Source organism: Lactuca saligna, chromosome 8 (assembly GCF_052625555.1).
Source record: "Lactuca saligna cultivar CGN05327 chromosome 8, ASM5262555v1, whole genome shotgun sequence".
Taxonomy (NCBI): Eukaryota; Viridiplantae; Streptophyta; class Magnoliopsida; order Asterales; family Asteraceae; genus Lactuca; species Lactuca saligna.
The window spans coordinates 77,406,369-77,478,457 of record NC_136424.1 but is presented as its reverse complement, the minus strand read 5'-3'; the positions used below and the strand labels follow the sequence as shown (position 1 = coordinate 77,478,457).

The 72,089-nt window shown below is 38.0% G+C and overlaps 3 protein-coding genes across 4 annotated transcripts; 2 read left to right on the top strand and 1 right to left on the bottom strand.

Annotated features, from left to right (window-relative positions):
• The first annotated feature begins 51,648 nt into the window (after positions 1-51,648).
• Positions 51,649-54,354, top strand: LOC145012889 (CwfJ-like family protein / zinc finger (CCCH-type) family protein). Its single transcript, XM_078971683.1, has 8 exons — positions 51,649-51,779; positions 51,869-52,142; positions 52,300-52,429; positions 52,526-52,645; positions 52,730-52,847; positions 52,944-53,706; positions 53,876-54,021; positions 54,108-54,354. The coding sequence occupies exons 1-8, from the start codon at positions 51,663-51,665 to the stop codon at positions 54,234-54,236; spliced, it is 1,797 nt and encodes a 598-aa protein (XP_078827809.1). The 5' UTR covers positions 51,649-51,662; the 3' UTR covers positions 54,237-54,354.
• Positions 54,355-55,880: 1,526 nt separating this feature from the next.
• On the top strand, positions 55,881-57,944 carry LOC145013075 (uncharacterized). Of its 2 annotated transcripts, none has more exons than XM_078971879.1 (2): positions 55,881-56,783; positions 57,427-57,944. In XM_078971879.1, exons 1-2 carry the CDS (start codon positions 55,969-55,971, stop codon positions 57,431-57,433), a joined length of 822 nt encoding a protein of 273 aa, XP_078828005.1. In that variant the 5' UTR covers positions 55,881-55,968; the 3' UTR covers positions 57,434-57,944. The 2 variants fall into 2 exon arrangements, with proteins under 2 accessions (XP_078828005.1, XP_078828006.1); XM_078971880.1 differs by having other exon boundaries at positions 55,881-56,787.
• A 959-nt stretch (positions 57,945-58,903) lies between these two features.
• Positions 58,904-64,851, bottom strand: LOC145008805 (protein transport protein SEC24 C-like). Its single transcript, XM_078967415.1, has 21 exons — positions 64,695-64,851; positions 63,463-64,516; positions 63,301-63,375; positions 63,098-63,196; positions 62,738-62,849; positions 62,521-62,648; positions 62,275-62,394; positions 62,105-62,185; positions 61,951-62,028; positions 61,724-61,871; positions 61,522-61,598; positions 61,356-61,427; positions 60,985-61,257; positions 60,798-60,875; positions 60,563-60,701; positions 60,298-60,462; positions 60,063-60,208; positions 59,801-59,980; positions 59,590-59,678; positions 59,439-59,470; positions 58,904-59,354 (listed from the first exon to the last, which is right to left on the bottom strand). The coding sequence occupies exons 2-21, from the start codon at positions 64,447-64,449 to the stop codon at positions 59,248-59,250; spliced, it is 3,186 nt and encodes a 1,061-aa protein (XP_078823541.1). The 5' UTR covers positions 64,450-64,516; positions 64,695-64,851; the 3' UTR covers positions 58,904-59,247.
• Between the last annotated feature and the right edge of the window lie 7,238 nt (positions 64,852-72,089).

The window sequence follows — 72,089 nt, the reverse complement described above, 5'->3', positions numbered from 1 at the left end:
AAGTACTATATCAAGGAAATACTTTCATATACAAAAACAAAATGGACATTCATACGAAAATCTATTTAATACTAACAATTATGAGACATTTCAGTTTCACGTACTTGCAAGTATGTAGTTAAAGTCCTGTATTATATACCATAATCTCTTGTAGGGAGAGTGTTATACTTGTGTATAGATCTATGCGGGATTGACAATCCCGCAACTAAACTGTTATCTACAGTTAGACCGGCAGGTCTGGGGTGACAAATGTCATGACATTTCAACGCCTGAAGAACGTTGTTACAGGCAGTCTGGGTCATTAGTATGGTTATAAAACTCACATGAAGTATTAAGAACACGTTGATTTACAGGGTTATTAATTTCCTTAACGATTTATTACATACACAAATCTACTATTTTAGGCATGAAAAATACTATTGCATTTCATTTTTGGGACTTTTAGACTAACACCCACTTATGGAAAAATATTGAATTTCTAAAAGCAAACATTCAAAACAGTCGGGTCTTGGTAGAAGACTACTTTTTATACTAGTAGGAAATATGGTATTTTCTAGGGTTTCAAACCTTTACAATTACTTACAAACATGTTCATTGATACAAACTTTCCTTCAAACATTTACAGGTCTTTCTTTACAGTTTTACAAATCAAAGTCACGTAAATACTTATGAATTCACCAGCTTTATTGCTGATACACGCTTTCAAAATAACTTGTATTCTCAGGTCACAAATAGACAGGTACGACGACCGGGTTTTGTGAAGACGGAGCAGTCAAGACTCGTCTTTTAATTTGAATATTCATTATGTAGATTTATACTATGAAAGAACTCACATGTACTTAAAATTATAATATTAATGCAATAGATGATGTTGTTGCTTGTTTACTACTTTGCATTGTTGTGATACATTACATGACGTCCTCCGTCCCAGAACGTTTCCGTCGTTCTCGGTTTTTCGGATGTGACGGTCAGACCATTATCAAACAATCCCTTAACCGATATTATGTGTTTTTCTGTAAATAAAATTTAGTTGAGACTTTTTCATAAATTGGACTAAGATTTTAGGATTTTTCTGGAGATTTCCCAAATCTTTTTGACAAAGATTTTAAATTAAAGACTAAACTTTTTTTTAGAACGATTGAATCATTCAAGTAAAATAATTTATTAATATTAATGATAATATTGATAAACTCGTTTACGTGTTTGTAAAAATGCAATAAGAATAAAAATCAATTTTTTTTTCATAGTGGGTTTGATATTTATGACCAATTCACCACATGGACTTTGGACCAAGTATAACACATTCAACCGGAGCAACCCTACTACTTCTCCTTTTTCATCGGCTATTTTGGCTTTCCGTAGATGGCGATATTATGTCATTAAAGTTGGCTGAAGCTTCAATTCAACTTAACTTAATACATTATCAAGCAAAAGTTATCCAAAACATTGAGGGCCTTTTGTGTAACTTTTATATTACAGTCTAATGTTATTATAAGAAAACATTGGTTTAGAAAAATTCATCGTTGGATCCGCCCCTCGGGCCTAGGCATGGATCGACACCGAGTTGAACACCACTATGATGCTTTGCAGCTTCAATACCGAAGAAAAACACCCCGGGGTGGCTATCCGAAATTGAGTGCCCCGGTCTATTTTATTTCGCCCGAGTGTGTTCGCGATGCTAGAACAACGCCTCAGGGCTTTGTAACACTTGGTTTTTATATAAAAAAGTAATATTATGTAAGAAAAGGCAAGAATTGGTGAAAGAAAGTAATAGTTTACTTTGAGACGATTATGTAGATATAAAGATCGTCAAAATCGGAGTCCGTATGAAAAAGTTATGTTAATTTGAAGTTTAGATAAAAGTATGTTGCTATTCTGAGTAAGTCAAAAAAAGGTAAAACAGTCAAATTCGAGGTCAACACGGCATGGAGGTGAACAGAGTCACGAGACATGTGTAAATCTCTAAAGACACATGGCAACCGGATAGAATACGTGGCACACTCTTGGACGAGATGGATCACCGCGACGTGATTTTCAGCTTGGCCACAATGTGCTTTTGCACATACTATATATGTATATTTTGTGACATTCGAGGAGTTTTGGCACACACGGTCGGGAGAGAGGATCGGCAGGTGGTTCCAGATAATGATTATTGTAGATTTGTACAAGCGTACGTGATACGTGGGTTGAGTTATGCAATTAGTTAGGGTATCTTTTATCTTGTTATTACATAATTATGTTTATGTAATATTTTAGAGGGTTGTTAAACACGAGTACGTTTTATGGGAATTCATGATATGGTTTTATTACGATGCCTATGGTAAGATTAATAGGTAAATCTAACAGTTAAATATATGGTTTGGACAGTAAGGGTTATAAACCCTAGTTTACAATAGTTACCAAAAGTGTGAAAATTAGCAAACAACTTGCAGGGTTAAGCTAGTAGCAGTTGTATTATGAAGTTGAAATTGTTTGGTGACAAGTGATTATAGGTTCTAAGGAAAATTTTAAATTATTGATTAAATGTTAGTTTGTGGCAAGCTGAAAGGCAGCAGAGGTTAGAGACCTAAGATGAAATTAATCCACTAATTAATAAGGTGAGTAACTCTACTCTAACATTGGATGTTTATTGATGTGTATTGTTAAACAGATATGAGAATTTAATATATTGTGATACTGTTATATTATGTATCTTTGAAGTGATAGAATTTTATAGTCGGATGAAACGAATTTAGGTGATAATTGACATATGCAATGGAAAATAAACGGGTACTAACTTTGGATGGAGAATTCCTAAAGGGGTGGTGTGACAACTGGGAAATCTTCGTCACTAACCACCGTAAGAAATTTTCATAGCCAACTAAACGTAATAGAGTATCAATGTAATATTTCATTTTATAAATAAATATGATTGAGAATACTCTTATATATAAAGATAAATCAACTCATAACCTCGACAATGTAACGCCCGCAGATTCGGGCTAGTCAATTTAGATGCAATAGGGGTCGAAAACGACTTTTCGACAAAATATCATTAAGAATAAATAATCTCAACCAAGTTGTAGTATATGTTACAAGGTTTCCGTACATATAAAGAACGCTGAAATCCGAGTTATAACGAAGAAGTTATGACCCGTCGAAGTTTCGTGACGGAACCGGCACGACACCGGGAAGCGTAAATAGTGAATTTACGATAGAGCGAAATTTAGCCTTTTAAATCTAAACGAAAGTCGTAGAATATGTTAAACTAAGAGCTTCGATAAAAAGAACGCCCAAATCTGACTTCGTATCAGGAAGTTATGATTTTTCGAAGTTTCGGATTAGTAGTGTACAGCCCGAAAATCGAATATTAGATCCAGCGGTTTTTAGCCAACACAAACTAAATGAGAATCAAATATCTCGTTAAGATTATCGTAACGAGAAAAAGATGGGCGAAAACAGACGATGGGTGAAGAAGTTATGAGAATTTAACGGCCCTATCATGTCCCGACCTGTTAATAATATAAAATTTAAAATTGAGTCAAAATTAGCTGACAGAGTATAAACGAACGTTGTAGAGTACGTTCCTACCTTCGCGTGGATATAAAGAACATCGAAAACGGAGACCGTACGCAAAAGTTACAAATTTTTAAAGTTGAGTGTGCAATTTGCAAAGCCTGATAAGAACCTGGTGACGTGGCGTGTTATGGGCCGTCCATCGCTGATCAAAGGATGCTTCGGATTCGGAAAGGCCTCCCTTTGCTTTACGCCCCGCGTACCCTCGTGTCTTATCCATCCAACGAAGGTGCGAGCCAGTTGTGCGAAGATGGCAATCCTATCCGATACTACGCCCAACGTAGCCCAGGTACGCCCAGTGTAAATCCGAGGATGCTGGCCTATAAAAGGGATGCGAACCCTTCCGAAAAATTCACACCTTTCTTCATTTCTTCTCTCACTACTTTCTCTCGCTAGCCCCTTTTGATTCCCCTAAAGTCTAGGTGAAGCCCTAGCACCTGAAGGAAGCCCCGAGGCTCCCGGAGTCCCGAGAAAAAGTGGCTTTCGGTTTCGGAAACACTGCTCCGAGCAAACCCCGGTTTTCTTTAAAATCCGCTGTAAGTGAGTTACGCTTACGCAACTTTTAATATAGCCTTCAAATAATTATAGTAATGTTACTAGGTCCTTAAAATAATTATTTGGGCTATTATTATGAGTTATATTGAGTGTTATTTAACGCTTATATAATAATAATAGTCAGACTATTAATTTGTCGCGGTTATCATTAGACTAAACCCTAGTGGTATTGGTACTAGGTTTTATTGAAGGAAAGTTATTTTGAGAGTATCGAAGCACTGTCCGAGTGCTGAGTCACCACCATTCAAGTGAGTGCATGGTCCCTTTCATCTTACACATAGATATGAAGTATTTTACATAAATTACATGCTATGTGTGCATATATCTGAATACTTGTTGTCTATGCTGGATGAATGATTTTATAAATGTTTTAAGTGATCTAAACTGTATAATTATTTATATCTACAAATATGTTGGGATAAAACATGGGTAGATGAAATAGTTTATGTGTGACAAAAATAAAATGATGAAGAGATAATATAGACCATAAGGTAAGGGTGAGAGGTGAACCACATGAGGTAAGGGTGAGAGGTGAACCATGAGAGAAGCCTTTTACCCAAGTGATGGCCCCGTCATCGAGCAGAGTATGGATGACAACAATAGACTATTCTATACAGTCCAGTGGACACTAGCAGACTCGCAACCTATAGGTGTTTTGAACTATGTATTCACCAGGTGTACTCTAAAAAAACATCGACATGTATTGCGAGTGGATTCTCGGAAACGATACCGTCGATAAACAAGATAAAACCCATTGACCTGTATTGTGAGAGGAGTCTCGGAAACGATACTGTCAATAAACGAGATAAACCTTGGGAACTATGGATTTAGTGCCCGTTGAGTAAACCTTGGCAATGATGGATTTCGTGCCTATTCCTTAGGATAACCCTTAGGAATAAATAAACGAGGAATAGCTGAATTCTTAGAGTAGAATAAAGAAGATAATGGGGATGGGTAATTGGGTTAATTGTGTAAATGTTTAAACATAATAATTATATTATTGTTGGTTGAAAACCCTATGTACTCACCAGGTTTCCTAACCTGATCCACTCAGTTTATTTATATCATAGATGTCGATATGAAGTCACATTACACTGAGAGATTAAGGAGATATAAATCACTAATGATAATGAATATAAGTTCCGTTTATGCTTATGTTCCCGTATTAACGATGACATCCCAAACATTTTAAAATGAATAAAATACGTTTCTTCGGAAATGTTTTGATAACGTATTTATCGTATTTTTCTGGGAACAAATTCCGCAACATTTTTATGAAACGAAGTACTCTGATTTTTATAAAGCATAAACAAAAATCGGTCTTTTCTGGCCGTGAAAATGGGGATGTCACAGTTGGTATCAGGGCATTAGTTTAAGCGAACTATTAATATGGATTTATTTCTAGACTTAAACTTAGAATGCTAGGCAATGATTGTGAGGAGTGTGTCTAATACATTTAGGTAATACACCTTAATAGACACGAGCACTAGTTTATTTTAGGAGATGCCTAACATGCTTTTATGTGGTAAATGATTTATGATATGCATTATATGCGGGAAGACTGGTCACTATGCCCACGAATGCCCAATCGAGGAAGAAGTTTGCTTTAAGTGTAGTAAAGAGGGACACTTCAAGCAAGAATGTCCAATGAGAGCTACAAAGCCAAGTGTACGGTCGAAGCACCATGGGAGAGTAACTTGTTTTAAGTGTGGAAAGCATGGGCATTACGCTGATGGGTGTAGATTCAACACAAGGGTGTGTTACGAATGTAATGAGGAAGGGCACCTCAAGCAAGACTGCCAAAAAAGAAAAGGAGTTACAAAGCCAAAGGCACCACTGAAGAACTATGGGAGATGCTACGAAGAAGTGACTTGTTTTAAGTGTGGGAAGAACGAGCATTATGCCAATATCTGTACATCCAGCAAGAGGTTCTGTTACGGATGCAGGAACAAGGGACGTATATCAAAGGATTGCCCAAAGAAAAGTGAAGCAGCAAGAGTGAATGCACCTCCAAAGCCAAGAAGCATCCCTAACGAATCATCTGACAACACAATGAAGAGTAAGGATTGATATCCGAAGGTCAAGTTATGAAGTAGCCATAGAATCATATGATGTAGCCTATTAGAGGCATAGTCTAGGATGAACTTGAACACCTATGTAATAGTTTCAAGGAATAATAAAAACCTTCGTTTTGATATATGATGTGTTAAGCTATTATGTGATTTTCTTGTATGGTGACTTGGAAAAACTGCGGGACAATACTTGGGACGATTATGAGTAGGTGTGAAAGGTAGTAGAGGCATATAATACCGGAAGCACAGGACGCACACTTAGATCAGGGAAGGTCACAAGGTTACCAAGAAACTAGTAATTGATTTTGTTTTATTCATGTGTGTTGTTACCATCGTTTCGATAATGACTAAGAAGATTGTTGATATTCCGACACTAGTAGTCATATCACATTGAGTTCGACTACAAGGAGTAGGTTACATGGTTCAGAGAACCAAGTTTGATGTAGCGTCTGACTTAAACCAAACGATTGAACTCAAAGCGATCAATAAAAGTATCGTGCCCGTTGTTAAAGAAGTTGGTAGTTCGAAATGCTACATGTTAAAGTGTGATTATATCACATTAGAAAATGAAGGAAGGCATAATCTGTTTGAGAATTTAACTCTAAGAGACCTGAGTCCAAACGTGCATCACATGATGATAGGTCATAAATTGGAGTCTAACCTGAAGTAGAGAGCAGGTGCACGATTGAGTACTGATTACAGTCAATGAGTCTAAGAGATAGACTTGAAGGAATATAGAATTTATAATTATTACCTAGGATGAAGAGATGATGTATGGAGTCATTATACGAGCCCTGTTTCATTGATGATTTCGGGACGTAATCATCCTAAGGGGGAGATAATTGTAACGCCCGCAGATTCGGGCTAGTCAATTTAGAGGCAAAAGGGGTCGAAAACGACTTTTCGACAAAATATTATTAAGAATAAATAATCTCAACCAAGTTGTAGTATATGCTACAAGGTTTCCGTACATATAAAGAACACCGAAATCCGAGTTATAACGAAGAAGTTATGACCCATCGAAGTTTCGCGACAGAACAGGCACGACACCGGGAAACGTAAATAGTGAATTTACGATAGAGCAAGATTTAGCCTTATAAATCTAAATGAAAGTCGTAGAATATGTTAAACTTAAGAGCGTCGATAAAAAGAACGCCCAAATCTGACTTCGTATGAGGAAGTAATGATTTTTTGAAGTTTCGGATTAGCAGTGTACAGCCCGAAATTTGAATATTAGATCGAGCGGTTTTTAACCGACACAACCTAAAAGAGAATCGAAGATCTCATTAAGAGTAGCGTAACAAGAAAAAGATGGGCGAAAACGTACGACGGATGTGATGGGTTTTATACAAACAATCTTATGTGTGCATGCAACCCTAGAATTGGATCTATGCTTTCACTATTAGATAGGCAACATTATGAACACATAAAGAAACCCTAATATTGCTTACTATTTTCGAAATTCACCAAGAAGGTTAGATGACATACCTCTTGTTGTTATATTGCAATAACAACTTAAATCTTCAAACCCTAAGTCTTGAAAGCAAGCACCACATGTGTAGTGCCTCTAATGGCTCACAAACACCACAAGCAATTGGAGAGGATATAGAGAGAGAAGAGGGAGGTAGAAATCGGCCCTAAGAACCCTTTAGGAAGCATGGACGAATTCTTATGGCAAAGGGGTGTTTATATAGGTGTGGAGATTAGGGTTTCAGTCCTTATCCTTATCTAGTTGCTTGCCCACCAAGTAACAATAAGATAAGCCTTGAATGCCCTTATCTTTGGACGATTTCAAGGATCCATATCCTTTAGATTTCGTCCAACCCAAATGTAGGATAATCCTTACCCTACTTTGTAACTATCACATAATTACAATTCAGCCCCTCTAGTTTAATTAATTACACTTGATCACAAAATTAATTCCTAATTAATTATTGACCACTATTAATTAAACAAATATGATTTACCCTTTAATACATTATTCTTAATAACATATTAATAAATCATAATAACCTCTATCTCTATTATTTCTCCAGTCAAGTTGCTTTGGTGAAGGCAACCCAAAAAGACCATGCACAATCGGGTCAAGTACTTACCAAATATGGTTACAGGCCTAGACACTAATCCAACAGTCTCCCACTTGGATAAGTCTAGTAACCACAAATGTAAGTACAACTCAATTAGCTATCGTAGCTCTCAAAGATGCTGTTGAACTCTGATCCTATCAATAAACTGTCCTTTAGATAAGGGATCGTATAATCCTCCATTCTAGATATCGTATAGACACGAGACATGGATTGAAATCATTCTCTCAGTCTATGTGTTGTTTCCCGATTTCCGATTTACGATGACTAACTAATTGAACAAATCAAATTAGCCCTAGCCCAGCCGAGCATTTATGTTTGTCATCACTAAATCATCGAGGGGCCCACAGATATCGCTTTTATTCCACTTTGGGTAAAAGGAACGGATAAACTTCGACTCAATGCTTGCTTGCACTTACTCACCAAATCACACACAACGATAAGTTTTATAACACCAAGTTACTGGTGCGTTTACATATTATCATTGTGTAACCGATTCGCAAGATACAACTTACACATCTCGGTTTCAAGAATACAAGATATTATCGTCTCACCAATCGCTCATGATAAAATCCATGAAGCAATCCAAGTGAGCGTGGGTTTAATCCAATGCTCAAAATCATATTCATAAGCACTCATGAACATTGCAACAAACCTTTGTTATGTATAATACGCTTTTAGACAATCTACAACCAATTCATGACAATCTTCATTCATACTTACTTCCAACGCATGACCGACTGTGGTCCGTTTGAATAATTCGATTATTCTTAATAACTTCAATTATTCTGGAAGTCAAAACATGCAAAGTGAAACACAAAAGTAATATTAATCCTATATGGTCCCAAATCCTTGAGTATAAATAAAACACCTTTATTTAATCACCATATTGATTACTCATTAACCATTATTTAACGTTTCAAATAATCAACTTTATAACTCGAATTATAACCACAATTGTCCCATGCTCCAAGCATGCACACTTTGGCTTCCTATGGTCTATACTTTGTGAAATAGATCAAATAAACACATTTTTCAATCATACTCATTCCACAATTCCCAATTCTTATCATAAGTACAAGATAGTCAAATTCTTGCCACTTATAGAATATGTCAAATTCTAATATTTTATGCAACAATCCTCTTGTGAAGTTACGGCACAAAGACTCGGCCATCGAAATCACAAGGTACTCTATCAAAATAGTTACAGAACAATTCTATAGATGTGATGTCTCTCACTCAAAGTACATTCCTTGAACATCCTTTTGCATAAATTTTTCTAATCTAGACATAAATTGTTAATTTCCAACTCCCAATTATGGAAACATTTCCATATTTACCATATGACAACTCATTCTTAATAGAATCTTATCTATTCATAGTAATGTCGATGTGGTTCATTCAATGCCATACTTCCAACTACTCACATGCAACCAATCCTCAGTGAACTTTGGATTGTCCTTTGACAGTTATTTAATTATCTTAGTCAAAACCGATTCTTGTCCTTTTTCCCTCTTAATGCACTAGACATTTGGAAAAATTTAGAATTGTCAAATATTACAGCATTTGCAATCGGTCCTATACCCGAAGCATATGGGACACGATGCATAATGTCTTACATAAGGATACGATACTCTATCAATCTTCTACCATAATATTTTATGTGTCGCGTTCTTACAATTCGATCTATGAAGGGGACGCCATAATCATAATTGAAATTTAAGAATTCACTATGTATCTTTTGACTAAATTTATTAAAAATTTCTCAATCTAAGCTTTAGATTGTGAAACGAAGTACAATATTCTCTACCTTAATTATAGCAAAACAACTTTTCAACCTTTACGACATTGCAAAGTACAACACTTGTTTTCTATATATAATATTGCTAACTTGCAATACTTACCATAATAGTCATGTTCCCACTTACATGACGATTATTTTTTTACCAGCATAACACTTATGCTCCCACTAGCTTCGACATGTATTCAGAAATTAGCTGAACTTCTAGAAAACAATTTCTTAAGTTCATATTTCTAATACTAGATGCTTTGATAAGACTCTATCTAAACTTCTCAAACTCATACACTTTTCCTTGGACAGCTCATATGTATATGTCTAAACGATTCTAGGACTCATATCAATAAGTCTAAAATGTTTAGACCCATTTTCCATTTCCCACAATTCAAACTATGAAAAGGTATGTCGTAATCATAGTTGAATTTGAGAAACCCAAATTACATAATGCTATCTTCAAAATCTCTCTTAGTGAAAGCGTTTCCTCACAATCATTTTCATGAATGAGAGAAACCTTATGACACTAAGATTTTGTGGTGTATACATTCCCATCCATATGAATTCATCATAACCATAATCACAATATAATGTTAGTGACAAATTTAAACTTCTTATGGATATAACTTGTTCTTCTTAATTTCTTTCCATCAAGGGTCCCACCATTGCTTCCAAGTTATTTAGCAGCCCACCCCTTCATTTCAATGTACTTTCCATTGAACAAGGTTCATTGCCCCTATACAATCCATCAAGAACTCGTAGAACTCACTTTCATAATTAACTGAATTCGGAATGGCACAGAAACAAAATAGTGTCAACACGATAGTTCATAAACCTCAACTCGTGTGTTAGTGATGAATGATAAGGTCTATTCTTGATTTGTTCTTGAAACCTTTCAAGACCATCAAGACTCCCACTGACTCTTTGGCATATAAGGTTCTCTTGTCAAGAACCATTTCTTAACAAACAAATATTCAAGAGTTAGTGTATTTTTATCAATACAAAACATTTCACATGATTGGTCCTAGTTGGTGTTTGTCTTATCCAAGACATCACAACTTACCAATTTCAAATGTGCAAGAACAAGAAAACCTTTTCCCAAATTCCACATTTGATGAATGTTATAAACCTTCTTAAGACTTCTCACTTAATTCACAATCTTGGAGTATTATTCTAAGACTTGATAGTGGAACGAAGTATGATTAACTTCTTGATTTAACCATTTCCATAATTCTCAATTCCTCTTCTTAGGTATACAGATTGTACGAAGATTCACTTAGAGGATCAATTGAGATATGGTTCTTAATCATTAAAATCTATCATAAAATATAATAAAGGTACTCTCCCTTCTTATTAGAACGGAGAAACCTTTATCTTTCTGCCTACTTGATTCTTCTTATTCGTTCTGCCATTGATTGAAACTCTTTTAATCAACCCAGAATTATACTCAATTTTATAAGTATAATCATATTCACTAAACTTTAGTAAATCATGACGAATATCTTTGTTACTATTGTGGTAGACTTTGATCAACGTACGACCTAGTGTACTCAATTTCTTAGTCCTTAATTTGACACTTTGTCATAAATTAGTCTAAATTTCCCAAATGTGAAAGTTTTCATTCATCATGCAATACTTGTTACATGATTCCAATTTCCTATTTGGTAAACTCTTGACACTACCACAAACAACTTAATTAAGAATCAAATCCATTTTGCTAATAATAGAAGTACACAAACATCAATTTTTCATATACGCCATTGTAAGGATAAACAAATAAGATAAAACCAAAATTTATTTTATTCATAAAAGCAACAGAAAAACATGTCCTTACAATGCAAAATTCAATTGAAAAACTATGTAATCAAATACTCCTAACAAATCTATCATAACTTCCTAAGCTCAAACTCTGATCTTCGAATCCATGCTATCGTAATCCATTTCTTCATGATCAGACTCATCTTGCTCTTCCATCAAACTTCCTCTCTTTTCTCTAATCCTGCAAAACATTCCAATGTAATCTTATCACATTATGTATAAAGAATAGGAATTTAATGGAGTTGGATAGTGGATTTTATACCTGAAGTAGAGCCATACTTCTTGACTCTCTTATCTCTTAGACTCTTCAGTTCCTTTGGGAAGCTTTGTATCCATTTCCCTTTCCCATGACAGCAAAAATAGGTGGGTTCTTCTAGAGTGTCCACGGAAGCATGGTTGGTTGAATTATTAGACAAATATGCTCCATTACTTCGCCAGATCATTTCTAATTCAACAGCAATAAGCATGAAAGTTAAGTCAACGAGAGTCGCGTCAATACCCATCATATAATACTCTCTAACGAACTTATCATATGATTCAGGGAGTGACTGAAGAACCCAGTCCACAGCCAGCTTATTGGGAAGAGACGCACCCAACATAATCAACCTATCGATGTGTGATTTCATCCCTAGGACATGAGCACACACGGGTTTACCATCTACATGTTCCATTGCTAATAGGGTTTCAGTGATCTTGAACCTTTCAATTATTCGATCTTGTGGGTCGGGGAGAACAACGGGAGGAGGAGGAGGGAGTGAAATTAAGCTAGTCCATGTTGATCCTTCACTTTGGAACAAGCTTTTACTTTCAACATGAACACCTTTTCCTCGGGGTTCGTGAAGACCACGGTAAGAGTCAGACATCTACAAAACGGGAGAAATTTCAAGTTAGTTGATTGAATCCTTAATGAAACACCCAAATGAAACATTAAGGCTAGGATCCAACAACATTATTTACACATTAGAAGAGGGATGCCGTAATCCAACATGCAAATAATTTGGAGGTAAGTGAATGACGATTCACTAATTCTTCACCAAGAAAAACATAAAGGCTTAAGTTTTAAATGTATTAAGAATTCCTAGATTTCCTTTGAGATTCATTGAACTCTTCAATGGCATGTTTAAATCTCGATATGCCCCTCTCATTTGTGACTGAGATGCCGAAGATCTCAAAGTGGGTGTGAATAACCATGCAAATCTGCATGGTGCCCTCATTGTTACAGTCACCTATTTGATGTGCCGGTAAACCACACACGCTTCATTGAACTATGACAAACATTGAGTCACCTTTTGCCACATTTGCTTAGAACCCAATTAGTGTGCCGGTTAACCACACGCGCTCCTACTAACGTCTTAGCAAGGGTAGAAAGTGTAATTTCATGGGATTGCATCAATTTCACTTTTGCCTAAAGTAACTAGTATTGGGAATTTGTAAAAGTGTTTAGTTACTTTATATAGGTTCATTATACTTATTAATGAAGAAAGGATTGCCCTATCGTACCCGTTCGGCTAACGACCCTCCACCAATCAAGGAAGCGGTGGGTAAGAGTGGATACCCATTAAACGGCCATTTTATAGGCCATAAGCTTATACCCCCCGAATAGATCGGCTTCGTGAATGAGGCCTACTAACGGTAAGACTAGCATTTTAGTTATACATATATAATATTAAACTTTTAATGTTATACATAGTATAAGGGTGTATTTTATACTTTTAAAATACTAAGTGGTTTAAATTACACTTTTAATTCACCAATATTATTATGGATTTATTAACTCTCATTTAATTATACACTTAATTAATTTAATAAAACCATAAGGGTTTAATTTGAACTTTTCAAAATTATGGTTTTAGAATTTAGACTTTCAAAATTAAACTTTTAATCAACAATTTAAATTCCAAAACTTTAGGGTAGGTTTTGAAACTTTTCAAAACAATTAAGTTTTAATCTCACTTAAAATTTTCGAATTTATGACATTTAAATTAAAATTTTAAATATTAAAACTCCTGATTTAATAATTATCTTGAATTATACTATTAATTTTAATTATTAAATCATAAGGGATTATCAAAATCATGAGGATAATTACCATTTATACATTTAAGATATCCTAATCCCTTAAAATCTTCATAGATTTCGAAAATAAGGATGGGATATTCCAAAATCCTTAATTACCATATATAACGATTAAAGTATAATTACAAGATACGGGATAATCCAAATCCCTAAAATTTAGGATCTTATCTTGGGGAGGAGGCCAATTTTGAAAATCAAGGAGTTATGACAAACCCTAGATTTCGAAATTTAAAGGTTTAAGGAAAGGATTTGAAAATCTTTTTCAAGCTTTTGCAAATTAGGGTTTGCAAACCCTAATCTAGAAAATCCTAGCCTCCTAGGGTTTATTGGCTATAAACCCTAATATGTTAAGTTCATACAATTGTATAAAACTAATTGAAAACAAGTTAACCTTGCTCTGATACCACTGATGGACTTTCTACAAACAATCATATGTGTGCATGCAACCCTAGAATTGGATCTATGTTTTCACTATTAGATAGGCAACATTATGAACACATAAAGAAACCCTAATATGGCTTACTATTTTCGAAATTCACCAAGAAGGTTAGATTACATACCTCTTGTTGTTATATTGCAATAACAACTTAAATCTTCAAACCCTAAGTCTTGAAAGCAAGCACCACAAGTGTAGTGCCTCTAATGGCTCGAAAACACCACAAGCAATTGGAGAGGATATATAGAGAGAAGAGGGAGGTAGAAATTGTCCCTAAGAACCCTTTAGGAAGCATGGACGAATTCTTATGGCAAAGGGGTGTCTATATAGGTGTGGAGATTAGGGTTCCAGTCCTTATCATTATCTAGTTGCTTTCCCACCAAGTAACAATAAGATAAGCCTTGATTGCCCTTATCTTTGGACGATTTCAAGGATCCATATCCTTTAGATTTCATCCAACCCAAATGTAGGATAATCCTTACCCAACTTTGTAACTATCACATAATTACAATTCAACCCCTCTAGTTTAATTAATTACACTTGATCACAAAATTAATTATTGACCAATATTAATTAAACAAATATTATTTACCCTTTAATATATTATTCTTAATAACATATTAATAAATCAAAATAACCTCTCTCTCTCTGTTATTTCTCTAGTCAAGTTGCTTTGGTGAAGGTAACCCAAAAGGACCATGCAAAATCGGGTCAAGTACTTACCAAATATGGTTACAGGCTTAGACACTAATCCAACAGGATGAAGAAGTTATGAGAATTTAATGGACCTATCTTGTCCCGTCCTATTAATAATATAAAATTTAAAATCGAATCAAAATTAGCCAACGGAGTCTAAACGAAAGTTGTACAGTACGTTCCCACCTTCGCGTGGATATAAAGAGCGTCGAAAATGGAGACCATACGCAAAAGTTACGAATTTTTAAAGTTGAGTGTGCAGTTTGCGAAGCCTGATAAGAACCTGGTGATGTGGCGCATTGTGGGCCGTCCATCGTTGATCAAAGGACGCTTCGGATTCGGAAACGCCTCCCTTTGCTTTACGTCCTGCGTCTGAGGTGAGTACGCCCCACGTACCCTCGTGTCTTATCCATCCGACGAAGGTGCGAGCCAGCTGTGCGAAGCTGGCAATCCTATCCGAGACTACGCCCAGCGTAGCCCCGGTACGCCCAGTGTAAATCTGAGGATGCTCGCCTATAAAAGGGATGCGAACCCTTCTGAAAAATTCACACCTTTCTTCATTTCTTCTCTCACTACTTTCTCTTTCTAGCCCCTTTTGAGTCCCTTAAAGTCTAGGTGAAGCCCTAGCACCCGAAGGAAGCCCCGAGGCTCCCGGAGTCCCGAGAAAAGTGTCTTTCAGTTTCGGAAATGCTGCTCCAAGCAAAGCCCGGTTTTCTTTAAAATCCGTTGTAAGTGAGCTATGCTTACATAAATTTTAACATATCTTTCAAATAACTATAGTAATATTATTAGGTCCTTGAAATAATTATTTGGGCTATTATTATGAGTTATATTGAGTGTTATTTAACGCTTATATAATAATAATAATAATAGTCAGACTATTAATTTGTCGCGGTTCTCATTAGACTAAACCCTAGTGGTATTGGTACTAAGTTTTATCGAAGGAAAGTTGTTTTGACAGTATCGAAGCGTTGTCCGAGTGCTGAGTCACCACCATTCAAGTGAGTGCTCGGTCCCTTTCATCTTACACACAGATATGAAGTATTTTACATAAATTATGTGCTATGTGTGCATCTTATCAGAATACTTGTTGTCTATGCTGGATGAATGATTTTATACATGTTTTAAATGATCTAAACTATATAATTATTTATATCTACAAATATGTTGGGATAAAACATGGGTAGATGAAATAGTTTATGTGTGACAAAAATAAAATGATGAAGAGATAATATAGACCATGAGGTAAGGGTGAGAGGTGAACCATGAGAGAAGCCTTTTACCCAAGTGATGGCCCCGTCATCCAGCAGAGTATGGATGACAACCACGGACTATTCTATACAGTCCAGTGGACACTAGCAGGCTCGCAACCTGTAGGTGTTTTGAACTATGTATTCACCAGGTGTACTCTAAAAAAACATCGACATGTATTGCGAGTGGATTCTCGGAAACGATACCGTCGATAAACGAGATAAAACCCATCGACCTGTATTGCGAGAGGAGTCTCGGAAACGATACTGTCAATAAACGAGATAAACCTTGGGAACTATGGATTTAGTGCCCGTTGAGTAAACCTTGGCAACGATGGATTCCGTGCCTATTCCTTAGGATAACCCTTAGGAATAATAAACGAGGAATAGTTGAATTCTTAGAGTAAAATAAAGAAGATAATGGGGATGGGTAATTAGGTTGATTGTGTAAACGTTTAAACATAATAATTATATTATTGTGGGTTGAAAACCCTATGTACTCACCAGGTTTCCCAACTTGACCCACTCAGTTTATTTATATCACAGGTGTCAATATGAAGTCACATTACACTGAGAGATTAAAGAGATATAAATCACTAGTGATAATGAATGTAAGTTCTGTTTATGCTTATGTTCCCGTATTAACGATGACATCCCAAACATTTTAAAATGAATAAAATACGTTTCTTCAAAAATGTTTTGATAACGTATTTATTGTATTTTTCTGGGAACAAATTAGGCAACGTTTTTATGAAAAGAAGTACTCTGATTTTTATAAAGCATAAACAAAAATCGGTCTTTTATGGCTGTGAAAATAGGGATGTCACACACAATGATTATCCAAAAAGTTGTACCATCTTCTAAATTGATTAACATATTCTAAAACTACACGATGACGTGATTCCATGGATATAAGTTTCGTAAAAATCTAACTTCGATTGGAGGAGTTATGATTTTTGTAAAAAGTAAATTCAACCATGTCATTAAAATTAATAATGTCAAAATAGTATTAAGAGATCGATCGAGTTTTGGCTAGTGTCACCAAAAGGAGAGTCGTAGTACTCCCTGAGATAAGAACATTAAGTCAAAGAACGTCGAAAACAAATCATGTATGAGGAAGATATGATTTTATAAGATCATGTAATTATACCCTCGTTAGGCCAAAAGGTGAAAGTCAAAACTAGCCAAAACAACCTAAACATAAGTTGTAGTACTCGTCAAGATCATCGCATAAATATAAAGAGGGTAAAGATTAGAGCTCTTACGCAAGAGAAATGATTTTTCTAAAATCATTTATGTGTGTGCATCGTGCACGCCATGCAAGGCGTACACTCTAAACCAAAATCTGAGAAGATTTCAAATGACGTGGATTAGCAAGAGATTGAAACGTTGCGACTCCCGAATGGAGCCGCGATGCTCATGTGCGATGCGTACATACATTTGTACGGCATGCACCTCAAAATCCTGCTATAAATAGAAGTTTCCATAGAATGCCTCTGCACACCTCTCAAGCACCCCTATCATTCTCTGATCGATCCAATCCATCCCGAGGCAATCTCTAAAGTTTCAAGTACCGAATCTGCCCTCCATCAAGGAATCATGCTACTAGGGTGAGTTCATGGCCTCACATTTACTGATTTAAAATGCTTTAAGGGGGTACATGTTATCAAACTATATCAATGATTTTACAAAAATATTATTATCTGTAATATATAAGTAGTTATACAATACATGAAATGTTAGGATGATATTATGTCTGTTAGTTATCCTGCCTAAACTTTAAGAATGATATTATGCCTACTCATTATAATGCCTAAAATCACACTAGAGAATTATACATAGTTGTTATGTTGGCTAATTCCCTAGGACAACATAGTACCTAGTCGTTATGCTGGCCAAACTTAAGGATAAACATTGTACCTAGTTGTTACTATGTCCTAGTATCCTATCAATATCAAAATCATAATAACTATTATATGTATATGGTTATATATATATATATATATATATATATATATATGTCTGTGTGTGTGTGTGTAAATATGTAAGGAAATCATACTCAATGAAAAACTAAAAGGAAGAATAATAAAGATAAATAATCATACTTTAAGGTTAAATAAAATAGGTATTAAATGAGTATCATTATTCATCATTTAGCTAATTAAGTTCAGCTAACTCCGGGCCTATAATTGTTAATCAAAAGTGAGCATTAAATATATGTATAGATCTATACGGTGTTGACAACCCCACTTGCGGTTGCTAGCTACACCCCTAGCAGGCATAACTTTATAGTCTTTTGATGTCCGATGAAGCGTCGTAGCGAGGCAAATATCAAGTTAATAGCTCGATTATAGGAACTCAATGTAACATTGTCCATCAACCTTAATTAATAAGGAAAAGGATAAGGAAAAAGGATAAAAATCTACAAAAGGAAAAGTTATATGATAAGTACGAAAGAAGTAATTTATCCTAGGAAAATAAGATATTAAGAATATGAATCTTTTAGAAGAAGAAATGATAAACCTATTCTAAAAGTATAAAACCATAAAACTTGTAAACTCACAAACATTATGTTGACATTTTCAAAACCCATGTATTCTCAGGAAAATGAGTATTAAAGGCAGTGGAGTGTTGAAGGAAGTCAACAAGTAACTGATGCAAATCTTATTTGTTTAGTTTATGATTAGGAAGTGTGCCTGGCTATCAAACAATGTAACCCATTATTATTAATAAATAACAAAATTTTTGGGTTATATTTGTGTGTATTGTTCAACATACTTGCCTCCAAGATCCAACATCCTACCGTTGCACGACTCGACGTTTTTGTCGCCGGTCAAGGGTGTGATAGACTGGTATAAGAGCTACAGGTTAGAGTGAACTAGTAATTCCTTAGGAGCTACGACTATAACCTAGGGCATATAATCTAATTAGGTTAAAACCTTTAGCCTAATAACTAAAAGTATAATTATTAATTACACTATTGATAGACTACATGCGAGAGATGTGACTATTCTAAACTGTCGCTTGGGTTGCTGGATTTCAGAACTGTTATATACTAAAATGGTCCTGCCCTACGGCACTTCTCACCTGGTTCATCCTTACTCGATACTCTTGAAGTACAATACATAGAATTTAATAAAATACATTTAATAAAACAATACTCCGATATAGAGTGTTATATATATATATATATATATATATATATATATATGTGTGTGTGTGTGTGTGTGTGTGTATATGTATGTATGTATAGAATACAAAGTATCCATTAAAATCACAACTCAAAATTTTAGGTCAAGAACAATATCTAGGGTTAGTACAACACATCAGTTGTACCATAAGTAGACCTAGAATACATAACTAAGTTTTATTATGGTCCGACCGACGCAACCCTAAACTTGGATATGGTAGTTGACAAACTAAATGCTTGATGATTTATGGGTCAATGACCTGACTTGATTAGTTGAGATTCTTGGATTAGAGGATTAGGTCGAGACATACTACTTGAGGATTCTACACTTAACTTGAGTATGCCTAGTCTAGGGATGGATACCTGACATGTCCCATATAGAAAGTAGTAAGAGACATGATATTCTCTACTACATACTTATAATTGGAAATTATTTGTATTATTGATTCTCATTCAATCTATCATAAACATCTATCATGTTTGATGTCTTATAGAGAGCTATCGAAGCACTAGTACCCCCAAACAGTAGTCGCTCCAATGGCTAATTTCGAAACCAATAGGAATATAGGATTAGGAGGAGGAACTTGAGGAGAAAATTCCAAGGGAGACAACCGTGATCCACCTAGGCCTCTTCGTATAAAAAATTTATGAACTGCAAGCTGGAATCCTTCTACGGGAACGCATGTGTAGTTGGTTTAACCCGATGGATAAAGAAAATGGAGTCCCTCTTTGAAATTAGTTTTTGCGTAGAGGAGTGCAAAGTAAAATTTTCTACCTGCACCCTACCAGATGCAGTCCTAACATGGTGGAATAGTTATGTGAAGAATATGAACGTTAGCATTGCTAATGTCATGTCTTGGAACGAACTGAAGAATATCATGATAGAGGAGTATTGTCCTCATGAGAAGTTGCAGAAGCTGTAGCAAGAACTATGGAGTTTGTAGATTGTGACATCCCCATTTTCACGGCCAAAAAAGACCGATTTTGTTTATGCTTTATAAAAATCAGAGTACTTCTTTTAATAAAAATGTTGTGGAATTTGTTCCTAGAAATACATGATAAATACGTTATTAAAACATTTTCGAAGAAACGTATTTTATTTATTTCAAAATGTTTGGGATGTCATCGTTAATACAGAAACATAAGCATAAACAGAACTTACATTTATTTACACTAGTGATCTACATCACTTTAAATCTCTTATTGTAAAGTGACGTCGTATCAACACATGTGATATAAATAAACTGAGTGGGTTAGGTTGGGAAACCTAGTGAGTACATAGGGTTTTCAACCCACAATAATATAGTCATTATGTTTAATCAATCAAGCAATTAAACCCAATTACCCATCCCCATTATCTTCTTTACTCTTAAGGATCTACCCTAAGAATGAGTTATTTTTCGTTCATTCATTCCTAAGGATTATCCTAAGGAAACGGCACAAAGTACATCATAGCCACGGTTTACACAACGGGCACTAAGTCTGCATAGTCGCCAGGGTTTAGGCATCAAGTCTGCATGATCACCAAGGTTTAGGCATCAAGTCTGCATGATCACCAGGGTTTCGGCATCAAGTCTGCATGATCACCAAGTTTTAGGTATCAAGTCTGCATGATCACCAAGGTTTAGGCATCAAGTCTGCATGATCACCAAGGTTTAGAGTACACCGAGTGAACACATCGTTCACAACACCTACAGGTTGCGAGCCTGCTAGTGTTCCACTGACTGTCTAGAATAGTCTGTGGTTGTCATCCATACTCTGTTGAATGACGGGGCCATCATTTGGGAAAAAGGCTTCTCACATTATCCACCTCTCACCCTCACCTCGTGGTCTATAACACCTCTCAACTCATCATTCAAATCATATTCCATCTATTATATCTACCCATGTTTACCCCAACATTATATTAGATATAAAATACATATACAGTTTAAATCATTTAAAACATGTATAAAATCTTTCATTTAGCATAGACAACAAGTACTCAGATAATATGCACACATAGCACGTAATTTATATAAAACACTTTGTATCTATGTGTAAGATGAAAGGGAACTATGCACTCACCTGAAAGGTGGTGACTCAGCACTCAGACAGTGCTTCGATACTCTCAAAACGATTTTCCTTCGATAAAACCTAGTACCAATACCACTAGGGTTTAGTCTAACGATAACTGCGACAATTTAATTAGTCTGACTATTATTATTATTATATAAGCGTTAATAACACTCAATATAACTCATAATAATAGCTCAAATGATTATTTTAACAACCTAATAACAATCCAATAATTATTTGAAAGCTATATTAAAAATTGCGTAAGCGTAGCACACTTACAGCGAATTTTATCGAAAACCGGGACTTAATTGGAGCAGCGTTTCGAAACCGAAAGACTCTTTTTTCTCGGGACTCCGGGAGCCTCGAGGCTTCCTTAGGGTGTTAGGGGTTCACCTAGACTTTAGGAGGGGTTCGGAACCCTAGAGAGAGAAAGAAGTTAGAGAGAGAAGTGAAAATGGTGTGGAAAGCCGGCCATCTTCGCATCTATTTATAGGGGTTGGGGGCTTCGGACTACGCTGCACGTTCAACAGCTACACTGGGCGTAGTCCCGGATAAGGTTGCCAACTTCGCACAGCTGGCTCGCACTCGGACAGGACCCGGTACGCTGGGCGTACCGAACTCGGATGCTGGGCGTAAAGCGAAGGGGGCGTGTCACAATCCGAAGCGAAGACAATGGGCCGCAAGCGACGGATGGGATCGTGCCACGTCATCAGCTTCGCAACAGGTTTCGCAATTTCATGCTTCCACTTTAAAAATTCGTAACTTTCGCATACGAGCTCCGTTTTTGACGTTCTTTACATCCACGTGAAGCTGGGAACGTACTCTACAACTTTCGTTTAGACTTCATCGGCTAATTTTGGCTCGATTTTAAATTTTATAATATCAACAGGCCGGGACAGGATTGGTCCATTAAATCCTCATAGCTTCTTCATCCGACATCCATTTTCGCCCATCTTTTCTCGTTACGCTACTCTCAACGAGATCTTTGACTCTCATTTAGGTCGTGTCGGCTAAAAATCACTCGATCCAATATTCGAATTTCGGGCTGTACACCGCTATTCCGAAACTTCGAAAAATCATAACTTCTTCATACGAAGTCAGATTTGAGTGTTCTTTTTATCGATGTTCTTAGTTTAACATATTCTACGTCTTTTGTTTAGATCGCTAAGGATAAATCTTGCTTTATCGTAAATTCACTATTTACGCTTCCCGGTATCGTGTCGGTTCCGTCGCGAAACTTCAACGGGTCATAACTTCTTCGTTATAACTCGGATTTTGGTGTACTTTATATGTACGGAAACCTTGTGAAATGTTCTATAACTTGGTTAATATTATTTGTTCTAAATAATCTTTTGTCAAAAAGTCGTTTTCGACCCCTATTGCCTCTAATTGACTAGCCCGGATTTGCGGGCGTTACAATTATCTCCCCCTTAGGATGACTACGTCCCGGAATCATCAACGAAACAGGGCTCACATGATGACTCCATTTGTTATCTATTCATCCTAAGTCATAACTTCAATATTTCTTCGAGTATCTAACTCTTAGACTCCTTGACTGCAGGCGGTCCTCAATCTTGCGTACGCTCTCCACCTCACGTTAGACTCCAAATTATGACCTTCAAGTCACATTGTCGATCCTCACTGGATACGAACTTAAGATAAGTTCTTTTTATTAATACAATGGACCGATGTGTCATGACCTCTCATCGTATGTTGCAATGCTCAGACTCAGGTCTCTTAGAGTCAAATTCCAGAACAGTCTATACCTTCCTTCATGGTCTAGTCACATCTTAAAAGGTAGCATCTCTAGCAACCATCGTGATATTTCTACTGATTGCTTTGATTAATTCTTCTGGCTTTAGTCGGTGCTACATAAAACTTGGTTCTCTGAACCACGTAACATACTCATCGTAGTCGGACTCAATTTGATATGACCACTAGGGTCGGAATATCAACAATCATCTTAGTCATTACCGAAACGATGGTAACAACATACTTGAATAAATCAAAATCAATTACTAGTTTCTTGGTAACCTTGTGACTTTCCCTGATCCAAGCATGAGTCCTGTGCTTCCGGTAGTATATGCATCTACTACCTTTCACACCTACTCATACTCGTCCCAAGTATTGTCTCATAGTTTTCCCAAGTCACCATACATGAAAATCACACAACAGTTTAACACATCAGATAACAAAACGAAGGTTTTATTATTTCTTGAAACTATTACATAGGTGTTCAAGTTCACCCTAGACTATGCCTCTAATAGGCTACATCATATAATACTATGGCTACAGCATAACTCGATCTTCGGATATGAAGTCCTCATCCTTGATTCCTTGCACGGTTTTCTGCTTCGTCGAGGATCATGTGAAATGCCCTTGGCCTCGGTGGCGTTTCTGGTCTTGCTGCTTTATTTTTCCCCGGGCAGTCCCTATAAATATGCCCTTCTTTGTTACATCCATAACACACCTTCTTGTTGGATGCACACTTGCTGGCGTAATGCCTTGTCTTTCCGCATATGTAGCAAGTCACCTCCTCGCTACATTTCCCGAAGTGCTTATTTTTACACTTCTCGCACCACTTGGTTTCACCTCCTCCTCCTTCTTCAGTCCTTGAGAATTTCCTTTCTTTGTTGGATTTTGAAGATCCTTCATGCTTCCTTTTCTCGCCAACCTCAGGTCTCTCCAGACCCTTCTCTCGTATCTGAGCCTCTACGTTCTTAGCTACCCTAACAGTTGTTTTCAAGGTAGTTGCCATTTTGACCATTGGGCCAAAGTCAGTGGGTAATCCGTTAGCAAACCTATCAATATTGGAGAGTTCAGTAGGCACCAAGTAGGGGAATAGCTTCATCCTCTCGGTGAATGCGGTGGCATACTCATCAACACTCATCTTCCCTTTCTTCAGGTTCTGAAACTCGTTGTTTAGGTCTATCAGATCTATCTCTGAGCAGTACTGCATTTTCAACTGTTCCAAGAACTCTTCCCATGACATCCTTATGGCTTCTCCTCGTGGCATCGTATCTGTCAATAGCTTCCACCAGCTCAAGACTCTAGTTTTTAGTTGTCTTATAGCAAAGATGGTTTTCTGTTTCTCGCTACAGTCGCAGCTCTCAAACACCATCTCCATCTCAGAGATCCAATACATAATCTCAACCGACTTCGGGCTTCCTGAGAGACTCGGTGGTTTCGCACCCAGGAAATTCTTGTACATTTGCCCATCCTTGTCGTTTCTCCCCTCCGGGCCTTCCCTTCGTTCGCCTTGAGTCCCCACTTGACTCGCTTGGCGTCTGTAGTTCCCTTCCTCAGATTGTTCGGGAATTGGTTCGGTCGGCTCAACATGTGTCTCATTTCTTCCCTTTGTTCAGCTAGCATAGCCCGAATCATGGCTTGAACTCCAGCCATGGTGACTGGCTCAGGTGCAACTTCTTCTACAACAGGTATTCGTTGAACCACTGGGGTTTGAGGGGGTTGGTTCCTATTTCCATTTGCGTTTACGTTTCCACTACGGGTCCTTGCCATCTTGATCTATACACCGAATAAGGTGAATCTAGATCTTTATTTAGGATTGACGTTTAAATCATCCTTATCACTCCGAAACGTTTATATGCTAGTTCTAATATCGTAGTAGTACGTTTAGAATCCTAAACACATAAGGTTTCCAGATCCGGTCGGCAACAGACCATAGATCCGATCAAACTATAGCATCATTTAGCACGTAAAAGGAATTTAGGCATCATTCCTAAAATAAGCTAGTGCTTGTGTCTATTCAGGTGTATTACCTAAATCTATTTAACACACTCCTCACAATCATCACTTAGCATTCTAAGTTTAAGTCTAGAAATAATCCATATTCCTAGTTCGCTTTAACTAATGCTCTGATACCAACTGTGACATCCCCATTTTCACGGCCAGAAAAGACCGATTTTGTTTATGCTTTATAAAAATCAGAGTACTTCTTTTAATAAAAATGTTGCGGAATTTGTTCCCAGAAATACATGATAAATACGTTATTAAAACATTTTCGAAGAAACGTATTTTATTTATTTCAAAATGTTTGTGATGTCATCGTTAATACAGAAACATAAGCATAAACAGAACTTACATTTATTTACACTAGTGATCTACATCACTTTAAATCTCTTATTGTAAAGTGACGTCGTATCAACACATGTGATATAAATAAACTGAGTGGGTTAGGTTGGGAAACCTAGTGAGTACATAGGGTTTTCAACCCACAATAATATAGTCATTATGTTTAATCAATCAAGCAATTAAACCCAATTACCCATCCCCATTATCTTCTTTACTCTTAAGGATCTACCCTAAGAATGAGTTATTTTTCGTTCATTCATTCCTAAGGATTATCCTAAGGAAACGGCACAAAGTACATCATAGCCACGGTTTACACAACGGGCACTAAGTCTGCATAGTCGCCAGGGTTTAGGCATCAAGTCTGCATGATCACCAAGGTTTAGGCATCAAGTCTGCATGATCACCAGGGTTTCGGCATCAAGTCTGCATGATCACCAAGTTTTAGGTATCAAGTCTGCATGATCACCAAGGTTTAGGCATCAAGTCTGCATGATCACCAAGGTTTAGAGTACACCGAGTGAACACATCGTTCACAACACCTACAGGTTGCGAGCCTGCTAGTGTTCCACTGACTGTCTAGAATAGTCTGTGGTTGTCATCCATACTCTGTTGAATGACGGGGCCATCATTTGGGAAAAAGGCTTCTCACATTATCCACCTCTCACCCTCACCTCGTGGTCTATAACACCTCTCAACTCATCATTCAAATCATATTCCATCTATTATATCTACCCATGTTTACCCCAACATTATATTAGATATAAAATACATATACAGTTTAAATCATTTAAAACATGTATAAAATCTTTCATTTAGCATAGACAACAAGTACTCAGATAATATGCACACATAGCACGTAATTTATATAAAACACTTTGTATCTATGTGTAAGATGAAAGGGAACTATGCACTCACCTGAAAGGTGGTGACTCAGCACTCAGACAGTGCTTCGATACTCTCAAAACGATTTTCCTTCGATAAAACCTAGTACCAATACCACTAGGGTTTAGTCTAACGATAACTGCGACAATTTAATTAGTCTGACTATTATTATTATTATATAAGCGTTAATAACACTCAATATAACTCATAATAATAGCTCAAATGATTATTTTAACAACCTAATAACAATCCAATAATTATTTGAAAGCTATATTAAAAATTGCGTAAGCGTAGCACACTTACAACGAATTTTATCGAAAACCGGGACTTAATTGGAGCAGCGTTTCGAAACCGAAAGACTCTTTTTTCTCGGGACTCCGGGAGCCTCGAGGCTTCCTTAGGGTGTTAGGGGTTCACCTAGACTTTAGGAGGGGTTCGGAACCCTAGAGAGAGAAAGAAGTTAGAGAGAGAAGTGAAAATGGTGTGGAAAGTCGGCCATCTTCGCATCTATTTATAGGGGTTGGGGGCTTCGGACTACGCTGCACGTTCAGCAGCTACACTGGGCGTAGTCCCGGATAAGGTTGCCAACTTCGCACAGCTGGCTCGCACTCGGACAGGACCCGGTACGCTGGGCGTACCGAACTCGGATGTTGGGCGTAAAGCGAAGGGGGCGTGTCACAATCCGAAGCGAAGACAGTGGGCCGCAAGCGACGGCTGGGATCGTGCCACGTCATCAGCTTCGCAACAGGTTTCGCAATTTCATGCTTCCACTTTAAAAATTCGTAACTTTCGCATACGAGCTCCGTTTTTGACGTTCTTTACATCCACGTGAAGCTGGGAACGTACTCTACAACTTTCGTTTAGACTTCATCGGCTAAATTTGGCTCGATTTTAAATTTTATAATATCAACCGGCCGGGACAGGATTGGTCCATTAAATCCTCATAGCTTCTTCATCCGACATCCATTTTCACCCATCTTTTCTCGTTACGCTACTCTTAACGAGATCTTCGACTCTCGTTTAGGTCGTGTCGGCAAAAAATCACTCGATCCAATATTCGAATTTCGGGCTGTACACCGCTATTCCGAAACTTCGAAAAATCATAACTTCTTCATACGAAGTCAGATTTGAGCATTCTTTTTATCGATGTTCTTAGTTTAACATATTCTACGTCTTTCGTTTAGATCGCTAAGGATAAATCTTGCTTTATCGTAAATTCACTATTTACGCTTCCCGGTATCGTGTCGGTTCCGTCTCGAAACTTCAACGGGTCATAACTTCTTCGTTATAACTCGGATTTTGGTGTACTTTATATGTACGGAAACCTTGTGAAATGTTCTACAACTTGGTTAATATTATTTTTTCTAAATAATCTTTTGTCAAAAAGTCGTTTTCGACCCCTATTGCCTCTAATTGACTAGCCCGGATTTGCGGGCGTTACAATTATCTCCCCCTTAGGATGACTACATCCCGGAATCATCAACGAAACAGGGCTCACATGATGACTCCATTTGTTATCTATTCATCCTAAGTCATAACTTCGATGTTTCTTCGAGTATCTAACTCTTAGACTCCTTGACTGCAGGCGGTCCTCAATCTTGCGTACGCTCTCCACCTCACGTTAGACTCCAAATTATGACCTTCAAGTCACAATGTCGATCCTCACTGGATACAAACTTAAGATAAGTTCTTTTTATTAATACAATGGACCGATGTGTCATGACCTCTCATCGTATGTTGCAATGCTCAGACTCAGGTCTCTTAGAGTCAAATTCCAGAACAGTCTATACCTTCCTTCATGGTCTAGTCACATCTTAAAAGGTAGCATCTCTAGCAACCATCGTGATATTTCTACTGATTGCTCTGATTAATTCTTCTGGCTTTAGTCGTTGCTACATAAAACTTGGTTCTCTGAACCACTTAACATACTCATCGTAGTCGGACTCAATTTGATATGACCACTAGGGTCGGAATATCAACAATCATCTTAGTCATTACCGAAACGATGGTAACAACATACTTGAATAAATCGAAATCAATTACTAGTTTCTTGGTAACCTTGTGACTTTCCCTAATCCAAGCGTGAGTCTTGTGCTTCCGGTAGTATATGCATCTACTACCTTTCACACCTACTCATACTCGTCCCAAGTATTGTCTCATAGTTTTCCCAAGTCACCATACATGAAAATCACACAACAGTTTAACACATCAGATAACAAAACGAAGGTTTTATTATTTCTTGAAACTATTACATAGGTGTTCAAGTTCACCCTAGACTATGCCTCTAATAGGCTACATCATATAATACTATGGCTACAGCATAACTCGATCTTCGGATATGAAGTCCTCATCCTTGATTCCTTGCACGGTTTTCTGCTTCGTCGAGGATCATGTGAAATTCCCTTGGCCTCAGTGGCGTTTCTGGTCTTGCTGCTTTATTTTTCCCCGGGCAGTCCCTATAAATATGCCCTTCTTTGTTACATCCATAACACACCTTCTTGTTGGATGCACACTTGCTGGCGTAATGCCCTGTCTTTCCGCATATTTAGCAAGTGACCTCCTCGCTACATTTCCCGAAGTGCTTCTTTTTACACTTCTCGCACCACTTGGTTTCACCTCCTCCTCCTTCTTCAGTCCTTGAGAATTTCCTTTCTTTGTTGGATTTTGAAGATCCTTCATGCTTCCTTTTCTCGCCAACTTCAGGTCTCTCCAGACCCTTCTCTCGTATCTGAGCCTCTACGTTCTTAGCTACCCTAACAGTTGTTTTCAAGGTAGTTGCCATTTTGACCATTGGGCCAAAGTCAGTGGGTAATCCGTTAGCAAACCTATCAATCTTGGAGAGTTCATTAGGCACCAAGTAGGGGAATAGCTTCATCCTCTCGGTGAATGCGGTGGCATACTCATCAACACTCATCTTCCCTTTCTTCAGGTTCTGAAACTCGTTGTTTAGGTCTATCAGATCTATCTCTGAGCAGTTTTGCATTTTCAACTGTTCCAAGAACTCTTCCCATGACATCCTTAAGGCTTCTCCTCGTGGCATCGTATCTGCCAATAGCTTCCACCAGCTCAAGACTCTAGTTTTTAGTTGTCTTATAGCAAAGATGGTTTTCTGTTTCTCGCTACAGTCACAGCTCTCAAACACCATCTCCATCTCAGAGATCCAATACATAATCTCAACCGACTTCGGGCTTCCTGAGAGACTCGGTGGTTTCGCACCCAGGAAATTCTTGTACATTTGCCCATCCTTGTCGTTTCTCCCCTCCGGGCCTTCCCTTCGTTCGCCTTGAGTCCCCACTTGACTCGCTTGGCGGCTGTAGTTCCCTTCCTCAGATTGTTCGGGAATTAGCTCGGTCGGCTCAACATGTGTCTCATTTCTTCCCTTTGTTCAGCTAGCATTGCCCGAATCATGGCTTGAACTCCAGCCATGGTGACTGGCTCAGGTGCAACTTCTTCTACAACAGGTATTCGTTGAACCACTGGGGTTTGAGGGGGTTGGTTCCGATTTCCATTTGCGTTTACGTTTCCACTACGGGTCCTTGCCATCTTGATCTATACACCGAATAAGGTGAATCTAGATCTTTATTTAGGATTGACGTTTAAATCATCCTTATCACTCCGAAACGTTTATATGCTAGTTCTAATATCGTAGTAGTACGTTTAGAATCCTAAACACATAAGGTTTCCAGATCCGGTCGGCAACAGACCATAGATCCGATCAAACTATAGCATCATTTAGCACGTAAAAGGAATTTAGGCATCATTCCTAAAATAAGCTAGTGCTTGTGTCTATTCAGGTGTATTACCTAAATCTATTTAACACACTCCTCACAATCATCACTTAGCATTCTAAGTTTAAGTCTAGAAATAAATCCATATTCCTAGTTCGCTTAAACTAATGCTCTGATACCAACTGTGACATCCCCATTTTCACGGCCAGAAAAGACCGATTTTGTTTATGCTTTATAAAAATCAGAGTACTTCTTTTAATAAAAATGTTGCGGAATTTGTTCCCATAAATACATGATAAATACGTTATTAAAACATTTTCGAAGAAACGTATTTTATTTATTTCAAAATGTTTGGGATGTCATCGTTAATACAGAAACATAAGCATAAACAGAACTTACATTTATTTACACTAGTGATCTACATCTCTTTAAATCTCTTAGTGTAAAGTGACTTCGTATCAACACCTGTGATATAAATGAACTGAGTGGGTTAGGTTGGGAAACCTGGTGAGCACATAGGGTTTTCAACCCACAATAATATAGTTATTATGTTTAATCAATCAAGCAATTAAACCCAATTACCCATCCCCATTATCTTCTTTACTCTTAAGGATCTACCCTAAGAATCAGTTATTTTTCGTTCATTCATTGCTAAGGATTATCCTAAGGAATCGGCACAAAGTACATCATAGCCACGGTTTACACAATGGGCACTAAGTCTGCATAGTCGCCAGGGTTTAGGCATCAAGTCTGCATGATCACCAAGGTTTAGGCATCAAGTCTGCATGATCACCAGGGTTTCGGCATCAAGTCTGCATGATCACCAAGTTTTAGGTATCAAGTCTGCATGATCACCAAGGTTTAGGCATCAAGTCTGCATGATCACCAAGGTTTAGAGTACACCGAGTGAACACATCGTTCACAACACCTACAGGTTGCGAGCCTGCTAGTGTTCCACTGACTGTCTAGAATAGTCTGTGGTTGTCATCCATACTCTGTTGAATGACGGGGCCATCATTTGGGAAAAAGGCTTCTCACATTATCCACCTCTCACCCTCACCTCGTGGTCTATAACACCTCTCAACTCATCATTCAAATCATATTCCATCTATTATATCTACCCATGTTTACCCCAACATTATCATAGGTATAAAATACATATACAGTTTAAATCATTTAAAACATGTATAAAATCTTTCATTTAGCAAAGACAACAAGTACTCAGATAATATGCACACATAGCAAGTAATTTATATAAAATACTTCGTATCTATGTGTAAGATGAAAGGGAAATATGCACTCACTTGAAAGGTGGTGACTCAGCACTTAGACAGCGCTTCGATACTCTCAAAACGATTTTCCTTCGATAAAACCTAGTACCAATACCACTAGGGTTTAGTCTAACGATAACTGCGACAATTTAATTAGTCTGACTATTATTATTATTATATAAGCGTTAATAACACTCAATGTAACTCATAATAATAGCTCAAATGATTATTTTAAGGACCTAATAATATTCCTATAATTATTTGAAAGCTATATTAAAAATTGCGTAAGCGTAGCACACTTACAACGAATTTTATCGAAAACCGGGACTTAATTGGAGCAGCGTTTCGAAACCGAAAGACTCCTTTTTTCTCGGGACTCCGGAAGCCTCGAGGCTTCCTTAGGGTGCTAGGATTTCACCTAGACTTTAGGAGGGGTTTGGAACCCTAGAGAGAGAAAGAAGTAAGAGAGAGAAGTGAAAAATTGTGTGGAAAGTCGGCCATCTTCGCATCTATTTATAGGGGCTGGGGGCTTCGGACTACGCTGCGCGTTCAGCAGCTACGCTGGGCGTAGTCCCGGATAAGGTTGCCAGCTTCGCACAGCTGGCTCGCACTCGGACAGGACCCGGTACGCTGGGCATACCGAACTCGGACGCGGGGCGTAAAGCGAAGGAGGCGTGTCACAATCCAAAGCGAAGACAGTGGGCCGCAAGCGACGGCTGGGATCGTGCCACGTCATCAGCTTCGCAACAGGTTTCGCAATTTCATGCTTTAACTTTAAAAATTCATAACTTTCGCATACGAGCTCCGTTTTCGACGTTCTTTATATCCACGCGAAGGTAGGAACGTACTCTACAACTTTCATTTAGACTTCATCGGCTAACTTTGGCTCGATTTTAAATTTTATATTATCAACGGGCCGGGACAGGATTGGTCCGTTAAATCCTCATAACTTCTTCATCCGACATCCGTTTTTGCCCATCTTTTCTCGTTACGCTACTCTCAACGAGATCTTCGACTCTCGTTTAGGTCGTGTCGGCTAAAAATCACTCGATCCAATATTCAAATTTCGGGCTGTACACCGCTATTCCGAAACTTTGAAAAATCATAACTTCTTCATACGAAGTCAGATTTGAGCGTTCTTTTTATCGATGTTCTTAGTTTAACATATTCTACGTCTTTCGTTTAGATCGCTAAGGATAAATCTCGCTCTATCGTAAATTCACTATTTACGCTTCCCAGTATCATGCCGGTTCCGTCGCGAAACTTCAACGGGTCATAACTTCTTCGTTATAACTCGGATTTTGGTGTACTTTATATGTACGGAAACCTTGTGACATGTTCTACAACTTGGTTAAGTCTATTTGTTCTAAATAATCTTTGTCACAAAGTCGTTTTCGACCCCTATTGCCTCTAATTGACTAGCCCGGATTTGCGGGCATTACATAGATGAAAGAAGCTGATGTGGTTGCCTACACGAACCATTTTAATGATTTAGCTACCTTGTGTCCCGGAATGGTTACTTTGGAATATAAGAATATAAAGAGATACATTTGGGGATTGACCAACACATTCAAGGATTAGTTATTACATCTCTGCCTATCACCTATGATAGTGCCATAAGGCTAGCCTTTAGCCTGACGAACCAAGGAATATGTTGTGGCACCATTGTCCAAAAGGTTGATCTCCTAAAGTCGGGGAGTAATAAGAGGAAATTTGAAATAGATTCCAAGGGAATGGGTAGGCAGCCATCATAGAAGAAGCATGAAGCTGTGTATACGTATGCAGTTACATCAGTAACAATCGAGACTATCGCCTCGAGGCAGTATACAAGGCGCAGTCCAAAGTGCAATGTGTGCAGTTATCATCACGTCAATGTTTGTTGGATTTGTAGAAACTATGGCAAGAAGGGCCACCTTGTTCAGAAGTGTAGGTTCCCAAAACCCATACCAACACCGGTGAGGAATAAAGGAGCCGTAGCAGCAACAGTAAATAAAGCGTGTTATGGATGTTGAGAGGTTGGGCATTACAAGAGTGAATGCCCAAAATTGAATGTACAAAAGGGAAATTAAAGAGGAAGAGCATTTGTAATAGGAGCAAGGGGCTACGTCCATGACCCAACAGTGGTTACAAGTACGTACTTAATTAACGATCTATATGCAAATGTACTTTTTGATTCTGGTGCCGATAGAAGCTATATTACCCCTGAATTTAGGAAGTTACTAAATCATCCATCTAGTAAACTTAGGGAAACCTATATACTAGAAATGGCCAATGGTCAAGTCGATAGCACCCAGGAAGTACTATAGAATTGCACTTTATTGTTCAATAAACACACATTACTCATCAACCTCATGCCTATGTTCATTGGAAGCTTCAACATCATAATAGGAATGGATTGGTTATCCCCTCATCATGCTGAAATTTTATGCTTCAAGAAACCAGTGCGTCTTTCCTTACTAAGTTTAGAATCCTTAATCGTCCACAAAGACAAGCCTGGTAAGAACCATAGGATTGCTTCCTGTATGAAGGCCAGGAAATACCTGCAGAAGAAGTATTATGCTTTTCTAGCCCACGTTGTCGATAAGATAAAAAAGGAGAAAGAGATAAAGGAAGTACCTCAAGTGTGTGACTACCCTTATGATCTACTAGGATTACCACCAACACGTTAAGTCAAATTTCAGATTGATCTGATTCAAGGAGTTGCCCCAGTAGCAAAGTCTCCTTACAAATTTTCACCGTCAGAGATGCAAGAGCTCTCTAGCCAACTACAGGAACTTCTTAACAAATGCTTCATCAAACCAAGCTTTTCGCCTTGGGGAGCGCCAATATCGTTTGTTAAGAAGAAGGATGGATCTTTCCAAATGTGCATCGACTATTGCGAGTTGAATAAATTGACCATCAAGAATCGGCATTCACTTCCCCCAATTGATGATTTGTTCGACCAACTTCAAGGGAAAAGTTATTTCTCCAAGATCAACCTAAGATCGGGATATCATCAACTCTAAGTCATGGAAGAGGACATTCCAAAAAATGTGTTCATGACACATTATGTTCATTATGATTTCTTGGTCATGCCATTTGGATTGACCAATGCCCCAGCAGTTTCATGAACTGAGTATGCAAACCCTACTTGGAAAAAATCATGATCGTATTTATCGACGATATTCTAATGTACTCATGAACCGATGAAGAGCATGGGCAACATTTACGGATGATCCTGAAACTGTTAAGGAAATAAAAATTGTATTCTAAACTCTCTACGTTCGAATTTTGGATTAGAGAAGTACACTTTTTAGAGCATATAGTTAGTAATGAAGGAATCCAAGTTGATCCTTCCAAGATTGAAGTTGTGAAGAACTGGGAAGCGCCCAAGACACCAACTAAAGTGCGTCAATTCCTAGGTCTCACGAGATATTATAGGAGATTCATAGAGAACTTCTCCCGAATAGCCATACCTCTCACAACAGTAACACATAAATATATTATAGGAGATTCATAGAGAACTTCTTCCGAATAGCCATACCTCTCATAACAGTAACACATAAAAATATAAACAAGAGGCTTCTTTCCAAAAACTGAAGGAAACGTTGTTTGGTGCACCAATACTATCCCTTCCAGAAGGCACCGAAGACTTCGTTATGTATTGTGATACTTCACATCAGGGATTAGGATGTGTATTGACGCAAAGAGAGAAAGTTATAGCTTACACCTCATGACAACTGAAGGTGCATGAGAACAACTACACCACCCAGGATCTGGAGTTAGGATATGTAGTTTTTGCCCTGAAAATATGGCGTCATTATATTTATGGAATACAATGAACAATCTACAAGGATGACAAGAGTCTTCATCACATCTTCGATCAAAAGGAACTCAACATGAGAAAATGAAGATGGATATAATTGTTGAACGATTATGAATGTGAGATTCGTTATCACTCATGCAAAGCCAATGTAGTACTTGATGCATTAAGCCGAAGGGAGCGAGTTAAACCCTAAAGGTTTAGAACAATCACCATGACTATTCAGCCAAATCTGAACACACAGATTTAAAATGCTCAAAGGGATGCTCCCACGAAATTAAACATAAGGTACATAGGGTATGTGAGGAATGGAAAAGCAACTCGAATTTAAGGATAATAGAGCAAGATATTTCATGAACCGGATTTGGGTTCTAAAATTTAGTGATACAAGGAAACTAGTCTTGAATGAAGTTCACAAGACAAGGTATTCCATTCACCCTGGAGCAAAAAAGATGTACTTAGACTATAAAAACATGTATTGGTGGCCAAACATGAAGGTAGATATCATTGCGTATGTAAGCCAATGCCTGAGTTGCTCTAAAGTCAAGACAGAGCATCAAAAGCCATCAGGATTGTTACAACAACCAGAAATCCCAGAATGGAAGTGAGAACATATTTCGATGGACTTCATAACAAAATTACCATGAACATGTAGTGGTTTCGATAATATATGGGCAGTGATCGATAGACTGACCAAGTTCGACCAGTTCTTGCAAATAAAGGAAGCTGATAAAATGGAGAAGCTGACCAGGACATACCTCCAAGAGATAGTCAGGTTACATGGGGTGTCATTATCCATTATCTCAGATAAACATAGCAAATTCACCTTCGATTCTAGCGAAGCCTACAAAACTCTCTTGGTACCCGTATAGATATGGGGACAACCTATCATCCTCAGACCGACGGTTAAAGTGAAAGAGCAATCAAGACGTTAGATGATTTGCTCAGAGCCTATATAATGGATTTTGTAAATGAATGGGACACTTATCTACTTTTTATCGAGTTCCCAAGTAATAATAGTTATCATACCAACATCAAGGTTGCTCCATTCGAAGCTCTCTATGGTTAGAAGTGTCAATCTGATGGTTTTTTAGCATAACAACAATTCCTATGTGTGCATGCAACCCTAATGCTTTGGATCTAGGTTTTCTCTAATTGAACATGCAAACTTTGAACACACAAAATGATAAACCCTAGGATGTAACTATAATTTTTGAAATCATAATAAAACTAGGGAATCTAACCCCATATCCTATTTAACTTCCAATTTTCTCGCTTTACACCCTCCACCTGATCCTCCTTGATCATATCCAACAATGGAGAGATCACTGTCATCCTCAAACAAACGTTCCCAATCAGGGAACCCACCATCTTGCGACCTAAAGGATCGGCCACCTCATTGGCCTTCCTTGGATGGTATAAGATCTCACAGTCATAATGTTTTAGTACATCCAACCACCTCCTCTATCGCATGTTAAGGTTCGGCTGATCCATCAAATACTTCAAAATTTTGTGGTCAGTAAAGATGGTACACTGAACTCCATACAAGTAATGCCTCCAGATTTTGAGAGAAAACACCACTGCCCCCAATTCCAGGTCATGAGTGGGGTAATTCGCCTCATGAGGCCTCAACTACATCGAGGCATATGATCACATGCCCCCTATGCATTAGTATTGTCCCTAACCGTGAGATCAATGCATCACAATGCACTACCAAACCATCTAGACCCTAAGGTAGTAATAGAATCGGGGCTTCACATAACCTCTGCCTCAAGGTCTTAAAAGCCGAATGCTGGTCTGGGCCACACTGGAAAGTCACATTTCTCTTGATCAAACGGGTCAATGGCACAACAATCTTGGAGAAATCCTGGATGAATCTCCGATTATAGCCCGCTAAACACTAGAAGCTACGGATCTCAGATGCATTCTTCGATACTTCCCACCATATCATTGTCTCAACCTTGGTTGGCTCAACCGAAATACCCTCCTGATTGATGATGTACCCCAAAAATTGCACCTCTCTTAACTAGAAAACACACTTTGAGAACTTGACATAGAGCCTTTCCGTTCTCAGTGTCTCTAATACCTCCCTCAGATGCTGCTCATATTGCTCCTTGGTCTTAGAATAGACTAGGATATCATTAATGAAGACGATCAACGATCGATCCAACATTAGTCTATACACCCTATTCATGAGATCCATGAATGTTGTTGGGGCATTGGTGAGCCCAAATGGCATCACCACAGCTCATAGTGCCCGTACCGAGTCCTGAAAGTTGTCATTGGTATATCCTAATCCTGAATCCTCATCTAATGGTACCCCAACCGAAGATCAATCTTGGAAAACCAAAATGCACCCTGTAGCTGATCGAACAAATCATAGATACTTAGGAGCCGATAATGGATTTTCATCGTTAACTTGTTCATCTCCCGATAATCAATACACATCCTGTGTGACCCGTCCTTCTTTTTCATGAACAGGATCGATGCTCCCCACGGGGAACTACTCATAAGGATAAACCCAAGTAGATAGCACCTACATCTCAGGCGGAGCCAGCCAGTACGGTGCTTTGGCTATCGGAGCAGCACCCGATATCAAATAAATATGAAAGTCTACGTGCCTCTCCGGAGGCACCCCTGGAAACTATTTGGGAAAGACATCCCGAAAATATCGTACAAATGGCACACTACCCAAATCTGTCGTAGGCTCAACCCTTATATCTGAGATGTACGCCAAAAATCCCAAACAACCCTGATGAAGAAGTCTCTTAGCCCCCGCAGCTGAATAAAGGGTTGGCCCCTGCGAGGCCCTCTCTCCATGAATAACTTATTCTCCCTCACTTGGGGTTCAAACCCTCACCAGTTGCGCTCGCAATCTATCATGGCCCCATTGGCCCCCAACCAGTCTATCTTAAAGATCACCTTCAACCCTTGCAATGGTATTGGGACTAGATCAAAACGAAACATCTCCCTAAGTACATTCAAGACACAGTCTCGATACACCCTCGCAACACTCACAGTGTGGTTATCTGTAATCTCAACCTTAAGTGGGGAATCCAAATTCCATGACACATCCCGGAACTTCTTGCTAAGCGCAAGAGATACAAACGATCAGGTAGCACCCGATTCGAATAGAATGTGTACCGACATAACATTGACCAAAAAGGTCCCTATACATGACTACAAATGTATACACATAAGCAATGAAAATCAATATAGAGTGGAAGATAAATAAGTACCAGCCACAATGTCTGGCGCTCCCCGAGCCTCCTCGGTAGTCAACTGAAATATGCGACTCTTCACCGCTAGAGCATACGCCTTAGCAGTGCGGCCATTAGTAATCCTCATTGTGGCGGCCACAGGCGCCGCCACTGCTCCTCCTCCTCCTCCTCCTTGCAACCTTGGAAAATCAGCCCGTTTGTGGTCAGTCTGGTTGCAGTGGAAACAAATCAAGCCCTTTTTGGGGCAATCCCTGCTCATGTGACCCAGTTGGCCACATGTGTAACATCCTGAGTCTGCTCCTCGACAAGCCTCACTGTGCGGTTTACTGCACTTGGCACACCGGTCACGGCCCTTCTGGCCGCTACTGGAAGAATCTGAGGTCTTGGGTTTTTTAGCCTGACCTATAGCTGTCTGTGCCTGCTCGGGTTTCCGCTTAGTGCGGAACTCCAACTCCATCTCCCACTCACGGGCCTTCTCCACTATCTCGTTTAGGGTTTTTCACTCTGTAAGGCTCACAAACTCTTGGATATCATCCCTTAGCATGGAATGATACCTCTTCATAATCGTATCCTCATCTGTAGCATACTGTGGGATTAACAGTGCTTGTTCCTGAAACTTGGTGGCGATCTCTTCCATAGTCTCGATGGTCTGTTAGAGCTCATGAAACTCCCTCACTAGTCGTTGCACCTCAATAGATGGTGCAAACTCAAAATCAAAACATCCGAAGAACTATGCCCTTGTCGTATCTGCCACTCCAACTTCCCCCACCTTACTGATCACCTCTCCCCACCAGTCATGGGCTTGGTCCCTCAGCATACATGAAGAAAATCCCACATTTTCCATATCAGGGCAAGAACTAGTATATTAGGTATTCTTAAACTCCAGTATCACGCACACCTTAAACTCCCAGAACGAGGGAGTTTGGACTCGGACCTGGCCCGCAGCAATCTCGACTCTGAATGCCCTGATCCTCTCCTCCATAATCTCCATCATCCCTTCCTTGATCGTCCCAAAATTTATTAGGGTCGTGTCAATGATGCCCCTCGTAACCTCGGCTACAATGAGCTTGTGCAGCCTCTCGTCAATGGGCGTTATACCATCGCCTGACCCAGATCCGGACCCTGATCCTGATCCCCCTGCTCCAAACCGTTTCACCACCATTTTGATCTGAAATACCACAAGACATAATTATCAAAATGTCCAAAAAGGGGATCTTCCCACATCAGTTCTCCTTCGAGATTCAATGTCTAACATTAGTTTGGGTACAAGTCTTGTGCTTTCAGTAGTACGGTCCCAATACTACCTTCCACACGTACTTGTACCTTCCCCAAAGCTCTCCCTAACAACTCTAATTCATCTCAGAACAAAAGATATCTCACAGGCTACCACATAGTTCAAATCCTAGGCTATCCTAAGATTTTCTCCATCCATATCAAACTAGAACTCAATCATAACAGGTTGCCTTATGCATGCAAATTATACACAGAACAGGATCAAATAGACTTTCGAATAACTGACTCTACCCTAAGACCACAACCAGACAAGGAACAGGAAATAAGGCCAAAGCAATCATTCTGAGGTTATAAGACCCTAACCGTATACAATTTTGAAAGCATACACATAGCAAAATTCATATGATTATTATAATCCAAATATCAGTATAGCATGGCTAACATATTGGGGAACTACTTACTTGAGCTCGGCCGATCACGCGCATTGAACTCTCCTTTTTTTCCATTTTAATAAGTTTTTAACTTTTAATTTTTGAAAACAATTTTACCATTTCCTTAGTTTAAGTCCTGACACACCCGAGAGTGTGCCCGAATCCCTCAAACCAAGGCTCTGATACCAACTTGTAACGACCCAAATTTTCAAATAAAATTTTCATTTTTAATTAACCAAAACATTCCCAATAAATATGAAGTAACAATGACAATTGTTTTCAAAATCCATAACATCAATATTGTATTTCAAATATCAAAGTGTGCCATCAAATCAAATGTCGAAGAGTGCATGTTGCGCCATCAGGCCTTGCCCTTGCCCTTAGGCTCAGATGTACCTGAAACAAATCAACAAATTGTAAGCTTATGCTTAGTGAGTTCCCCAGAGCATACCCCACACAATCCACATAATCAAATAATCCATATTAGCTATAAAACCTACGTAAACCACATAAGCCAAGCATACAAACATATAAGGATGTTGTGGGCTCCTCCCAGGGTCTTACTCTAGGATGACATGGGCTCCCCTACATGGTCTTACACCTAAGAAATGTTTTAAAAACCGGTTTGAACTGCCCGGTCAAACCGGTTAGACCGGGAACCGGAGGAGGGAGCGGTTCAACTATCACCGGTTTTACATCGATTTCTGAACCGGATTGAATCAGCCGGTTTTTTTTAGAAAAACTCGGTTGAACCGGTCAAAATAAACCGGTTGAACCAGTTAAACCGAATAAAACACATGGAAAAGAACTATTTGCGTAATAAACTTTAGTAATTTTTTTCAAATCTATTTAATTTTCTCTAAATAAAAACATACGGTAAATGTTATAAAGTTTTTTGATGTGTTTGTATTCATCTAAAACTATATTTTATTTTGGTATCATACTTTATTTTCTTTTTTATGTATATGGATTCATGTAAAACATATGGTTATGTGCTATTTTAATACATTTGAATTGATCTACAACTTATTTTTATGTGTATTTTTAATGTTTGAACTTGTAAACATCAAATTCATAATTTATATATGTATGTATGTGTAGGAAAATAGTAAAAATGATGAAAATTATAGAAACCGGTTAACCCGATGGTCGAACCGGCTGAACCGAGAACCAGTCACCACACCGGTTCAACTAAAAAAACGGTTTTTAAAATATTGCACCTAAGTGACATGGGCTCCCCCATGGTCTTTAGCTAGAAAGTCATCGGCTCCCCCACATGGTCTGTCATCCGAGTGCCATGGGCTCACCCCATGGTCTTTACCTGAAAAGCCATGGGCTCCCCTGCATGGTCTTACATCTAAATGTCATGGGCTCCCCCATAGTCTTTACCTAAAAAGTCATCGGCTCCCCTACATGGTCTTATATCCAAGCGCCATGGGCTCCTCCCATGGTCTTTCATGCCAGTATATCACATATACAGCTAGCATACCACCTAACATATAACCAACTAATATGCCACATATCACTGCATCAACTAGTGTACCGCATATCATGAAATGGGTCGTCCTTGGTGCCTTCAACCCATTGGTATGGTGAGGAGACACACCTCTCAAGAATGTTGAACTGATAAGATAAGATCAGATAAGTCCCAACGCGCATCTCCAACTCAATTGACTACAATAATCATGTGACTATTTGTCAAAATTCCGAAATAAGAAAAATACCCTCAAAGTCAAACTTGGTCAACCATTATCAAAGTCAAGGTCAGCAGTCCATGTTGACCCAACTCGTCGAGTGCATCTAGCAACTCGTCAAGTCCCTTCAGTGTTCAGAAAACCGGGGAAAACCCTAACGAACTCGCCGAGTTGTCTCATCAACTCGCCGAGTTACTCGTCATACCGAAAACGGGAAAAGCCCGATCCAACTCGTCGAGTTATCTTATCAACTCGGCGAGTTTACTCTGCAGACCCAAAACAGGAAAACCCGATCCAACTCGCCGAGTTGGCAACTCGTCAAGTTTTCCTTTGTCTTAACATAATCGGTCCTTTCAGTCGAATCCAAAGGCACAAATTACACATCCAGTCCTTTAGGGATGAAATACCACATAAAGTTGCAAACTTTACGTGCATGTAAGGCCTCAAGAAGCTAAAACACTTAAACCAAGTCCCATACAATGTGCAGGGCATAGAGAAGGGCCTATACTAGGTAAAGTGAGCCACTTTCTACCCATGAAGACCTAGAGGTGTCTAGATTTGGAACCATATCCTCATGAAAACTCCAAATCTGAGTATAACACCATTTTGCACCAAAATTAACCATATACTTCCATAAGATGATATCTAAGCTAATAGAGATCAAGATAGCAATTTTTCACCTCCAAAAGGATGCTAACACCAGGTAGATGTCGGATCTAAGTCCCTATCCTCACTTCAATCTCTTTAATCTTCAAGTTTCCTTCCAAAAAGCACAAGATTTTCTCTCTAAAGCTCACACACACTCAATAAGGCACTACAACACAGTTAGGGTTTCTCTCTGGACAGCTAGGAAGGTGAGGGAGGCCACAAATGACCCATAAGTTCCGTATTGGGGCGGTTTGCATCAGGTTCTGATGGAGGAGGCACACAAATCGAGGTTCTCCATTCATCCTTGAGCGACGAAGATGTATAGAGATCTTCGTCCTGACTATTTGTGTCCCTGCATGAACCAGGATGTAGCTTGGTATGTGGAGAGGTGCTTGGCATGCAGGAAATTCTAGGTTGGGCATCAGCAACCTCACAGAATGATGCAACCGTTGGATATTCCATTAGGAAATGGGTAGATATTACCATGGATTTCATTATGAAGTTTCCTCAGACTGCACACGGAGTGGATTCGATTTGGATCATCATGGATCGATTGACCAAGAACGTGCATTTCATTCTGATTCATGAGAGTATCTCTGAGGAGAAGTTGGTTGAGGTATACATCAACAAGGTTGTAGCACGACATGGGGTGCCAGTTTAGGTGGTTTCAGACAGGGATGTCTGGTTAACTTCCAAATTTTAGAAGATATTCCACGAAGAGTTGGGTACCCGTCTCCATTTCAGTATGGATTTCCATCCACAGACTGACGGTCAGATCGAGCGGACTATATAGACGTTGGGGGATATGCTTCAGGTATGTGTTTTGTATTTTGGTGGGTGTTGGGATACATATTTTCCATTAGCGGAATTTTCATATAACAATAGCTATCATGCAAGCATCGAACTCCTTTTGAGATTCTCTACGGGAGGAAATGCAAGACCCCGATTTGTTAGGGTGAGGTCCGTCAACGAGTCATGAGGAGTACCGAGGTGGTACTCAAAACTACAGAGTCAATTCAACAAGTTCGGAGTAAACTCCAGATAGCTTAGAGTAGGCAAAAGAGCTCTACCGATAAGTGCCAAGCAGATCTAGATCTCCAAGTTGGGGACATGGTTCTCCTGAAAGTGTCACCTTGGAAAGGTGTCATCCGATTCAGGAAGATAGGAAAATTAGGCCCTGAGTATATCAGTTCTTTCAGGGTTTTGGCCCGGGTGGGCCGGGTTGCTTATCACTTAGATCATCTTGAGGAGCTTAGTCAAATCCATAGCACGTTCCATGTCTCTCAATTGTAAAAGTGCTTAGTAGATGATTATGCGATGGTTCCATTAGGGGATATTCAGGTGGATGATCGCATGAATTATATTGAGAGATTGGTGGCAATTCTTGACCGAAATACAAAAAACTTGAGGAACACGGTTGTTGAGTTGGTGAAAGTCCAGTGGAAGCATCGCAAGGGTTCAAAATGGACGTAGGATCTGGAGGATGAGATGAGGGAGCACTACCCAGAGTTATTTGAGGCAGCGGACTTCGAGGATGAAGTCTGATTCAATTACAGGAGAACTGTAACATTTGAAATAAATTTGTATGTTTCCTTTAACCCTTTTATTGTAATAACTTTTCACTTTGATCCTTAGCTTAGTACGTGGGTCGTACCCTATGGGTACGCTGAGTGTACTGGCTCTCCTCCGGATCGAGCATGCACCCACGTACGTTGGGCATACGTGGGAGAACGTGGGGCGTACTCTGGCCAACTTGAAATCCTAATTTTTAGGGTTTACCCCTATATAATCTCATTAAGTCCAATGATCTTAGCCTCTTAACAACCTTCATATCTCCTAAACCCTAATTTAAACCCTTAGCCGCCATTTTTGTGCTCTTAAGCTCTTGTGAAGAATATTGGTGTTTTCTTATACATTTTGAAGTGATAGAAGGATATTGAAGACTCGTTTCTTGGAGTGAAGCTTATAGATGTAGAATTAGCACCTCTTTTGCAATCCATTGAAGGTATGAAGTTTTTAACTTGATAACTCCTTGTGTAGATCTAGTTTGGGTTGAATTATGACTTATTTTGGTCCCTTTTGGCCGGTCCTTGTGAGTAAAGGTTATTCCAAGAGTTTTGGCTCTAGATCTGAATGTTTTAGAGATCCCTAATACATAAAAATGTCACCTTTATGGGTTTTGTGTATCCATGCAAAGTTGATGTCTCATTTTACGGAGCTAAGATGCTAGATTTGGACTTTGGAGTATTTTTAGCCATGCAAAGGCTTAAAGCCTTCAACTTTATGGGTTAGGACCTTAATATGAAGATATCTTGTAGATTATATAGTAAGGTCTAAAGTGATTGAGTCATTTGGCGAAAGATTTAGGATCAGGCCGGTACGTGGGGTGTACTCCTGGGTACGCTGAGCGTACTGGATACAAGTCCATGTCTGCATTGATCGTGTACGTAGGCCGTACGAGCTTGGTAGTTGAGCGTACGCTAGTCTAGGCCGAAGATATTGTAGGTTTGTATTTTTGGGTCATGCTTTAGACTATTAAGATTTGGGATTTTGTAGGGCTATTAGACTTCTACTTTTGGACTTGCTTGCACTTATGGGCTTCTTGGATTTAGGACCATAATAGGTTTTAGGCACAAATTAGAAGATTGGGTTAGGGCCATATTGGGCTCTGGGTTGCCAAATAGAATTTGGGTCGTTTGAAGACTCATAACAATAGCTATCATGCAAGCATCGAACTCCTTTTGAGATTCTCTACGGGAGGAAATGCAAGACCCCGATTTGTTAAGGTGAGGTCCGTCAACGAGTCATGAGGAGTACCAAGGTGGTACTCAAAACTACAGAGTCAATTCAACAAGTTCGGAGTAAACTCCAGACAGCTTAGAGTAGGCAAAAGAGCTCCACCGATAAGTGCCATGCAGATCTAGATTTCCAAGTTGGGGACATGGTTCTCCTGAAAGTGTCACCTTGGAAAGGTGTCATCCGATTCAGGAAGATGGGAAAATTAGGCCCTAAGTATATCAGTTCTTTCAGGGTTTTGGCCCGGGTGGGCCGGGTTGCTTATCACTTGGATCTTCTTGAGGAGCTTAGTCAAATCCATAGCACGTTCCATGTCTCTCAATTGTAAAAGTGCTTAGTAGATGATTATGCGGTGGTTCCATTAGGGGATATTCAGGTGGATGATCGCATGAATTATATTGAGAGATTGGTGGCAATTCTAGACCGAAATACAAAAAACTTGAGGAACACGGTTGTTGAGTTGGTGAAAGTCCAGTGGAAGCATCGCAAGGGTTCAAAATGGACGTAGGATCTGGAGGACGAGATGAGGGAGCACTACCCAGAGTTATTTGAGGCAGCGGACTTCGAGGATGAAGTCTGATTCAATTATGGGAGAATTGTAACATTTGAAATAAATTTGTATGTTTCCTTTAACCCTTTTATTGTAATAACTTTGCACTTTGATCCTTAGCTTAGTACGTGGGCCGTACCCTATAGGTACGCTGAGTGTACTGGCTCTCCTCCGGATTGAGCTTGCACCCACGTACGTTGGGCATACGTGGGAGAACGCGGGGCGTACTCTGGCCAACTTGAAATCCTAATTTTTAGGGTTTACCCCTATATAATCTCATTAAGTCCAATGATCTTAGCCTCTTAACAACCTTCATATCTCCTAAACCCTAATTTAAACCCTTAGCCGCCATTTTTGTGTTCTTAAGCTCTTGTGAAGAATATTGGTGTTTTCTTATACATTTTGAAGTGATAGAAGGATATTGAAGACTCGTTTCTTGGAGTGAAGCTTATAGATGTAGAATTAGCACCTCTTTTGAAATCCATTGAAGGTATGAAGTTTTTAACTTGATAACTCCTTGTGTAGATCTAGTTTGGGTTGAATTATGACTTATTTTGGTCCCTTTTGGCCGGTCCTTGTGAGTAAAGGTTATTCCAAGAGTTTTGGCTCTAGATCTGAATGTTTTAGAGATCCCTAATACATAAAAATGTCACCTTTATGGGTTTTGTGTATCCATGCAAAGTTGATGTCTCATTTTACGGAGCTAAGATGCTAGATTTGGACTTTGGAGTATTTTTGGCCATGCAAAGGCTTAAAGCCTTCAACTTTATGGGTTAGGACCTTAATATGAAGATATCTTGTAGATTAGATAGTAAGGTCTAAAGTGATTGAGTCATTTGGCGAAAGATTTGGGATCAGGCCGGTACGTGGGGCGTACTCCTGGGTACGCTAAGCATACTGGATACGAGGCCATGTATGCATTGATCGTGTACGTAGGCCGTACGAGCTTGGTAGCTGAGCGTACGCTAGTCTAGGCCAAAGATATTGTAGGTTTGTATTTTTGGGTCATGCTTTAGACTATTAAGATTTGGGATTTTGTAGGGCTATTAGACTTCTACTTTTGGACTTGCTTGCACGTATGGGCTTCTTGGACTTAGGACCATAATAGGTTTTAGGCCCAAATTAGAAGATTGGGTTAGGGCCATATTGGGCTCTGGGTTGCCAAATAGAATTTGGGTCTTTTGAATAGTGTATTGGGCCTTGGTTTTAGGCCATGTAAGAGAAATGGTAAAATGGTCTATTACCCTGGATATGGGATAGGCAGCTTAGACTCTTGGTCTTGGATCGGGATCCAATTATTAATTGGACATTATTTTGATCATAATAGAGCGGGGATCTTCCGTTCCAGATGACGAGTTTTATTTGAGTGTGTTTAGCGGGTCGAAGGCACTAATGTCGGTTCGTGGTTTGTTATGTTAGGATGTTAGATGTTTGCGTGACTATTACATGTGTTATGTGCTTGTATGCTTACCGGGCGGGGCCCGATAACCATTTTGTATGCTATTTATCTTTGTGATTATTGTATGTATTATGTGTTTATCTAGTTATTTGTTATATGTATATCGGGTGGGGCCCGATGACTAACCGATTTGTATACCGAGCGGGGCTCGATGTTGAGCGGGACCCTCTATATGTTTATTATGTATGGTAAGTGGTATTTTAGGGAACTCACTAAGCTTTATGCTTACAATTTTCATTTTATGTTTCAGGTACTTCTTGTTTGAAGGGGAAGAGCTCAGGATGATTGCAGTTGACACACCACCTCATTCCACATTTTATGATTACTCTGATGTTTTATGATGTATTTGATACACTTTGTTCCACCATGGTTTCATGATGAGGTTTTGGATAATAGTTTTATTAATTTAAAAACGAAAATTTTTTGTCCTAATTTTGGGACAATACACCCTAGTTGTGTAGTCAAACCCTTTAAACGGTTTATCGGGTAAGATAAAACTTCCTGATAATCGTGGACTAGGATATGTGAGGATCAATTAGGATGGGTAGATGGTTCTATATATATTTAAGCCTCATCTATATTATTTGGTAACCATTGGTTTCGCAGGTCTGATAATTAAGGAATATTATCACGAAAATATTATGGGATTGAAATCCCTATGTATGTCACCAGATTTCCCAACCTGACCCACTTATTTTATATGCATCACAAGTATCAAGACTTAAGCTACAAGAACTTGATTAGGACGTTGAGTGATTAAGAGACAGTCAACAATAGAGTTCAGGATCATTAGGTCTTTACGTTGTAACCTATGTTTCTGTATTGATTATGACATCCTTAGAATTTTATTGAGACAATCACTTGTACTCAAAATATTTCAAATGTATTGGGAATTTTTGCATCAATGATATATAATTTTAAGAAGCGTAAAGAAAAGTTTTAATTGGTTTTAAATTAGAGGACATTCTTCAAAATCCTTCTTGATTGCTAGTATACCATGCGACCAACATCATCATCTTCTCATAAAACCACCCCCATCGCAGATGACAACGACCACCATTTACTCCTCACTAACCCCTAATCGGATACATATCCATTACCACCTTCAGCCAGCAAATCACCAATTGAATTGGATTTCACAATCGAAGACATCTCAAATGATCGATTCCCCTGCCCTAAAATCATGTCTTATGTTCCAATAGAACGAACAAACGGACTTCAGTGTTAGTTTGGATGTTGTTGCGATCAATAATCAAATTTACACTATAAAAAAAATTAACGATGAAAAATTGAATTGTCATCAGCACCATCTCCACTACCAGATATAAAGCTATTTCTCTCGATTGTTGAGGCTATAAACTATAAGATCCAGCTTCCTATACAAAGAAATTTGGATTCTCCGATCCCATCGATGATCTTTTTGTAATCCTTGATTTTTTTGGAATTAGTAAGGTGCATCAACTAATTGATGCAACTAACAGAAGGTTTTGAAGTTTTGCATAACTTATTGGAGTGATTGATTGTTTATTCCAACAGTTCATACATATCATTGTTTCTAACAAATTTCCTAATGTGTTTTCTATTCCTAATTCAACCCAGTTTAATGAATTAAGGTGTGTGTTCACTCCCAAGTGTAGGTAATCATGTTTGTTGTTGCAATTCACCGACATGAGGTTTTAACCAGTTCATGACTTGACTATTGGAGTCGAATTTGGTGCTCTTATGGTCTCCATTGATTGTAGGCCCATTAAGCTTCAGATTTGGGATATTGTATGTGTTTTTTTAACCTGTATCATTTGCTTGATCCTTGTTGCTACTATTTTAATGACTTCTAGTTTCCTAATTCTTCAATCGATCATGCCAGGTAATTTGTAGATTTTTACTTTTTTTTGTGTACTTTCTTGATGATCATTATAATGATTCATGAATTAATTTAATATGTATCAAGCTAGCCAAGAATCATTCATATCAATTGCCAGATCGTATTGCAGAGGAGCAGCCGGAGCTCTTTTGGTTTATGGCATTAACATGTAGCTATCAAATCATATCATATGTAACGATTTTTGTATATACAAGTTGAAGTTGTATTCATTATCTATTTTGTTTAATTGATTTCAGGAGATAAATATTCAATAATATAGTTGGATGGCTTTAAGATGCAAAACAATATAGGTTATGAATCATTTAAAATAAAAATAATTGACATATTGGATCTCATACTTATAATAATATGTCTCTAACGCCTTGTTCCTGAGTTCTACTTAAGGAGGGATATGGATTGATATGGAGGGAAAGTGAGGGATATTGAAGAAAAATCGTGTTCTCGAGTTTCATTAATGGAAGGAAAGTAAGGGGAATGAAAGGATTTCAGAGCCATATTTTCCTTCAAAATTAGGTGGATTTGAGAAGAAAGTGAGGGAGAATAAAATCTTTTAGTTTATTTTCTTTTTCCTGTTAACCTGGGAACACAAAAACTTAAAATTTTTCTTTCATTTCATTGGGAAAATAACATATTAGCCCTACGATGTTTTACACATTTGTCCATTTAGTCACTTAATTATTTTTCGTGCTTTTTGAGGGAACAAAATAGTTATTGACCTGTTCATTTGATCATCTTACCCGATACAACCGGTTGAATGCGACACGTAACCATTTATTTTTGTTGACCTCTCTAGTCAACAATTGATGCAGTGAATCTTTTAATAAAAAAAGTCTCCAAATAAACCCACTCTACTGCTTCTTCTCCACCTTGATTGTGCTTTTCTCCCCCTAGCTTTTTCTTTTCTTTATCTATACCACCTTCTAATCGAGACCTTTGGAGGAAGCATGTCTGCTTGATACACAATTAAATTTAGGTTAGGGTTTAAGGATTAACAAACCAATTGGGGTGGGGGTGGGGGGGGGGGGGGGGGGGCAGAAACGAAAACACCATGTCTAACAAGTTGAAACATAAACACAACTACACAACTGATCAAAATTTTGGATCGAACCTCCTCCTCCTCACAACAAACGTCGTAAGGTACCTGTTGTTTACTACCTCACTCGTAATGGCCACCTCGAACATCCTCATTTCATTGAGGTTCCTATCTCCCCCACTGAAGGTGTTTATCTTCGAGGTAAATTTTAATTTTTCAACACAGTGAACAATATGTATTCTAGTTATTGAAGTTTGTTTTGAAATTTTAGGCGCAACCAATTAGTTCTCTTTGTGGAAAAGAATGGTTGCGTTGCACTCCTGTTCTTCTAAAAGATTAGTAATAGTTCTGATTTCAAATTGTAATCGCTAGCATGATTCAAGAACAGAGCAATTGAATTGAATTGATTTTATTTGTGGTCTAGGAGTTATAAAAATGGTTTCATCTGGCACGATTTACAAAAAAATGACTTTATTTACTCGGCGCACAGCCAGGGGTATATTCTGAAAGGATCGGAGCTCTTTGACGTCCCCGACAGTGATGCTCAATTCGACTCCAAATCCAATGAAAATGTTTCATACATCTCAAAAAGATCATCGTCTTTTGGGACATTAAAATCCATCAACAAGTTTGATTTATCAGTCGGTAATCGATTTCGATGGTCAAAAAAAGAAAAGTCAAAATTGATTTGCAGATTCTGGTAGTTGGAGTGATACCGAATCATCGTGCTTATTCTGAACGAATCATAACGATTTGAATTGATGTTCAAAGTCTAACTTGTTGAATGTCAAAGTTCACATCATTGTTATTGTGTTCTTGTATCGGTAAATGGGGAAGAAGACAATAGAGTGAGAAAGAAATAAGATAGAAAGAGGAGGAATTTTCTTATTTTTTTCAAAGTCAATGTAATGGGTCAATGTCTATGTGGCAAAGAGATAACTGGCTTACCCCTTCATTTTGTCCAAAGTGATCAAATTGATCCGAAAAAAACAACTTTAATGATTTAGAAAGCATGTAAAATATTTAAGTGACTAAATGGATAAATGTAACATGGTAGGGTTAATGTGTCATTTTCCTCATTTCATTCAAATTCGGGAATATGGAATAATTTTTTTTCCTTCCCCTCCCTTTTTTCTATCAATATTTTACTTCTCTTTCCTTTATTTAAAAAATAAATAAATAAATAATAAAAAAACTAGGAATAAGGCTAAGTTTATGTTAACAAACAATACCGAGAACGTATTTTTGTATGGAAGCCCATTTTCAACTCAAAGCTTATAACAAGTTTGATTTTGCTTATTGGGCCATTTGGCCCAAATGAAAAGCTCAACTAAAGCTCCATGGGCCAACCGCCGCCGATGATCTCAAACTCTCCTCCGGTCTCCTTCTCTATCCCTCTAATGGCGCCTCCGAGGATTCTATTGACTGGAGATCCCCTTGGCCACCTAAATCAGCTCTTCAAACGCGTTTCATCGGTATATACAAACACAATCATTTATATGTTAATATGCGTAAGGGTTGATATTAAGTTTTTTGAATGTTGCACTTTGTTTTGTGGTTTTAGGTTAATAAATCAACCGGTCCATTTGATGCCGTATTATGCGTCGGGCAGTTCTTCCCGGAATCGTCCGAGCATTTGGAGGAGCTGACTGAGTACGTAGAAGGTCGGAAGAATGTCCCGCTACCGACCTATTTCATCGGCGATTATGGAGCTGGAGCTGCCAAGGTCCTATCAGCTGCTGCGAAGGAGACTGGTAATCAAGGATTTAAGATGGATGGCTTGAAGATTCAGGATAATTTGTACTGGTTGAAAGGCAGTGGCAAGTTCACACTCCATGGTATGTTTCATATAAAACCCTCCAGACTTCATTTAGGTTTTTGATTGTTGAAATGCACAATAAATCAATAATGCAATAGAAATGTATTTGTTATCTTCCAACTTCTTTTTATTTCAGTGACCTGAATGTGATAGCTGATTACTGTACTCATATCTAGGTTTATCTGTGGCATACTTGTCTGGTAGGCGATCAACAAGCAGTCTAATTTATGGAACTTATACCCAAGATGACATCGATGCACTGAGGGCATTAGCTGAAGAACCTGGAATCATAGACATATTCCTCACATATCCTTCTTACCTCTTTCACTCCATTCTATTTCTTATAGTTACATGGGTGATGAGTTCATATCATAAGGTTTCATTTCCTTAACTACTACCCACTAATGAATGGCCCGATGGAATCTTGAATAGAGCTTCAACATCCAATATTCCTCCAGGAATATCAGATTCCACAGGTAGTGATGCTGCAATATCAGAGCTAGTTGCAGAAATCAAGCCCCGGTAAGTTCAAAACTCAAATGTTACAAGTTTATTTATGTTTGATCTTAGTTAAAGTTGCTCTTATGGTCTATGTATCCATGGTAGGTACCATGTTGCAGGATCTAAGGGTGTATATTATGCCAGAGAACCATATATGAATGATGATGCTGCACATGCAACCCGTTTTATAGGATTAGCCCCAGTAGGAAATGCATCTAAGCAGGTTGGTTTTACACTTTTAGTCAACTATTTAACTATTTCACATCATTTGGTATCTGTTAATCCTCATATTTTTTTGCTATGTGTAAATTTCTCTCAGAAATTTATTCATGCAATTTCTCCAACTCCAGCATCTACCATGTCTTCTACTGAGATATCTACCAAACCACCAAACACCACCTTATCTCCATATACTCAAGAACCAGAAAAAAGATCTGCTGAAAGTCTTTCAGATTCACAGTATTGGCGATATGATGTCTCAAAAAGACAAAAACTTGGAAGTGGTGAGAGTGATAAGTTGTGTTTCAAATTCATTTCTTCCGGTTCTTGTCCACGTGGCGACACGTGTCACTTTCGCCATGATATGGAAGCAAGGGAACAATCCATGAGAGGTGTATGTTTTGAGTTTTTGAATAAAGGGAAATGTGAAAGAGGTGAAGATTGCAGCTATAAGCATAGTTTGCAGGAAAAAGGAAATTCAAGATCAAGGGAATGTTGGTTTTGTTTATCAAGTCCAAATGTGGAATCACATTTGATCACCAGTGTTGGTGAGAATTGCTACTGTGCTCTTGCTAAAGGACCATTGGTTCAAGATCATGTACTTATATTACCAATTGAACATCTACCAAATACTCTCACTTCACCTCCAGTATGTGAGATAGAGTTGGTTAAATTTCAGAAGAGTCTTAAAGATTATTTCAAGAGCCATGGAAAAGAAGTTGTTTTCTTTGAGTGGGTTTATGTAAGAACTACTCATGCTAATCTACAGGCGATTCCAGTTCCTTTATCAAGAGCATCTGCTGTTCAGGATATCTTCAATTTAGCTGCTGAAAAGTTGGGATTCAAGTTTATGGTGCTAAAAAGTAAGTGGCTGTTTCTTTTTTACTTAATGAGCTTAATGTTTTAAGTCCTCTTTTTTCTTGATCTAGACGGAATGACTTAATGGGCTCAGCCAAAAAAAAAATGACTTAATGTAAGGGTAAAATTGTCATTAGGTTGAATGTTGATCCTTTTGTATTATTATTATTGTAGGTGACAAGAGTTCAGAGGGAAGGAAATTGTTGCGTAGGGAGTATGATGGAAAAAGTAGTTTATTTTATGTGGAACTCCCTGGAGGTATAATATTATCACATGTGGTTGAAGAGAATGAGAAATTTCCAGTGCAATTTGGTCGTGAGGTAATAAATTATTATTATTATTATTATTTGGTGTATAAAATTTGTAGATGTATAATGGAAATGGGAATTTTTGTTGTGAATTGCAGGTTTTGGCAGGGTTGTTAAACATGGCAGATAGGGCTGATTGGCGGAATTGTAAGCTTAGCAAAGATGAAGAATTAAAAATGGTTGAAAGATTTAAGATTAGTTTCCAAGAATATGATCCGAATAACTAATTCATGAATGTGTATTGAGCATAGGAAAAGATTGTGGAATGTTGTTTACATGATCCAATTGACCAAGTCATTTTTTTAAAATCTTTTTTTGGTGTGGAAAAAATCTTGTGATTTCTAATTTTCTATGCTCTAAAATGTAGTAGAGGTTGATTTGTCAAAACAGTTTAATGAAATTATATTACTAGGTTGATCAAATACTACAATTAAGCTTGGGATGATAAAACAGCCCCTTTCAGAAATTTTATATTGTAAGCCACCAAGGTGATGGTTTTGTAAAACATAAAGTAGTTTTTAATAAGTATTTTTAATCACAAAACATAATTAATTCATCAAAATACATAGTATTTGATCATCCTACCCAATTATTATCCTACCAAATTGAATAATGACATTTGTCATATTAATATATTAAAATTTTATTAAATGAGTATCAAATATTATGCATGTCATAAATATTATATATATCATTATTTAATTGGGTAGGAAGATATGTAGGAAAAAAAAAAATCTTTTAAATCCCCCCCCCTCCCTAAGAGTGTTTCTTAATCTTAATCATGGCTTGCGTCATTCCTTCCGCCATCGAAAGAACAAATTTTTCGTTCATATAAATATATGCACATGCAACATCATAAACATGATAATGAATATATCTTTTAAATATATGTTCATAAAAACTCTTATGCAAAAGTCATCATTATTACTCAATCCATCAACAATTGAAACAATTGTTGTAAGAATGTTTAATTCAATTATGACTATGTACAAAGAATGTTTAATACAATTATCTATGTACAAAGAAGCAAAATTTACATTTCATGTTTCAAAAAATTTTAATTTTTCGTATAAAAATTTTGGTATCATTTATAAGCAATTGTTGATCATGTATTATCGTAAATATTACTATAAATATTCATAGTCACAAGTCTTCGTTAATATTCATTTATCATCGTAAATTCAATATTAAAACCAATCTACCTACAATTTAAACTATTTCATTAAAAGGTCTTAAAAGAAACAATTACTATTATGTACCAACAAGTCAGAAACATTTTTCAAAAACTTTTTAATTCTCCAATTTAAACTATTTCATTGAAAGATCTTAAAAGAAGCAATTACTATTATGTACCAACAAATCAGAAACATTTGTCAAAAACTTTTTAATTCTCCGTAAAAAAGTTTGGTTTCATCACCATCATTATAAATATAATAGTAATAACTAAACCCCACCATAACCCTCTTATTAAAATTTATAACTTTTAGTTGTAACTTAATATATATATATATATATATATATATATATATATATATATATATATATATATATATATATATATATATATATATATATATATATATATATATATATATATATATATATGGGAATAAACAAAGGATAAAGGGTGATGGATTACCTATTAAAAAAAAATAGAAGGATATTTAATTTCTCAAATTAATGTTAGAGGAGCCAATTCATCCACATCAATGTTATGTGAAAATTTATATTGAATTGGAGAAATTTAACATCAAATTTGATGAAAATTTGTTTTTAGGTTGGAGATGTTTAAGTTGATGTGTGTGTGTGTTTTTTTTCCACTGTTCGAGGGTATTATGGTCTTTCACAATATAACATCTTTTCTGTTTAAAAAAGACGTCAAAGAGTTGATACGTTGCAAAACCCACCATAACCCTACCCCTGCGGCGCCGGAAAGAACTACCGAGTTCTATACTACGCATGGCTCCAGTTACCTCCGGCGACAATCAATCGAAACAGAGAATCCCTAGAGATACAGTCAGGAAAGCTCTCATCTCTTTGATTAAATGGAAAAGAAAGCAAGTCTCCGATCAGAAAGAGCCGATTTCTGGCGACGTTGATGATTTCATCTACCTTCTCTTAACTCTCAAGAAAATCCCAAACAAAGACTTCACCAAAAGCCCTAACAAAATACCCATTCCCCACTCTCTACAAACCTCGCCGGAATTCTCCCGCAGTTGTCTCATAATCGACGACCGGCCAAAACCCAACTCCCAGAAACTAACTGTCGAATTCGCCGACAAAAAAATCAAATCTTTAGGCATACCTATCTCGAAAATCCTGAAACTATCCAAGCTCAAATCAGATTACAGATCCTTTGAATCAAAAATGGAACTATTAAACTCATTCGATATCTTCTTGGCTGACCGGCGAGTAATCGACATGCTGCCGGGGATATTGGGCAAAGTGTTCTACAAGAACAAGAGAAAGATTCCGGTGCCGGTGGAATTAAAGCGAGATGGCGATTGGAAAGAGGAGATTGAAATGGGGTTTTGTTGTTCTTTGTTGTGGTTAAGTAAAGGGACTTGTAGCGTGGTGAAAGTTGGTAAATTTGAAGGAATGGATGTGGAGGAGATTGTTGATAATGTGGTGGCTGCCGTCGGTGGAGTGGTGGAGGTGGTGCCTAAGAAATGGGTGGGGGTGAAATCGTTTCATTTGAAGTTTTTTGATTCATTAGCATTGCCGATTTATCAAAGAAAGGAGGATCTTATTCGTGAGAATGGGATTACAAAAGTGTAGGTGAAATATGAATCAAATTCTCAAGTTTTGTTTTGTTTTGTTTTTGTTGGTAGTTGTATACTAGAAATACATTTTTATGATTGTTGAACTGCATCACAATTAACAGTTAAAAATAGTTGTTGGACATGAGTTATGGTCATAAGTATGCTGTTGTTTTGCTTTAGTTTTTTATTTAAAATGAGTAATCATAATAAGTTATTATTATAGACTTAATACTCTTTTATTTTTACTAACTTTTCTATGCTTTAAGCATGTAATTCTCATAAACTGTAACCATTGTAGGTTATCAGCAAACTTGATAAATTAATGGAAGGTCTTTTCAGTCTCATGTTTTTTTTTCGTTTAAATTGGCATTCTCATGGGGCTATTTTTTTGGATAATAACTTATATTGGTAACACGGTGTTCTCATGGATTTTTTTTTTGGGATAATAACTTATATTGGTAACACAGATTAGGTTTTGTTTATAATTACTGCTTTGTATTTTTTTTGTCCACATGGTTTTTTTTTTGGGATAATAACTTATATTTGTAACACAGATTAGGTTTTGTTTATATTTAGTGCTTTGTATTTTTTTTGTCCACATATTACCATTAAACTTGATCCGACTGTTCATATTCCTTATGACCTGTTGGTGTAGGTTTTAGCCGGTTTCTGGAATCTCTGGTAGCTCCGGTTGTTTTCTTCGGTGAGTCTTCGGCCAATGTGATTTTTCCAATTAGTTCTTGGCACATCAGAACACACATACTCCAGTGAGTTTGTTCTTTCAACAATCAAGATACACTTACGAACAGATCAATACATACATACACACACTCGAATGTGTGTTTGTGAGCAGATATGGAAATCATGTGTACGCAAGAAGCCAAGAACAAACCAAGATTCTGATGAATCAACAACAAACACACATCTGGAAATCGTGAAGATGTGTGTGTTTACAGCTCTAAAAAATCGTGAATATGTGTGTATGTGTTTTGTGAGCAGATGTGAATCGTGTTCATCCATAGTAAATCTGAAAAACCTAAACTATATACCCTTACAATTAATTTGTCATTTTTTTACATTTTGATTATGATTATATGTTGTAATACAACGATTTAGAAAGGCACTCATAAATCTCATCATATGTTGTAATGACGAAGGATTTCAAAACGTTTATTTTCGGAAGCTTCGATGATTTTGCTTTGATATCTAAAATTGTAGCAAAACAATACTAATCGCAAAAACTCACTCCCATGAGAATCGGGTAAATGGGAGATATCCTACTTTGGAATGATGATCTACAGGCCAAGTACAAGGCAAAAAAAAGGATGGAAGGTCATATTGATTGAAGAAATAAATAGAGAAGTAAATGAGATATAAGGAAAATAGGTGAACATTGCACGAATACATAAATAGACGCAAGAAAAGACTAGCCAATGTTTTAAAACCCGGGTTGACCCGGCCGGTTCAACCGGTTGGACCGTGATCCGGGGTAGAAGGCGGGTCAATGGAGAACGGTTTTTTGTAAAAATACGAACAAGATCGAACCGGCCAGGTTTCCCGTGAACCACGGTTGGACCGTTTATGTTGAACCGGTTAAAACCGGATTGACCCATTTTAATAGAGTTTGGATAGTTGGATACAAGTAGCGAACATTAAAATAACGAGTCGTTTGCGGTTTTTTTAATGTTTTTAATGTTTAAATTTTGTGTACATCAAATAATTTGGTTTTATATGTTTATATATTATGCAGTAAAATAAAAATATATAAAAATTGAAAAAGACCATAAACCAGGTTGACCCGTCGGTTGAACCGGTTCACCCGTGAACCGGCCATCACACCGGGTCAACTAAAAACCCGGGTTTTAAAACATTGAGACTAGCATTGAAACATGAAGCATATATTAACGACAAATGCTAAACTTAGGTAACAACGTAAGACAATAAAAATTGAGGATCAAACAAGAAAACACAAGGAAAAGAGGCTGTAGCACCTTGAGACCATTCTAGCGTCCAAAATCCTCTGTTAGATAAACACCATGTGATCCCAATTTCTAAGGTTGTAGCAAAGAATATTGTAATTTTCTTATGGTGAAAAAAGTAGGTTCTACTACACCAATAATTTGTAAAGATGGTAAAGGGTAAATAACGTTTCATATTTTACGAACATTGTAACTTTAGTAAACAAAAGTAGCTCTATCGCTTTAACAAGAAAACAAAAAAAGTACAAATCAAACCAAACTATTTATTCGATGCTACAAGTTCACAACGAACATCAAATAATAAGCTACAAAAAAGAAACCAAAAGTCCTATAAAAATTTGAAACTCGGCTCACCTAGTTTTCAACAAAAGCCGCATTTTTAACACCCTTGGAGCTTTGCTTCCTTTTTTTTTTTTTAATCTCGAGTCCCATATCATATTTGTGCACGCGAAAAAAGTATCATAACACTTACTTGTAAACAAAACTCAATCAAACACTTAATTCATTTTGCTTTGAATTTGTCGATGAACATGCACTAAGAACTCAACATATGAGAGACCATTTGGAGACTTGTCTTCCACCATGTACGAGAAGAACAACACCCCTGAACAAAAACAAAATCATTATCATTATTATTATCAGTGTTTCTTTGACTTAATGCAGAAAGAAAAAAAGAAAGAAAAGCTACCTGATGGATCTCCTTTCTTGCATAATTTTAAGCTGCAAGAAATAAAAAATTTTGTTAAGAACCAAAATGAGCAACATAAAAGTTATTCCCATTAACCAAAAAAATGATTGAATGACTATTCAATAAGTGCAACAAAAAACAATATACATACCGAAGATAATTGCATCTTTGGCTCCTAATCTCATTTATGACCTCATTAAGCTTCTTTGACAAAGGATTATCGTATTGCTGCAACACAAACTGAAGAAGAAAAAAAAAGTTATCAATACCTTCTTTATAAAACATTGATCAAAAAAGTACATGCTACACTTGGTCAATGGAATGAATCATTCCATTCCTTCCTGAATTGCGATATGTCATACCTGACTGGGAATCTCATCAACAGAAGAAATGCCAAACAGTTGTCTTGTTGTATCAGGATCTGCAGAGCTTCCAATATAAATTAAACAATCCTCCCCATTTTCAAGAAGATAAATTCCATTCTCATTCACTTGCTCACTCGATAGAGGAATAGCAACCGGAATCACAGATCCATCTGTTTCCTGTAACCTCACAAACAAACAAACAAAAAAATCAAGTAAGACATCGTATAAGAGAATCTTAAAAGACAATTTTACCCTTTACCTTTGAATTAAGGTCGTGAACACTTATCATTCTAGGGTACACAAGCGGAACCGCCAATTGCGCCGAAAGCGGGAATACATAATTGATCCAGAATGACCGCTCGTCTATCCGCCCATCCGTCCGCAATCCAATACTTTTAATCAAAGCTAAAATGAAACAAAAAATATATATATCAAAAAAAGACAAATAAAAAAAAAAAAACAACCTAGAATGTTGTTGGAAAAAAAACACATACCGAGAGTGTACAAAGGTAACAATTTGAGTGCTTCCGGAAGAATAAGCTGTCCTGATGAAGACACAGTGGCACAAAACTTGCGATACGCGTGAAGAATATTGATGCAAAGATTTGTGACTTGCTCCCTTACATGTAATAACGGATTTGCAAGGATCTCATTTGCAGCTGTAGAAAATATATATAAAAAAAAATAAATAATGAAATCAGTAATAATAATATGTAAGTATTAAGTAAGCAAGAATCAATAAGTTAGTTAATTAATTACCTTGCTTTAGAAAACATGAAAATTGTGTATCCAAGTCAGCTGAGCGGAAGAGATTGCTCAACATGGTTGTGCATGGCAATGACAATGTAGACACACGTATTCTTCTTTGTCCATAAACAGTTGTATAAAGAAGTGCACACTAAGCAAAAATATAAACATACAATAACCATTTAAGTGGATGAGAAAATATAAACTTCATTATTATTAAGTCATTAAGTTAAGACAAATGGGATACCTGAAAAGAACATTCTGTTCCATCCTGCAGTTTGTCATCATGTTTCAGAGTCACCATGATGGTTTTGTCACAATCAATCTGAAAAAAATAATAATAATAATAATAAAAGTTTAGTGCTTTAGTTAGAAAAAAAAAATAAAGTGAAAAGTGAAGCAGTGGAAGTTTCCGGAAGAGGAGAAAGACAAACCGCAGGGAGATCAACATCTGTGGGGATGCGTTTACAGAAGTTTCCGGAATATTCTTGAACTTGAAGACCCTGACTAGATCTAACACGCATCACAGCTTCAAAGCCTTGTGGCCTTGTGACATTCCATCGAAGATCATTGTAAAGTTTTGCAGGATCTGAAAGAGCTGAAAACGGGTGATAATAGTACAGCTGTCCTCCTGTTGTTCTTGGGATCACAGAGATTGAAGCAATGTCTACATAACTTTGGGTCGTTATAAATACATCAACAGAAACCTGTCAATATTATCAAAATAAGTTTTAGAAATAAAAAAAGAAAGCATATGTAGAGAATTAACTAAAAGGTTTTCTTTATAAGATTAAGGAAGCTTCACCTGGTACTCAGCAAACTCAATCGCCATTGTCTTTAAAGTCTTGTCTACTGGTTGGAGTAGTTTATGAGGTTCCTGAAATTTATTTAATAATAAACGATAACATTTTTTATATAAACATGGTTTTCTCAGTGTCATAGTTGTAATTTCAACATATATTTATATATACCTTCTCGCCTGCAGATATATTAGTTCTTCCTTCAGCTTCTCTAGCAGAAAGTGCAGCAATACCAACAGAAGGCAGAACTGAAATATAATAATAATAATAATAATAATAATAATAATAATAATAATAATAATAATAATAATTACTCAAATTTCATATTTTAAAAATGTATAAAATATATAATGAGAAATTTTCATTAGCTTGCCTGATTGAAATACCAAAAGTTTGCCTCCAGTGCTCTTCATTGCCATAAAAGCAGCCTTGATTCCAGCACCAAAAGCTGAATCTGCTGTTTTATTATTCTGAAACATAGTTGGGATGCTTTCTAGAAGCAGATCTAGATGCTGACGACACTGTTGCATCAAATAAAAAATATTTAATATTAGAATAAAAACTTCTTGTAAATTAAAAAGTAGATTTTTCATGACTAACCTCAGAAAGTTGAACAATAACATCAGTTTGAAGAGGAGTGTATACATCTTGTACATCAGGAACTATGAGCATTAACGGCTGCATAAATAAAATCAAGAATATTAGTAATCATAACTAAACTTGGAAATTTAAAGTTATCTGAAATTGTATAAACCTGCTGTAATGCGCGTTTGAGGTTGTAAAAATGGATGGTGGAGTCAAATGTAGCAATTCCCACCATAGTCCGTGGACCCTCCTGCACCAGATTATTATTAATCAAAAAATTAGACCAACAATCGATGATTATAAACAAATAAATAAAGAAATAAAGAGTAAGAAACTTACTGGAAGATCAGAAATAACTCGGCTGATAGCACTGCAAGCTCCAGCTGTAGCACCAGTCTGTATGGCGTTCATAGACACATCAATGAGGAAGAAAAAGACAGCTGGCATCGGGTCCCGCACCTGGAAAAAAGTGAAATCAACATGTTATAAATCAAAAAACTGTATTATTTGGTTCAAAGATATATATATATATATATATATATATATATATATATATATATATATATATTTTGTTCAAATACAAACCATAAATTCCTTTGTAGCAACAAATTCAACTGTGCCTCTACAAAGCTCAGGTCTTTCATCAGCATCTCTTCTTCTGCCATCTGGGCCTAAATTGCACTGATACTCACGGGGAGTTTCATCAGTGAAACCTGCAAAAGAGAAGATAATAAAGTGTTAATGTTTTTATTTTATTTATTTTGTTTTTGTGTGTTCCCAAATTAAAAATATAAATACTCACCACAGAAGTTACAGATAAAACGTCTTCCTTGATCAACAAACTTCATGAACGGATTGATATAGCCTTTGCAACGAGAACAGCGAACAGGACCACTTTCACCAAAATCCACTATCTGGAAATATTAACATTTACAATTTGACAACTATACATATAAATATATATAATAATAATAATAGTATTCATGTTTGACGCTTCATGGTATAAAATGTGACCTCACCCTAGTTTTGATAAACTGCATTTTCGTGCTAGATTTCATTATATGATGAACATTTGGATCTTATATGTGTATCAAAGACAATCAAGCATTATAATTTGATGATTATGACATTATATAAGAAGAAAAAGATCTTTATGATTTACTTGGATGGGCTCTTCAGATGGATGAGGGAGAGCCAAAGGCTGGACCAACAAAGCCAACTGCATCCCAGATGTGTTCAAAAGATCGGTTGTGCAAGCAATCTGAAACAACAAAGAATCCCACATTAAACTAAGCAACCAACATGTTCAAAGTTCAAACACAAAGTATATAAGAAGAAATATATATAATATATATAATATATCACCTGGTTGATGGTACACCTCATGTATCGTGGACTGCAGTTTCCAGTATCCCTTACAATGAACTCGCTTGTAGCAGGCTTCAAAAGAAACAAGCCAGATATATAAACATAGAACACACTGATGGAAATATTGAGAAGAAAATTTAAAAGAAAAAGGTGAAATACCGGTGGAGGATTTGCCTGGTTTCCCTGTCGAGTTTCATGAATAAGCACAGAGGAATTTGGAATAGGGCGAGGGATTTGGTTAGGGTCAATCTTTGATGGTCCTGTAACTGCACCTACACCAGCACCCATGGCAGGTGAGATTGTGGCCAGTGATTGTTGATTGGGAAGTGGTGGTGGCATGCCAAACATTCTTGGTGGTTGACTAGAACCAGACATTGGTGGAGGTTGCATTTGCCATGGTTGAGCCCCAAAAGGAGAAGCTTGTGGTTGACCCTGAGCTGAAAACGTTGGAGGTCCTCTCTGAGCTGTTGAAAATGGTGGTGGTGCTAGTGAACCTGGCCCTCTTTGTTGATAATCAGGCGGACTTCCAGGAGTTTGTGTTGTTTGGCCGGAAAAGGGACCACCCATGGTTGGTAGAGAAGGTGGAGGTCCAGAAGATGGTCTTGGTCTAACACCAGATGGAGGGAACAGAGGACCACCGCCTTGCATACCACCTGGTCCAAATGCTGGTGGGCCATTGCTCGGAGGACCACCGCCTAGTGGTGGCACAGGCATACCAGTTGACAAAGGGGAGGATGCAAAAGGACCAGGACGAGAACTCATTGTTGAAGAAGGCAAGGGTCCAGAAGTCATAGGCCTTGAAGCAAATGGAGGAGGGGGGTTACTACCAGGAGGTCGGTTGGAAGCCATGAAAGGAGGCAATGCACCTTGTGGGGGTCCAGTAGGCGGTGGCACTGCACCCCTGGGAACAACACCTGGAGGAGGGGGTCCTGGACGAGAAGGTCCTGAAAATGGAGACGATGAAAATGGAGCTGATGAAGGGAATGGTTGTTGACCAAACGGAGGAGGTGGACCTCTAGGTCCACCAGCTGAATTGGGAGGCATGTTAGGGCGATTGATTTGAAGGTTTTGCATATTATCAGCAATTGAATTAGGGTTATAATTAGGCGGTGGATTGCCTGGTCGAGGTCCACCGGGAGTTGCCATTTACACGATCCCAAATATCAAATCCCGGTTTGTATATGGATGCTCAAAATTCCTCGACGATTTCACACTGCAACGGATAAAGATCCAGTTTTTACGTATCAATCGTCAACAATGAACAAAAACCATAATCCAATACTAAATAGAAATTACAATCGATGGCGTTTATCAAGATCACATGTGAATTCGATAAGATCTGGAATTATTAGACTGAATCAAGTGAGACGATACCAATTTGATGGACATACCTGAAGTTGAATATCACTGATCGGATCACGGACGAGGGAATTTAGGTGAACAGAAGAAAGAAAAAGCGTCTGTAAGAAATACCTAGGCCAGGATCAAGGGAAATGGGAACCGAGTCTGAAGACCATCTTCGTTACAACAACCCAACAAATACATTTGTAATTTGTTCTAATAAATGTCTGATCAATAAATGCTTGGTAAATTAATTATGATGTTTCTAAAAATATAAAACAACATTTTAAAGTTATTTACTTCATATTTTGATTCTTTTAGATTTGTAAATCCGAAAATTATTTAGTTTATATCTTTATTAATTTTTAGGTAAATTATATTGTTGGTCCTATGGTTTAAAGGTAATCTACCTGCTGGGTTTTTAATAAATTTTTTTATTCTTACTTTAAATTTTTATTGTATTTTTGGTTTCTATCAATTCTAAAAAAAACGGTTTACCCTGTTTCTTTTATATTTTTTAAAGGTAATCTGTAGAGTTGACTCTTCAACTCGTCGAGTCCATTCATTAATCCGAGTCATCAGTCGCGATCTTACTCGACGAGTTTAGGCGCCAACTCGTCGAGTCCCTCTTCTCATCTCAAAAACAAATACTTAAATTATGATACCTGAAAATTTGGATGTTACATTAGCGGTGGGGTGGTGTTGACAGTAACAATGGCGGCTAGTGGTCGAGTGCATGAATAGGAAATGGATAAGAGGTATTGACGATGAAGAAAATGAGGAAATGTATGCATTTCTCATATTTGTGAAATGAGGGGGTATGGTTTAGATAATATCAGTTCACATTTAATTAATATTTTTTTAATTAATTGCTAATTTAAAAATATAAAAGAAATCGGTAAGGGTAAATCGGATTTTTTAGAACGGATAAGAACCAAATGTGTAACAAAAATATAAAATATGGATAGTCCGATTTAAAAAAAAAAAAAAAAAATTGTCATTGATCAAATACGCAGATTACCCTAAACCATAGGGATCATCTATGTAATTTATCCTTAGCTTTCTTATGGTTGGTCAACATGAACAGTTGACCTTGATTATTAACTGTTGACTTTGATCATGGTTGACAAAGTTTGACTTTAAGGGTATTTTTGGTATTCTGGAATTTTAATGAAGATTGGTATCATGGTGATTGTAGGAAGTTGAGTTTGGAGCCATGTTTTGGGAGATTGACCGTATCATTTAGTGCTACTTGTGAGGTGAGTTCTTCTCACTATACTGACAGGGTCTATGACACCAAGGTCGGCCCTTTGGACTGTATCTTGGTTATTGTATGATGTTATGCATAGTGATCTGTTAGATTTGTATCCTAATGTATAGGATGATGCTATGTTTTGATGATATGTTAAATATGTATCCTAGTGTATAGGATGATACTTTGGTTTGATGACCTGATAGGCCTATATGATTATTACATGTGCTAGCTAGCGATTGATATTTATGTGTTACTATGTGATTGTGAGTGGTTGAGGCGGTCCTACTTTGTGCTCTAGGCTAACAGACCCTGGGCCCCCGGATAGGCTGAAGCCCAATGGGGCGGACCAGTCAGGCCGAAGACCCGGAGAACATACATGTTGAATTTTCAATATATTGTCACACCCCCAAACCGGAACGGCGGAAACGTTCGGGAGCGGAGGACGTCATATACAATATCACAACAAATCGTATAGTAATAATCAAAGTAAACAACAACCATTGTTGTAGCACCTGGTTCCTGGTACGTATAATCTATCTAAGTGGTTTAAATTTTTACCCTTGGACTCGGTGAGTTGTAGGCCCGACTCGCCGAGTAGTGACGGGACTCTGATCACGTTTAACTTGGCGACTCGGCGAGTCCCCGCTGTCTGGATGAAACCCTATTTAAACCAACCTTATGCGCCCCAAGCCCAACTCCTTCACCCTCAGAGCTCCCTATATCGTCCTAACCCCTTTTTCTTGTGAAATTAAGTGTTTTGGTGTGATTTCTTGAAGATTTTGAGAAAAGAATAAGAGTATATCAAGAGGAGAAGAAGGAGGTCGAATATCTTGGTGATATTTCAGTGATTCATTGAGGTATAACTCAGTTCCTTCTGTTTTTATGCTTAAAGTCCCTTAGGGCACCATTAAGGTCCTTCTTGAACCATTTCCAAGCTTGGGTATGGATTAGGGTTTGTAATGAGTTGTGTAACCTCTAGATCTAAGCATGTTTGAGCTCCAGAAGCTCGGATCCAGGGCCTTTATGGGAGCATATTGCTTGAATGTTCTAGATCTACCATTTTAGCCCTTATTTGGCCTTAAATCCCCATTCTATGCATGTATACACGTAAAGTTGGAAAATTTACGTGTAAAACCTACCCTAAGAACTCAGATATATGTATGGCATGAGCTATATTCAAGCAAAATCGAGTATATAGTAATTGCATGTGAACGACTCGGCGAGTCATTCATCGGACTCGGCGAGTCAAGTCGTGAGTCCCCGAGTTTTCCCCTTTTTTCGTGTTTGCTGAGTGGAGTTGTGAGTCATGGGTGGACTCAGTGAGTCGGAAGTAGGGATGGCAAAAAACCCCGAACCCGATGGGAAAACCCGAAACCCGATCATTTCGGGTCGGGTAACGGGTCGTTATCGGGTTTTTTATCGGGTTCGGGGCAGGGAGTGGGTTATCCTCGCCCCGACCCGCCCCGCCCCGATTATATATATATATATATATATATATATATATATATATATATATATATATATATATATATATGTTCTAAAAAATTTGTTGTTAATTGTACATGTTCAAATATAAAATACTTATCGTGGACAATTTTTTTAGTTATTAACAATCTTGTGTTAATGATCATTTTTATGTGTTTTGACGCATTAAACAAAACTTAAATCAAATAATTTTTTATATAACGTCCAGTTTATTTTATTAAAGTGATGCATCATGTTTTTAATTTAAAAGAGTTGCTAGAACATGTATATTTTATAAGACATTGGGGTATCCTAAAAGAGAATAAAGATTTCATTATCACTTGTTGTAAACCCGATAAGATACCCGAAACCCGACGGGGAAACCCGAAACCCAATGGGGCGCCCCGATAAGATACCCGAAAGTTATCGGGGCGGGTTTGGGAATCCATGCCCCGCCCCGAACCCGCCCCATTGCCATTCCTAGTCGGAAGCCAGACTCATCTATGGAGGGACTCGGCGAGTCAATGCCCTGACTCGGCGAGTCCAAGGCAATCTTCTTACCTCAAGAACAGACTCGACGAGTTGTTCATACAACTCGACGAGTCACAGGCTAGAGTGTTCTTCGGATGAAGACGAACTCGACGAGTTGTTCATACAACTCGGCGAGTCGAATGAAGGATCATTGGTCATCAGTTAGAAGGATAACTCATCGATTCATCGCCTAACTCAACGAGTAGAGTTGGGTATGAGGACAAATGGGAAGGATAGGGACTCGGCGAGTTGGCGAGCCAACTCGGCGAGTCAGGTAGTTGACTTTGACTTTGACTTGGTCAGAGGTAAAATGGTCATTTTACCCCAATGGCAGTTAGCAGTGTTTGATTGAGTGTTTTATGGGAAATTACAGCCGGAGGATTTCCGGAGCAGCCGCAGCAGCAGACAGACAATTCCCACACAGATCAACAACTACTACGAGGTAAGTTACCTTCCAGTAGCGGTGGGTCTACGGCCACAATGCTGGCCCACCAGTAGGAGTTGTATGTTAGATGATTGTCTCTGTAATATTCATCTAGGGTTGCTACTAAATGTAGTATGTTTATGTACTAGTATGATATGATGATATGTGCTAGTGACAGTAGGGGAGATAGTCCCCAGTTTACCGGTCGATAGGGCCGAAGGGTCAGTTATGCCCAGCCATGCTAGGTAGATTATGTGATATGTGTTGTGTGGTGGTAGTAGGGGTAATAGTCATCAGTATCCGGTTGAGAGGACCGAAGGGGAGACTAGCAGCCAAATATGCTAGTCAGTATCCGGTCGAAAGGACCGAAGGGGAGACCAACACCCAGATATGTTAGTCAGTACCCGGTCGAGAGGACCGAAGGGATAGGTCGGGCACCCAGATATGCCTGACAATATATGTATGTTATGTGGTTATATGGTATGTGGTACAATGGGGGAATTCACTAAGCTTCGTGCTTACGATTTTCGATTGTTGTTTCAGGTACCTCTTCTGTCAAGGGGAAGGAGCTGGCGCGGTAGCGGCACATCACACACACGCTTTTGTTTTCCGCATCATGAGTCATTCTCGGATTTTGTACTCTGACAATATTATGTTTTACGTTTTGGTTTTCGGTCACGAGACATGTTTTATTAACAGTTATTATCGTATGATGTTTTGTTACAAACGTTTTGCAAATCGCTTAATTAAAAATGAAATTTTTGGCCCATAATTTTTGGGATGTTACAATTGCATTAATAATAAAGTGTTTACATTGTATTTGCAACATTATTTGTATAACATCAAAATGTATAGCAAAACTATAGACGAGGCACCATGAATGCTCCGTCTTCTTAAAAACCTGCAATGTACTTGTCTACCGGTTCCCTGAGAATACAAGTGATTTTAAAAGTGTATCAACATTTAAGTTGGCGAGTTCATAAGTATGTTTTTATGATGGAAAGCTTGTCTTTGTTCTTTGAAAAACGATAGTATGTTCCTCCAGAAAATTCAATATTTTCTTTAGTGAATGTAATGTAGTCTTAGGCCTTAAGAAAAAAATGTATGTTTGTTATTGAACTTTGTAATTGTATATTGTAACATCTCAAAATATGACCCAAAATTCTTGTTTTAATAATACTAATAATCACATCATCGACAACATACCAACAAAAACTACGGAACAAGTATCCCAAAAGATCATAACAAATATAACATAACAACTGTATCAAAACATATCACAGTTTCTGATGAAAACTATCAAGATAAAAAAAATTGAAACAGTGGTGTGTGCGATGCTATCATCCCGAGCTCTTCCCCTTACTAGCGGAAGTACCTGAAACCAAAAACATAAACTGTAAGCACGAAGCTTTGTGAGATCACCCAAACTACCACATACTATACAATGACATATAAGCAAATATTGGGCCCCGCCCACTACATCGGGCCCCGCCCAGCATCGGATCGAAGTCCGGGACTAGCTTGGGCCCCGCCCACTACATCGGGCCTCGCCCGACATCAGACCGAAGTCTGGAACATATAGTACATAACATAACCGAACATAACATGCATGAATCACGAAGACAAAAAGCATATATATATATATATATATATATATATATATATATATATATATATATATATATATATCTACTTCTCAGGACCCTCCCGGTATCGGACCTAAGTCTGGAACTACTATTTAAACGGGTCGGCATTGAGGTCGTAGACCCGTTGCTACTAGAAGGAACCTCACTTCATAGCTCTAATTGTTGAGATGCTAAATTCGAAGCTGGATGACTGCTGCTCCGAAATTCCCCGACTATAATTTCCATAAACACTAAATCAAATACCGATAATTGAACTGAGGGTATAATCACCATTTTACCCCTAATCAAAGTCAAAGTCCCTAGTCAAGGTCAACAATCCATGTTGACCTTAACTCGTTGAGTACCCGAGGCTACTCGTCAAGTTCCTTGAAACTCCCTCTCACTCGTCGAGTCACCGGGGTGACTCGTCGAGTTCTTAAAAAATTTTTATCGAAACCTTAAGGCTACTCGTCGGGTTTCCTTCTAACAACACGATGGATACACACACATTCATAACTTGGGGAAAACTCATTTGACTCGGCGAGTTATTCATACAACTCGTCGAGTCTATGGCAATCTTCATCGGACTCGCCGAGTTGCTCATCCTACTCGCCGAGTCAACCTTGCGACTCGCCGAGTCCATTCAGTCCTTTTTCCATACGGACCTGTTTTGAGCCATGCAGTGCCTCCAAATCACAGATCCAAGCTTCTAGGTCATTCTTTTCACGTAAAGTTGCCAACTTTACGTGCATGCATGGCTATAAAGGCTCTAAATGCCTATTTTAAGTTCTTCATGGAGCTTCATGCTCAAGACTGCAACTTTATGCTTCTAGAATCCAAGGAGAGTCCAGATCTGAAGTTACAACTTCAGATCTAGCCCATAGCTCATCTTATCAACTTAACATTCCATAAAAGAAACCTTAGAACTCAACCAATAGACGAGATCTACAAGAAAATGGCGATTTGGGTACCTTTAGAAGATGATAACTGAGATAAGTGTTGATTCCCACACTCCACTTGCTCCAATCTCCTTCTGCTCCAAACCTTCTCTCTCCAAAGATCCTCTCTTCAAGCTTCAACACACAAAAGGCACACACACACGGATTAGTGTCTCACAAGAACTCTCTAGAACTGTAAAGAGGCCCAAAGGAGGTTGAGGTTCCTTTAAACATGGTGTAAAACCCCGAGATTTAGGGTTTCATATGCCAACTCCTACTCGCCAAGCCCCAATATGGACTCGTCGAGTAGGTTACTTATCACGCGATCCCATCCCATTGCTACTCGACGAGTAGGGCAAGCAACTCGTCGATACTCGTCGAGTAGGCCTTAACCCAAGAAGTCTTATTTAAACCATACATGAGGATCGGGGCGTTACAATTCTCCCCCACTTATCTTAGACTTCGTCCTCGAAGTCTATTGCTGCTGAAACTGAAAATAACTCTGGATAGTGCTCCTTCATCTTTTCTTCGGTCTCCCACGTCCACTCTAAACCCTTTCGGTGATGCCACTGCACCTTTACCAACTGAACCACCTTGTTCCTCAAAGACTTCGTTTTCCGATCTAGGATAACAACTGGTCTCTCGATATAATTCAGACTGCTATCAACCTGAATATCCTCTAAGGGTATAACCGCTGACTCGTCCACCAAACACTTCCTCAGTTGAGAAACATGGAAAGTGTGGTGGATCTAGCTAAGCTCTGCTGGAAGATCCAACCGATAAGCAACCCGACCCACCCGAGCCAAAACCCTAAAAGGACCAATAAACCTGGGGCCTAGCTTGCCCCTCTTCTGAAACCTAATAACACCCTTTCAGGGTGATACCTTCAGGAGGACCATATCGCCCACCTGAAACTCCAAGTCCGAACGCCTCCTATTGGCGTAACTCTTCTGCCTACTCTGCATAGTCTGCAGTCTACTGCGAACCTGTTGGATCAACTTTGTGGTCTTGAGTACCACTTCAGTATTCCCGATGACTCGCTGACCGACCTCGCCCCAACAAATCGGGGTCCTAAACTTCCTCCCGTAGAGCATCTCGAAGGGAGAAACATGGAAAGTGTAGTGGATCTGGCTAAGCTCTGCCAGAAGATCCAACCGATAAGCAACCCGATCCACCCGGGCCAAAACCCTAAAAGGACCAATGAACCT

Excerpts from the sequence above, each read along its gene's own strand:
- LOC145008805 (XM_078967415.1), bottom strand. The coding sequence starts at position 64,449 with ATGGCAACTCCCGGTGGACCTCGACCAGGCAATCCACCGCCTAATTAT. Across the intron at positions 63,376-63,462 it reads ACCAGGCAAATCCTCCACCG|CCTGCTACAAGCGAGTTCAT; the intron begins GTATTTCACCTT and ends TTTCTTTTGAAG. Across the intron at positions 62,029-62,104 it reads TCAAACGCGCATTACAGCAG|CCGTTAATGCTCATAGTTCC; the intron begins GTTTATACAATT and ends TTATTTATGCAG.
- LOC145012889 (XM_078971683.1), top strand. The coding sequence starts at position 51,663 with ATGATCTCAAACTCTCCTCCGGTCTCCTTCTCTATCCCTCTAATGGCG. Across the intron at positions 51,780-51,868 it reads TCTTCAAACGCGTTTCATCG|GTTAATAAATCAACCGGTCC; the intron begins GTATATACAAAC and ends TTGTGGTTTTAG. Across the intron at positions 53,707-53,875 it reads CAAGTTTATGGTGCTAAAAA|GTGACAAGAGTTCAGAGGGA; the intron begins GTAAGTGGCTGT and ends TTATTATTGTAG.
- LOC145013075 (XM_078971879.1), top strand. The coding sequence starts at position 55,969 with ATGGCTCCAGTTACCTCCGGCGACAATCAATCGAAACAGAGAATCCCT.